Below are 72,089 nucleotides of genomic sequence, written 5' to 3' on the forward strand. Positions count from 1 at the left end.
AGATTATTGACTCTAGTGCAAGTGGGAGACTGAAGGAAATATGCCCTAGAGGCAATAATAAAGTTATTGTTTATTTCCTTATATCATGATAAAAGTTTATTATTCATGCTAGAATTGTACTAATCGGAAACATAATACATGTGTGAATACATAGACAAACAGAGTGTCACTAGTATGCCTCTACTTGACTAGCTCGTTAATCAAAGATGATTATGTTTCCTAACCATGGACAAAGAGTTGTCATTTGATTAACGGGATCACGTCATTAGTTGAATGATCTGATTGACATGACCCATTCCATTAGCTTAGCACCCGATCGTTTAGTATGTTGCTATTGCTTTCTTCATGACTTATACATGTTCCTATGACTATGAGATTATGCAACTCCCGTTTGCCAGAGGAACACTTTGTGTGCTACCAAACGTCACAACATAACTGGGTGATTATAAAGGAGCCCTACAGGTGTCTCCAAAAGTACATGTTGGGTTGGCGTATTTCGAGATTAGGATTTGTCACTCCGATTGTCGGAGAGGTATCTCTGGGCCCTATCGGTAATGCACATCACTGAAGCCTTGCAAGCATTGCAACTAATGAGTTAGTTGCGGGATGATGTATTACGGAACGAGTAAAGAGACTTGACGGTAACGAGATTGAAATAGGTATTGGATACCGACGATCGAATCTCGGGCAAGTAACATACCGATGACAAAGGGAACAACGTATGTTGTTATGCGGTCTGACCGATAAAAGATCTTCGTAGAATATGTAGGAGCCAATATGAGCATCCAGGTTCTGCTATTGGTTATTGACCGGAGACGTGTCTCGGTCATGTCTACATTGTTCTCGAACCCGTAGGGTCCGCACGCTTAAGGTTATGATGACAGTTATATTATGAGTTTATGCATTCTGATGTACCGAAGTTTGTTTGGAGTCTCGGATGTGATCACGGACATGACGAGGAGTCTCGAAATGGTCGAGACATAAAGATTGATATATTGGAAGCCTATATTTGGATATCGGAAGCGTTCCGGGTGAAATCGGGATTTTACCAGATTACCGGGAGGTTACCGGAACCCCCCGGGAGGTATATGGGCCTTAGTGGGCCTTAGTGGGAGATAGGAGAGGTGGCCAGGGATGGGCCGCACGCCCCTCACCCCCTTAGTCCGAATAGGACAAGGAGAGAGGGGGCCGGCGCCCCCTTCCTTCTCTCTCTCTTTCCCCCCTTCACGAATCCTATTCCAACTAGGAAAGGGGGGGAGTCCTACTCCCGAAAGGAGTAGGACTCCTCCTGGTGCGCCCTATGATGGCCGGCCGGCCCCCCTCCTTTGAGGCTTTATATATGGAGACAAGGGGCACCCTTAGAGACACAAGTTGATCCACGTGATCATATTCTTAGCCGTGTGCGGTGCCCCCTTCCACCATAGTCGTCTATAATATTGTAGCGGTGCTTAGGCGAAGCCCTGCGACGGTAGTACATCAAGATCGTCACCACGCCGTCGTGCTGACGGAACTCTTCCCTGACACTTTGCTGGATCGGAGTCCGGGGATCGTCATCGAGCTGAACGTGTGCTAGAACTTGGAGGTGCCGTAGTTTTGGTGCTTGATCGGTCGGGCCGTGGAGACGTACGACTACATCAACCAAGTTAACGCTTCCGTTGTCAATATACAAGGGTACGTAGATCACACTCTCCCCCTCTCGTTGCTATGCATCACCATGATCTTGCGTGTGCGTAGGAATTTTTTTTAAATTACTACGAAACCCAACAGCAGCCGCTTCAATATAGAAGCCACCCCATGTGGGATTTCAACGGGGAGGATGACGCCACTCGTTACGGTCGTAAGGGGCCAGCCTCAGCTGCCGCCCTAGTAAAGATCCTATCCTCTTTGTACAAGGGAGAAAAGGAGGAATTCCTCCACGCCAATCCGCAGGCCGGATTTACTATGTACGATCCTCCAAGTTGGGTAAGTGAATAATTGCGCTTGCCCGTTTGTTTGATATTCCCATGGTTAGATATGTAGTCTAACGACTTTATTGCAGGAACTGCGATAGGAGGTAAAGGATATAAATAGCCGCCCCCCACAGCCCGAGGACCCAGAACGGTCCCTCGATCCGGACTCCGAAGAGGATCCGGACATATCGATGGAGTTTATCGACGGGGTATTCCATCAGCTAAGCAAGGACAATACCTTGGTAGCCATCACGGCTGATTACCCAGGGTTAATCCCGGACTCCCAGGTGACAGAAACCGGAGTCTCATTCCGTTGAGAGAGATTCCATTCTCACGTATTCCGGTGTTTCTGACGACAACCGTGTTTTGCAGGGGAGATTTCCGAGGTAGGAGGCCGAACCTGCGGCGGCTAGCCAACGCGGGGTCGCAGGGCCCCGTGGGGCAAAAAGGAATGTAGTCCGGACTGAGATGCCGGCGCAAAGGTATAGCGCACCCTCTGTTTCCCTGGTGTTATTCTGTCAGGGCATATTAACGTTCGTGCTATCTTTCACAACGAAGAGACCTCGCCGGACTACATCTGGAGAGGTTGCCAATCGCGCCTCGACCAGCCAGGCTCCAACGTCTGGCCAGGAAGCGGAGGCGAGCACAAGGCGCGCACCGGACGCTCCTCCGACGGAGGATGCGGACAGGCTGTCTGCCACAAATTCTGAAGTGGAGAGTGCCATGAACCATAGGCGTCGCCGGACAGTTCTACGCGACGCTTGTTTCTCCCAAGAGGCTTTAGATGCCTTTAATTTGGGAGATGCGTACCTCCGTGCCGCTCAAAATGGTTTAGCCAGAGCCACGGAGCAGTATGTAAAAGACATATGGGTAAGAAAATTTTGGTCAAATATATATATATATACCAGTAGCCCCCGAGACTTGAAACAGTTAGAGCAACTGATTTAAGGATCATTTAGTATGTAGCTTCTTACAGAGAAGAATATCGTACTGTCCCAGGAGCTGGAAAAGTGCAAGGCCCAACTAGAGGCCGCACTAGCCGCAGCAGGGGAGCCCAAAGAGACCCCCTCAGGTAAGATACACTTTGAAAGATTAGTATTGTGCGGTGTGGGTTCCAATCTGACAAATCATGTTGCAGATGGCGCCGGACTCGATCCGGAAAAGCAACAACTCTTGAGCCCGTTAAAGGCTGGTGAGAGTACGTTGACAAAGGTGAGGCGAGAGAAGAATGATCTTCAGGATGCCAACACCAGGCTGGACGTCGAACTTAAAGATGTTCGTGGCCAGCTGTCAGACTCCACGAAGGAGAATCAGCGGCTTCGACGCGGCATTTTTAGTAAGTGCTTGAACGAACTTTGAAAAAAAGAGTTCGGCGAGGAAGTCGACTAACAGAGTAATGTCTGTAGGTATGCTCACAGGTCGTCCTGCAGAGGAGATGCCCAGTTCTACGGGTGACCTTCTTCCCGAACTCATGCAACTGCACGAGCGAATTCGGCAGGCAATGCGAGGCGTTGCCCAAGCCTTATGGCCTGCCCACTCCATGCCCGAGGGCCTTGGAGAGCTTGCGGAGAAGCTGAAGGGAGCTCGGCGGCGCTTCCGGTTGTGGAAGATATCGGCCTGCCGACAAGGCGCTAGGGAGGCCTGGGCCATGGTGAAGACCCGTTTTACGAAGTCTGACCCAAACCACATGGCCGAGGTCGGACCAGTAGGGCCTGACGGGAAGGAGATCCTTGTAAGCTTAGTATACGGCCAAGTAGAGTTAGCCGCGAAGTATTCCCAGCAGGACTGTAAATTAGACAGCCTGTTAGATGGTATAGAAGAGGAATACAATCAGTCAGAATGACTATGTAATTTTGAATTGACATGTGTAATGCCTTCTAGCCGGATTGTAGATCGTTTGTCGTTGCCGACCCTTTCGCTTCAACCTCGAGACCTGACGGTCCGGAGTGTGTCCGAATACCATAGCGGTTATATAAGAACTGTGGTATGCGTGGAGACCAGGCGTAGGGGTCATTAGTGCTTTATCAGACAAGTGCCCAACTAGTTATGTTATATTACATGGTTAGTAAGAAACATCTTCCAGAGAGAATAGTTCCGTTAGGGGTTCCTTTCGCTGGGAGGCATGCCCTAAAGTGCATGTCCGGACTGCATAAAAAGACACAGAAAAAAGCATCTGGGGGCGCATAGAATGAGTAAAAAAGATCATCTTTTATCTCACTAACCGAATATTCCCTTAAGAACGCTAGCTTTCGGCTTCACCCAGTCTGAGGTACACATCCGGCTGACCCGGCAGTAACAATCGCAGAGGTGCTCCCTTTACCGCCTAGCCGAACAATCGGGAACGTAGGGGTAAGCACAGGAGCCAGGCAACCCAGCTTGGTCAAAACTTAAGTCATATCGATGCATATAATGGTGAAGAAAAAGGTACATGCGGAAGTTTGACGCATGTGTTGGGCGTGAAGCCCGTATAAATAAGCTTCTGTTAAAGAGGCCCCCAGGTTTAATGAGCGCGAGTGGCGCGTCACTAGATGAGCCTTTAAGGGCTATAAAAGAAAAGAGGGGAAGGAGAGAAATGTAAGACAGAAAAATGCAAAAAATGGACAGAGGAAGGAGATGAACACAGAGTCCGGCGCTAGGCATAGAATCTTCGAAGACGGGTGGCGTTCCACGGGTTCGGCTCGAGTCGGTTATCCGATGCATCTCGCAGGCGGTACGCCCCGCCAGTCAGGACTTGGTCGATTATGAATGGACCTTCCCACTTGGGCTTGAGTTTGTCCTTTTTCTTATCCGGCAGGCGTAGAACTAGTTTGCTAACATTGTAATTTTTGGCCCGTACTTCTCCGCTTTGATATCTTCGGGCCTGCTGTTGATAAAATGCGGAACGGGCTTTTGCCACGTCACGCTCCTCCTCCAGGGCGTCCAAGTTGTCCTGCCGATCGAGCTCGGCTTCTCTTTCTTCGTACATGCGCATTCTAGGTGAGTCATGAATTATGTCGCAGGGCAGAACTGCCTCTGCGCCGTACACCATAAAAAATGGTGTGTATCCGGTGGTGCGATTTGGCATGGTCTGCAGCCCCCATAGCACGGAGTCGAGCTCCTCTACCCAGTGCGTGTTAGATTCCTTGAGGGACCGCACCAGTCTGGGTTTAATGCCGCTCATGATAAGACCATTTGCACGTTCGACCTGGCCGTTGGTTTGTGGGTGATAGACGGAAGCATAATCGAGCTTGATGCCCATGTTTTTGCACCAGAGTTTTACCTCGTCGGCGGTAAAGTTTGTACCGTTATCGGTTATGATGCTGTGGGGGACGCCATAACGGTGTACAACCCCGGATATGAAGTCTATCACAGGTCCGGATTCGGCCGTTTTAATAGGCTTGGCTTCTATCCATTTGGTGAATTTATCCACCATGACCAGTAAGTATTTTTTCCTATCGGTCCCACCTTTAAGGGTTCCGACCATGTCAAGCCCCCAGACCGCAAAAGGCCAGGTGATGGGTATAGTTTGGAGTGTGGTGGGTGGCATGTGGCTTTGGTTGGCAAAAAGTTGGCAACCAGCACATCGTTGGACTAGGTCCTGAGCGTCTGCCTGGGCCGTCGGCCAATAAAAGCCTGTACGGAATGCCTTGCTAACAAGGGACCGAGCAGCGGCGTGGTGACCACCGAGTCCGGCATGAATTTCTGCCAGAAGGTTCCGCCCTTCCTCTTCGGAGATGCAACTTTGAAGGACTCCGGTAGTGCTTTTCTTATAAAGCTCTCCCTCATGGACTCTATAGGCTTTAGATCGCCGCACTATGCAGCGGGCCTCGTTTTGGTCCTCCGGGAGTTCCTGCCTAGTAAGGTAGGCTAGGAATGGTTCTGTCCACGGGGCGATGACCGCCATTATTACGTGGGCTGAAGGTGTAATTTCATTGGCAGAGCCTCCAATTGTGTCAGATTGTTCGGCGTCGAGTGGTGCGGCTGGGTCCGGGCTGTTATTTGCGGGTTCCCCCTCCCATGCTACGGATGGCTTGAACAATCTTTCCAAAAAGATGTTGGGGGGGGGGGGGCTGCATCGCGTCTTGCTCCGATGCGTGCCAAGACGTCCGCTGCTTGATTGTTTTCTCGGGCTATATGGTGAAACTCCAGCCCTTCGAACCGAGCTGACATTTTTAGGACGGCGTTGCGGTAAGCTGCCATTTTTGGGTCCTTGGCATCGAAGTCTCCATTTATTTGGGAAATCGCGAGGTTTGAATCCCCACGTACCTCTAGGCGCTGGATACCCATGGTACTGCTATCCGGAGGCCATGTAGGAGGGCCTCATATTCGGCTGCATTGTTGGAATCCATGTACATGATGTGGAGCACATATTGAACTGTGTCTCTTGTGGGGGACGTCAGGACGATGCTAGCCCCCCGTCCGGCCAACATTTTGGAGCCGTCGAAATGCATAATCCAGTTTGAATATGTGCCATACTCTTTAGGGAGCTCGGCCTCCGTCCATTCTGCGACGAAGTCGGCCAAAACTTGCGATTTAATAGCTCGCCGTGGCTTATAGGTTATATCGAACGGGAGAAGCTCGATGGCCCATTTTGCAATCCGGCCCGTTGCGTCGCGGTTGTTGATAATATCATTGAGTGGTACTTCCGAGGCTACTGTTATGGAACACTCTTGAAAGTAGTGTCGTAGCTTTCAGGATGCCATGAATACCGCGTATGCAATCTTTTGATAATGCGGGTACCGTGATTTGCATGGAGTGAGGACAGTGGATACGTAGTAGACTGGCCTTTGAAGGGGGAATTTGTGTCCATCCGTTTCTCGCTCGACAACGAGCACTGCGCTGACAACTTGATGTGTTGCTGCAATGTATAATAACATTGGTTCGCCGGTGTTCGGCGCAGCCAGGACTGGGTTTGTTGCCAATATGGCTTTTATTTCATCAAGTCCGGCCGTGGCGGCCTCCGTCCACTCGAAGTGTTCGGTGCGCCGAAGGAGGCGATAGAGGGGTAGTGCCTTTTCTCCCAAGCGGGAGATGAAGCGGCTTAAAGCCACCATGCATCCGGTTAATTTTTGTATTTGTTTGAGGTCCTTTGGGACATCCAATTGTGACAAAGCTCGGATCTTGGCTGGGTTTGCTTCAATTCCTCTACCGGATACAATGAAGCCCAAGAGCTTTCCGGCTGGAACGCCGAAGACGCATTTTTCTGGATTGAGCTTGATGTCATATTGTCGGAGGTTATCGAATGTAAGCCTCAAGTCGTTTACTAGGGATTCGACATGCCTTGATTTGACAACCACATCATCCACATACGCCTCCACTGTTTCGCCGATCTGGTTTGCCAGACATGTTTGGATCATGCGCTGATATGTTGCGCCGGCGTTTTTCAGCCCGAAGGGCATTGTGTTGAAGCAGAATGGGCCGTATGGTGTGATGAATGCTGTTGCAGCTTGGTCTGATTCTGCCATCTTGATTTGATGGTAACCGGAGTATGCGTCGAGGAAACACAACGAATCATGTCCTGCGGTGGCATCGATAATTTGATCGATACGGGGGAGGGGGAAGGGATCCTTTGGGCAAGCCTTGTTAAGGTCTTTAAAATCGACACACATGCGCCAGGATTTGTCCTTCTTTGGTACCGTCACCAGGTTTGCTAGCCAGTCCGGATGTTTTATTTATCTAATGAATCCGGCCTCCAATAGCTTGGCTAGCTCCTCTCCCATAGCCTGTCTCTTGGGTTCGGAAAAACGCCGAAGGGCTTGTTTGACAGGTTTGAATCCTTTTAGGATATTTAAGCTGTGTTCGGCCAGCCTGCGTGGGATCCCTGGCATGTCTGAGGGGTGCCAGGCGAAAATGTCCCAGTTCTCTCGTAGGAACTCTCACAGTGCGGCGTCTACATGAGGGTTCAGTCGTGCCCCGATGGAAGCTGTTTTATTGGGGTCCGTTGGATGGACCTGGAATTTGACTATTTCGTCAGCTGGCTTGAAGGATGTTGATTTGGATCTCTTGTCGAGTATCACATCATCCCTGTTAACCGTGGAGCGGAGCGCAGTCAGTTCCTCGGCCGCTAAGGCTTCGGATAGTGCCTCAAGGGCTAATGCGGCCGTCTTGTTTTCGGCGCGGAGTGCTATGTCCGGATCACTAGCTAGAGTGATAATTCCATTCGGCCCGGGCATCTTAAGCTTCATGTACCCGTAATGGGTTATTGCTTGGAAGATTGTGAATGCTTCCCGCCCTAGTAAAGCGTGATGTCCGCTCTTAAACGGGGCCACCTGAAACGTGACTTCTTCGGACGTGTAATTATCCGGCGTGCCGAACACCACATCTAGTGTGATTTTTCCTGTGCAGCGCGCTTCCCGACTGGGGATTATTCCTCTAAAGGTTGTGCTGCTTCGCTCGATGCGGTTACAGTCTATTTCCATTTTTTGAAGGGTTTCCTCATAAATGAGGTTCAGTCCACTACCTCCATCCATGAGCACCTTGGTGAGGCGAAAGCCGTCCACTATGGGACTGAGGACCAATGCGGCTGGTGCTCGGGCTGTTCGGAATCTAGGTACATCACTTGCGTTGAAGGTAATGGCAGTGTCGCTCCATGGATTTATTGTTGCAACTTGATAGACTTCGGCGAGGCTGCGGAGTGTTCTTTTTCGCATATTGTTTGATGCGAAAGTCTCAAAGACTGTGAGAACGGTACTGGTGTCCTCGGGCTGGCTTTCTGCGGCCTCCAGGATTAAGATGTCCTCGCCGATTTTGGCCACCTGCCGGAGTATCCAACATGCTCTAAGGCTGTGAGTTGGTGTGGTGTCCTCTGTACTGTGAATTCTACAGGGTCCATCAAGCCACCTTTCCAGTACGGTTCCATGCCCTGTAGAGGGTTTTGGCTTTTTGGTGTTTATCCCGGGTGTCCTATGATGATGCACCCTCTTAGTTCGGACGGGATTACTATTTAAGGCCGGATTGTCCCAAAATTTTATTTCGGTTTTCCAGGCGCTTTCCATCGCACAGCATTTTTGTACTATGGACGCCAAGTCAGCGAAGCGTGTAATATCACGACGACTTACGGCGTTAAGGATTCCATCGTCCGTGCAATTATTGCAAAAAATAGAGATTGCGTCTCCCTCGCGGCAATCCTTTATCCCGTTCATAACCAGGAGGAATCTGGCCCAGTAATGATGTACTGTTTCCTCGGGCCTCTGCCTGATTTGGGAGAGATCGCTTATGTTCGGGTGGGCGGGTGTCGTTGAATCTGAAACCTCACCCAATCCAAGATTCGGAGGCCGAAGAGTTTCCGAACTCTGAAGTTCGGATTCTTGGATGTTGTCCAACGAATCTAGCCCGTTGCCTGATCCTAAGCTCAGGTCTTGAGTTACATCCTCCTCTCCGCGGGTATCTGGCTTGGAGGAGTCGGGAATTCGGACGTAGCTAGTCCTTAAAACAGATGAAGGGTCGCCGCACTGCGCCCCTACCACGGCAACGTGGTGGGTGACTTGGGGAGAGTTAATTTCTCTTAGGTTGGGTTTAAGCCCAACCTGGTCGTAATCCGTAGCGACCCCCAGGACGGCGATGCGATCCAAGAGCTCGTTTACGGAAGAGAGCTCCATTGGATCTAGCTGCTCGACGAGCTCCGAGCTGACATGTAGGTTGCTTTTGATGACCCGAGAGGTCACCTTCGGCGCAACAGCCGAACAGGTGGTCATGAGGAAACCACCTAGCCGGAGGGTTTAGCCGACAGCCAAGGCTCCCTTAGCAACGACGTCGTCTTTAAAGACGGGAGGAGGCATCCTTCCTGATTGTGACGGCACAGAGGACTCTCAATGAAAGCACCAATGTCGGTGTCAAAACCGGCGGATCTCGGGTAGGGGGTCCCGAACTGTGCGTCTAGGCCGGATGGTAACAGGAGGCAGGGAACACTTTGTTTTACCCAGGTTCAGGCCCTCTCGATGGAGGTAATACCCTACTCCTGCTTGATTAATATTGATGATATGGGTAGTATAAGAGTAGATCTACCACGAGATCAAGGAGGCTAAACCCTAGAAGCTAGCCTATGGTATAATTGTTGTGTATGGAGTTGATTGCCTACGGACTACAACCCTCCGGTTTATATAGACACCGGATAGGGTTAGGGTTACATGGAGTCGGTTACAATGGTAGGAGATCTTGAATATCCGCATCGCCAAGCTTGCCTTCCACGCCAAGGAAAGTCCCATCCGGACACGGGACGAAGTCTTCAATCTTGTATCTTCATAGTCCAGGAGTCCGGCTGAAGGTATAGTCCGGCTACCCGAACACCCCCTAATCCAGTACTCCCTCAATTACATTTGCCACCGTTACCGCTACTTCCATACAACTTTGCTACTAAATACTTTGCTGTAGATATTAAGTCTTTCAGGCGTGGTTGAATTGACAACTCAGCTGCTAATACTCAAGAATATTCTTTGGCTCCCCTTGTGTCGAATATATAAATTTGGGTTGAATACTCTACCCTCAAAAACTGTTGCGATCCCCTATACTTGTGGTTTATCACATAGCCATGTGGCATCGGGCGGCAATGGAAAGTTCCCTCAGTCAAGGAGGCACAACAGAGCCGAGCGCCACCTTCAAGGTCAAGTTCTAGCATTTTGCCATCAGCACATAATGTTCAGCATCCGTGATACTATCCACGGGGTAGAGAGGAGCCGTAAAATCAGGCTGAACGAGCTCCGTGGAAGCCACGCTGCTTCTCCGCTGAGATGGTGGGGTAGCTTCTAGGGCAGCATCGAAGGAAGAATCTTCGTGCCGCTGAGATGGTTGGCCGGTAGCTTGCTGGCTCTCAAGTTCCTCCAGTTTCGCCAATCTTGCACTGAGCTTCTGCATTTCGGTTGCATTCTCTTTCTTCTTTCTCTCTCGACTTCTATAACCACCGCTGTCAGGAAACACATGCACCCACGGAATGGAGCCAAATGTGCCTCATGTTCGTCCAGGGTGTTCAGGATTCCCGAGGACCTCTGTCAGCTCATCCTTCTCTCTGTCGGGAATTAACGTCCCTTGCTGTGCTGCCTTGATTGCTTACTGAAGGTTACAGATGGGTATTGCTAGTTGCTCGTTCGTTCAAACACACTTCCCTGTTTCTGGGTCCAAAGTTCCCCCAACCCTGAAGAACCAAGTCCTTGACCGATCTGGCCAGTGCAATTTCACTGATTGGACCCCTTTAGCAAGCAGGTAAAGGATATGCTTTACTACTTTTCTGCAAAATATTTCCCCGCTCATAAGAAACAAGCCACTTTAAAGGAAATATTTAATTTTGTGCAAATTGAACAAGAGAGTCTTCCACAAGCTTGGGGGAGGCTTCTCCGATTGCTTAATGCTATGCCTGATCATCCTCTCAAGAAAAATGAAATACTTGATATCTTTTATAATGGACTAACTGATGCTTCCAAAGACCACCTAGATAGTTGTGCTGGATGTGTTTTCAGGGAAAGAACTATTGAGCAAGCTGAATTGCTATTGAATAATATATTGAGTAATGAAAATGATTCGACACTTCCTGAACCAATTCTGAAGCCAACTCCGAAGAAAAGTGGTATTCTATTTCTCAGTCCTGAAGATATGCAAGAGGCAAACAAATCTATGAAAGAAAAAGGTATTAAAGTTGACGATGTTAAAAATTTACCGCCTATTGAAGAAATACATGGTCTTGATAACCCGACACAGGTAGTAGAGGTAAAATCTCTCCGTAGATTTGATGAAGGTGATATTCCTCATAATAAGTCTGCTAGACAATGCTTTGATGAGTTTGATAATTTTATTGTTAAACAAGAAAACTTCAATGCTTATGTTAGTAGAGAATTGAAACGTAATGCCTACATTCTTGACCACTTGGGTGATTACATGAATAGAATTGTTAATGATCTTAAGTTTATTAGTAAACATGCTTCCATGGTTACAACTCAAGTAGAACAAGTACTTAAGGCTCAAGATGATTTGCTTAATGAGTTGAATAGTAAGAATAATGATAATGTTGTTAGGGTTATGACTAGAGGTGGTAAATGACCCAGGAACCTTTGTACCCTGAGGGCCATCCTAAGAGAATTGGGCGGGATTCTCAGAGAACTAATACTGATGCACCTAGTCCTCGTACTAAAAAGAAAAAAAAACTGATAGGACTTTGCATGCTTCTAGTGAACCTGTTATAGACACACCCGAGAATACCAATGATATTTCTATTTCTTATGCTGAGACACAATCTGATAATGAACATGAACCTAGTGCTAATGTTAATGATGATGTTCATGTTGATGCTCAACCTAGTAATGATAATGATGTAGGGATTGAACATGTTGCTGATCTTGATAACCCACAAACAAAGAATCAACGTTATGATAAGAAAGACTTTGTTGCTAGGAACCATGGTAAAGAAAGAGAACTATGAGTTCAGAAACCCATGCCCTTTCCTCCTAAGCTATCCAAGAAAAATGATGATGAGGATTTTGAGCGCTTTGCTGAAATTATTAGACCTATCTTTTTACGTATGCGTTTTACTAATATGCTTAAAATGCCTCCCTATGCTAAGTACAAGAAAGAAATTGTTACAAATAAAAGAAAGATATCGGAAGCTGAGATTTCCACCATGCTTGCTAATTACACTTTTAAGGGTGGAATACCAAAGAAACTTGAAGATCCAGGAGTACCAACTATACCATGCTCCATTAAAAGAAACTATGTTAAAACTGCCTTATGTGATCTTGGAGCCGGTGTTAGTGTTATGCCTTTCTCTTTGTATCGTAGACTTGAATTGAATAAGTTGACACCAACAGAAATTTCTTTGCAAATGGTTGATAAATCAACTGCTATACCGATCAATATTTGAGGATGTGTCTGTTGTGGTTGCAAACATTACTATCTTAACGGACTTTGTTATACTTGATAGTTCCGAGAACGACAATATGTCGATCATCCTTGTTAGACCCTTTTTGAATACTGCATGGACTGTTATTGATTGCAGCAAAGGCAATGTCACTTTTCATGTTAATGGTAATGAGCATACGGTACACTTTTCGAAGAAACAACCTCAAGTTCATAGTATCCATTCTATTGGAAAATTTTCAACTATTACTATTGGAGGTTTTGAATTCCCTCTTCCTACTGCCAAAAAGAAATATGATATTCTTATAGTTGGATACATGCATATCCCCGTTGAGGTAACCTAGTGTTATTCGAAAATTCTCGGGTTTCATGTCACTCAAAGAAGTTTATTAATAAGACTTGATCAACCTTGTTAATGGATTTCTTTTGACGGGCATGAGATGGATGAATTTATAAGGCACAGCTCTCTGTATCCATCTTTTACTTTCTGTTATTTAGTTTAAATAAAGCAAAAACAGTATTTTCTGTCCGTTTTCTTAATTATCCATGCAATAAAAAATGTCAAAAAATAAAAGTTCTCCAAATGCCCTGAAAATCTGATATGATTTTTATATAATATTTAAGAATTTCTGGTGCAAAGAACACACCAGGGGGCCTCACCGATTGGCCACAAGGGTGGAGGGCGCGCCCCCTGACCTAGTGTTTCTTTCTACTTAATACATGTAATGAAGAATGCTCCAACTTGTTTATCTGTTTCAGAGAAAATCAGCGGACTGGTTTCGATCCAAATAGTTCATGAGCATGAGACTGATCTTGTTTGCATAGAGTAATGATTATGAAGCTAGACACATTGGATAAAGCAAGCAATAAAATGTACTCCCTCCGTCTGGAAATACTTGTCATCAAAATGGATAAAAAGATATGTATCTAGAACTACAATACATCTAGATACATCCCCATTTATCTATTTTGATAACAAGTATTTCCGGACGGAGCGAGTAAATAGTAATGTAATTTTTTGAGAATAATGTAATATTAATAATTTTGAGTGATGGTATATCAGTGATCTGGATGTGGATATGAATGTGGAATGACAACGGTGTTACTTTAGAGTCAGGATCATATTGGCAAAAATGTTTTGCAACCCTTGTGGTGGTATTTGCGACATGGTTAATAATATCCCATGGTAAATGATATCAACTAAATTCAGCTCATGTGGATGTCGTTTTCTGCTATTTCATGTCGATGAGTCTCGTTATGGAAGGAATTTTATTGCTTGGTGCCGTATATTTTCTTCCAAAATGTGTATGCAAACTCTCATATTTAAGCAGTACATGCCTTGTAAGTTGTAATGAAGAAAACTTTGCATAGGAATAATCTGTACTCAAACTTGAGATTGCAGTTTAACAGAGAGAACTTATGTGTTTTGCATTTGACCACACTTTTTTTTGCCTGGACATTTGACCATTCATTATTGCAGTTTTTTTCTTTTCTCTAGAATAGACAGACGCATTTGCATTAAGAAGTGGTAAAGAAGTCGGGTACAACGTCTTTCGACCATTACAATGCTAATCTCAAGGATTAGCAGCCACACGCCACACGTATTACGATACAAGCTAATTCACCAAGTTTGCAAACTTTTGCAGTGACCAAGATGTGTCGATCATGTCGTTGTTTTTTCTCAGCAAATAACACATAGCCCCCCCGGCCCCCCCCCCCCCCCCCCCATACACACAGAAAATATATAATATATGTATAATCATATAAAAAGTATTTGAAGTTTAGAAGTTTGCAGATATGTCTATTTTTTCTCAAGAAATAATATATACCCACACACATGTATAATAATCATAAAAAGAATTCGAATTTCAGAAGTATAGTTTTGCAGAATTTCCCACGCCCAGAACAACTTTATCATGGCCAGTCATGAGCTGCCTTCTCATGCGCCGCTAAATCTCCAGCCCCAGCACAACTTGCATGTAATAATATTATACTCCCTCGGTCCGGAAATACTTGTCATAGATATGGATGTATCTAGATGTATTTGAGTTTTAGATACATCTGTTTTCATCCATTTCAATGACAAGTAATTTCGGACGGAGGGAGTACATATGTGAGGATTGTTTATAGCAGTGATGTATCTAGATGCATTTTCGTTGATGGAAGCGGATTAGGAGCACTCGGGTGCTCCACCCCCTATATTAAAAAATAATTTAATAATTCAAAAAAACCAAAAAAATATTGGATATATTTTTGAACCAAATATGACTAGGTATTGTACTCATATAAAATGTTTGGTCAAGGAATAATTCTCGTTGTCTTCAGGGCAAAAAAAAACAAATTTGTGACGACAACATAGCATGAATACTACTTGTTTCTAGCATTTTTTGGGAAATCTTTGACCCCGGATACAATAAAAGTCATTTCCTATTTAAATCTTTTTATATGAGTGCAATATCTGGTCAGGTTTGATTCCATAAAAAGTTCCGGGATTTTTTGACTTTTTTTGAATTACTAAATTATTTTTGAATATAGCGGGGGGGGGGGGGGGGGGGGTGTAGCACCTGAGAGCTCCTATGCATTTTCGTTGATGTGGAAGTGTTACTTTAGAGTTGGGATCACAAGACTCGCTCTGGTTCTTGCGTCGATCTCTTTTGCTTTCTGCTATTTTTTGTCTATAAGACTTGCTCTGGAAGGAGTTCATTGCATTGTTTGGTGCCTTACATTTTCTTCTGAAATGTGTATGCAAGGTCTGAGATTTGAGCTATACATGCCTATAATGAAGAAAACTTTGCATAAGAAAAATCTGTACTCAAACTTGATACTGCAGTTTGATAGAGAAAATATGTGTTTTGCATTTGAGATTTGACCACACACGCATACATTAGTGGCAGACTTTTGAAGTAAATAAGATGTCTGGATCATTCATGTCTCTATTTTTTCTCAAGAAATAACATATGCCCACACACACAAAATTACACTACTATATGTGTAATCATAAAAAGAATTCGAAGTTTCCCAAAAAAAGAAGAATCCGAAGTTCAGAAGCGCCCAGCACAACTTCATCATGGCCGCTAAATCTCCAGCCCCTGCGCCGCACGGTTGACCATGTCTATGCCAGCCTCGAGGCGGGCATGCACGCGTTCATCCTCGCGCAGCTCCGGCGTGAAGGCGCGTCCCCACCCGTTGCACCACTCGACGGCTTCTCTGGTGGCGGGTTTCGCGGCCAGCAGCCAGTGACGGAGCGCGTGCCGCCACCTGCCGAAAAACTCGGCCTCCATGAGCCGCACCATGTCCTCCGCCCGCGCGAGCGGCGCCCACTTCATGATCACCTCACAGAACGCGTCGTCATTCTGCTTCGGCGGCGTGATCCGGAGGCTCCGCAGGCGCTGTTCCAGGTGCCGCACGACGCCGATCCCGTCGACGAACTCCTCCCAGCTCGCCGGGCTGAACATGGTCTTCCTCTTCCAGGGCGCCACCAGGTTAAGGTTGGACTTGGAGAGCAAGGCGTGGCTGTCGTCGTCCCATTCCCGCAGCACCTTCTCGAGCTTGCTTCTCACGGTGACGCACAGGCTCTCCAGCAGTGGACCGGCGAGCGGCATCCACGGGCGAAGCAGGAGGTGACAGCAGTCGGCCTGCCAGGCATCCCGCGGGTCCCATGACTCCACTTCGGAGGTCAGCTCCGGCATGACGAGCTCTACGAGGATGCGCTGCACGGCGGAAGGAGGCAGCGTGTCCTTCCACTGCGCCAGGAAGCGGCGCATCCGCTCGGAGTCCGTGGCCTTGAACTCCGATGCCTGGATAGCCGGAACCACCGTGTCGTAGACGAGCTCCGCGTACGGCGACATGGCCGACCCGTCGTCCAGTGAATTCTTCAGGAAGACGAACACGTCTAGCCACATGGCCGGGTCCCATAGAGGCTGCCACCTTTGGAGCACCGGGCGAATGAGCGGCGCCACGAGCACGCCCGCCATGTTCGCGAGGCAGTACGTCTGGTACTCCTCCGGGAACTTCTTCCTCAGCCTTGAAAACTCCAAGATGAGGTCGCCCGCCGTCAGCTCTCCCGATGCACTTTTCTCGTGCACCAGCGTCACGACCGTGATGATCACCTCCGCCGCGTCCACCACCATATGCTCGCCGTCGTCCAGGGCATCATCTTGCAGCTCCCGCACTTCAGCGAGGATTTTCTCGCAGAACTCCCGGCCTTGCTGCCGCGATCCGTCGGCGTCGCCCATCTCCCAGTCGTTGTAGACCGCTTGAGAGATTTCGTCCGCGCACTGGTCAGCTCCCCATTTGGTCGGCAAGGTTTCCGGGACCTTGTTGGGAAGTCCGTTGTCGTATGATCCTTCTCCCTCGGCGCCGACCGTACCGAAACCAGCGCTCTCTGGCCGCTTCACCACCTTCACAGGAGATGTGATGCCCTGGCCGTGCTTGCCGAGGCCAGAGCCGGACCCGACCTCGTAGTTCATGTGCCTCATCATATTTACTATCGTTGTGTTCTTGAAAACCGGGCTCTCAACAACAGGCTGGGGCTTCCATGTCGTTGCCGGATCGTAGTGCTGCCTAGTGCAGCGTTGGTGATGGTGTTGAGGAGAGGACGGACCTGCAGAGCCGGCGGGGACGAACGGGACGTGTCCGAAGAGGAGATCGCCGGGGCGCGTACACGCTTGTGTTGGGGCTGTGAGTTACAGCACATGCTATTAGGCTAAATCGAGTTCGTCCGAGTCTGTACAGGATAGCCGAAGTATAAGGTGATTCCTTAGTCGTTTTCCATCCAATCTCTAGGAGTTAAGTAGAATCCTAAACCAGATTGACTTGTGGTCTGGATCACGTCGTGTTGGGCAAGTTAGAAGGCCGTGTTGGACGTGAGGTCGGTTCATTGAGCCATATATATAAAGTAAAGGAAACGAGATTGAAAAGCTGTGAATTTGGGCAGCACCAAAACCATCATCTCTGTCCTTATTTTCCTAAGCTAGCTACTTCACGTTTTGATCTGGGAACTAACAATTGGTAATCAGAGTTTCGGCGTGGAAGCAGCCAGCATGTACGTATCTTCTCGGCGGAAGGAACTCATCGACGAGGATCGTGCGGTCCGGGGCGGAAGGTACTCGTCCAGGACGGGAGGAACTCATCCAGGGCGGAAAGAACACGCCCAGGACAGGAGGAACTCGTCCAAAAGCAGCCTGCATCAGCGATGGGGGACAAGACGAAGAGCCCAGCAGAAGCGTCCGGCGCCGCTAAATTACTTGCAGTGCCCGGGTCGCAGTACCCATGATTCGATCGTGAGAATTTCAAGGTCTGGCAGGTCTTGATGGAGTGCGCCCTCTGAGCCAATGAGTTGTGGGACGCCGTCGATCCCGGCGGTGATGCTTTCAAGAAAGATGGAGCAGAACATCGCAAGGATAGACAGACAGCATCAGCAATTTACTCTGTGATGCCAATGGATGTCTTGCAGCATCTGATCTCAAAGGAAACAGCCAAAGAAGCATGGGACGCCCTGAAGGTTCTGTACGAGGGGCATGCTCGTGTGAAGCAGGACAACCTGCAAACTATGATGAGGAGTTACGAGACACTGGTGATGGCTGATGATGAAACCGTAGATGCGTTCGCGTCACGGGTGGTCACACTTGTCAACGGAATTCGTGCGCTTGGTGAAAATCTGACTGAAACATCCGTTGTCCGGAGATTCTTGCGCGCTGCGCCTCCTCGGTATATGCAGATCGTGACTGCAATTGAGCAGTGCGTCAATTTGGCGACGCTTAGTATCGACGACCTAGTCGGGCGCTACAAGGCACACGACGAACGTATGCGTTACAGCCAAGGAGATGCGAAGCATGATGAGCAAGTAATGCTCACCCTGGCACAGTGGCAAGCACTAAGCTTAAGGGAAAAGAAGGGAGGCAGCGAGGCATCCGGCAGCGGCTCGAAGCAGGACTGGGCACCACGAGATCAGAACAAGAAGGGCACCGGTGCCGACGGTGCTCCAAAGAAAAGGAAATTCGACAAGCACAAGATAAAGTGCCACAATTGTGGCCTGATGGGGCACTTCAAGTCGGAGTTCCGGAAACCCGTAAAGGAGCGGGCATATGTTGCCAAGAAAGGCGACAAGGATGAAGATCCGGCGAACCTCCTGTTATGTGAGATATGCGAGTACACGGAGGATGACACGTAGCCAGAGGAAGTCGAGACCGTCACACTTGTGGAAAAAAAAGTATATCTCCACGAGGAAGAAGAGAAGAGGGCCGGCAATGTTTGGTACTTGGACACAGGCGCTAGCAACCATATGACAGGGGACAGTGCGCAGTTCTTTGAGTTGAGTGCAGCAGTCAACGGAACAGTCAGGTTTGGCGATGGCACGACGGTCCCAATCAAAGGTAAAGGGACTGTCATCTTCGAGTCAAAGAGTGGTGAGCACAAGGTGCTTACAGATGTGTATTACATCCCCCATCTAAAGACAAACATTATAAGTCTAGGACAGCTTGAGGAGCGTGGGTGTAAAATTGTGCTCGAGGATGGATACCTATGGGGGTATGATCGCGAGAGAAAACTGATGATGCGTGTGAAGCGGTCGAGGAACAGGCTGTATGTTTTGAACCTAGACCGTGCTGATCCGGTGTGTCTGTTGGTAAACTTTGATGAAGAAGCTTGGAGGTGGCACTCACGCTATGGGCATCTTAATTTTCATGCCCTACGGCAGCTCGGCCAGAAGAATATGGTACGAGGGCTGCCATGTATAGATCATGTTGATCAGCTGTGCAATGGCTGCCTTGTTGGCAAGCAGCGGCGAGCCGCGTTCCCGAGGGAGGCAAAGTTTAGAGCTTCGAAGGTACTGGAGCTTGTTCATGGTGACTTGTGTGGACCAATCACACCAGCGACTCCTGCAGGGAAGAAGTATTTCTTGCTGATTGTTGATGATTTCAGTCGGTACATGTGGCTAGTACTACTGAAGACCAAAGATGAGGCTTTGGAAGCTTTCAGGAAAATCAAGACTGCCGCTGAAGTGGAGTCAGAAGAGAAGCTGAAAGCGTTACGTACAGATCGTGGTGGGGAATTTAACTCTAATGAGTTAAAGGTATACTGTGAGAAACATGGCATTAAGCGGTACTTGACGGCACCCTATACTCCGCAGCAAAACGGCGTTGTGGAGCGCAGAAATCAGACCATAGTTGCAATGGCAAGAAGTATGCTGAAAAGCAAGAAATTGCCAGGAAAATTCTGGGGAGAAGCCGTGACTACCACAGTGTATTTACTCAATAGAGCTCCGACGAAGAGTGTTGTTGGAAGAACGCCGTATGAAGCATGGTGCGGCAAAAAACCCACAATCGATCACCTCTGCACGTTCGGGTGCATAGCACATGTGAAGACCGTGGGAGGGCATGTTGGCAAGTTGGCAGACAGGAGCTCACCAACTATCCTACTCGGTTATGAGGCCGGGTCCAAAGCATATCGAGTCTACAATCCCATGACGAAGAAAGTGCAAGTGTCACGTGACTTAGTATTTGATGAAGAAAAGGCATGGAATTGGGACGACGCAGTAGTAGCAGATTGCCCCATGCAAGGTGATGATATTTTCGTTGTGACATATAATCACATCAACCATGCAGGCCATGACCATGACGACGATGGGCAAGGAGATGGCCATGATGTCGACGACGACGACGACCTAGGTGACGGTGCACCGGCTACTCCATCAGCACAAACAAAAGTGCCAAGTTATGGGTCGCCGAGCTGCTCCTCACCGTGGGTGGACGATCCATGGTGGACTGAAGACGGCGACACAGGATCAGCTACTGGTGGTGCAGCACATAGTGCCACGGTCGACAAACAGCAGCCAACAATGTCCACAACAGTAGATGAAGACTCTCCAAGTTCAGTGGGACAAAGCACGGTGGCTGGGTCCCCTGAGCGGACTCCGGGAAGAGCAGCAACGCGGTGAAACTCCGGCGAGTCCTAGATCTCTACCCTATGGAGGCTCTTCGGAAGATCAATCCAGTGAGGATGAAAAAGGTCAGAAGGGAGTTCTACTCATCACAGAAGAACCAACCACGTTCGAGGAGGCGAATGAAGAAGAATCATGGCGTAAAGCTATGGATGACGAGCTTGGTTCAATCCAGGATAATGACACATGGAGTCTTGTTAATCTTCCTGATGGGCACAAAACAATAGGTCTCAAGTGGGTCTTCAAAGTTAAAAAGGACTCAGAGGGTGCCGTGGTGAAGCATAAGGCTCGTTTGGTAGCCAAAGGATATGTCTAGCAGCAGGGTGTAGATTTTGAAGAAGTATTTGCTCCAGTTGCACGAATGGAATCAGTACGGTTGTTGATTGCTCTAGCAGCCCAAGAAGCTTGGTTTTTACACCATATGGATGTGAAGTCTGCGTTTCTGAATGGAGAACTAGAGGAAGAAGTGTACGTGAAGCAGCCCACTGGTTTTATCAAGAAGGGAGAAGAGCATAAAGTATTCAAATTGCATAAAGCTTTGTATGGCTTGCGGCAGGCACCTAGGGCATGGAATACCAAACTTGATAGCACCTTGATTTCACTCGGTTTTGTGAAGTGTCCGCTTGAGCACGCTATGTACAAGAGAGGCACCGGTTCAGACTGTATCCTTATTGGCGTGTATGTAGATGATCTCTTGATCACAGGAGCTGATGAAAGGGAAATGGGAAGGTTGGAGAAGCAAATGAAGGAATTATTTAAAATGAGTGATCTAGGCTTGTTAAGCTATTACCTCGGGATCGAGGTGCGTCAAAGTAAAGACGGGATCATGTTGTGCCAGGAGGCATATGCCTTGAAGATCTTGCAGAATTGTGGCATGGAGGATTGTAATCCTTCACAAACGCCTATGGAGGCGAGGCTGGAGTTGAGCAAGAGGAGAAAGGTGCCGACTGTTGATTCAACCGAGTACCGAAGTATTGTCGGAAGTTTACGATATCTTTTGAACACTAAGCCAGATTTGGCATACTCGGTTGGCATAGTAAGCAGGTACATGGAGAACCCTACCACTGAGCATTTGACTGTTGTGAAACAGATTTTGAGATATGTGAAAGGGACTCTGAAGTATGGCTGCAAGTACAAGAGGAAGAAGGAAGACAAATCACTTCTAGTGGGCTATAGCGATAGTGACTTGGCAGGGGATGTAGATGACCGAAAGAGTACATCGGGCGTTGCATACTTTCTGGGAGAAAATCTGATCACTTGGTTATCGCAGAAGCAAAAGGTGGTTGCCCTCTCATCTTGTGAAGCCGAATACATTGCAGCGGCGACAACGGCGTGTCAGGGAGTGTGGCTCAGTAGACTCCTTGCTGATTTGACGAACCAGCAGCCAGAACAAGTAAAGCTTAGAGTTGATAACAAATCCACAATATCACTGTTCAAAACCCCCGTTCATCATGATCGCAGCAAGCACATTGATATAAGGTACCATTACATCAGAGAATGTGTAGAAGAAGGCAAGGTGGAGGTGGATTATGTCAGCACTAAAGATCAACTCGCAGATATACTAAAGAAGTCGTTGGGAAGACTGAAGTTTCAGGAGATGCGCCAGAAGAGAGTCATGGCTATTAAGTAGTAGCATTTGTGCTTAGGGGGGTGAATGTGAGTTACAACACATGCTATATTAGGCTAAATCGAGTTCGTCCGAGTCTGTACAGGATAGACGAAGTATAAGGTGATTCCTTAGTCGTTTTCCATCCAATCTCTAGGAGTTAAGTAGAGTCCTAAACCAGATTGACTTGTGGTCTAGGTCACGTCGTGTTGGGCAAGTTAGAAGGCCGTGTTGGATGTGAGGTCGGTTAATTGAGCCATATATATAAAGTAAAGGAAACGAGATTGAAAAGCTGCGAATTTGGGCAGCAGCAAAACCATGGTCTCTGTCCTTATTTTCCTAAGCTAACTACTTCACGTTTTGATCTGGGAACTAACAGGGGCGACGGACGGCTGCCCGCCCCGCCGGACTCAGAGCCCGTGCAGTCGTCGTGGCGGTAGGTGGAGCCGCCGCTCGTCATGACGTTGCTCGACTCATCAGCGCCAGTGGAGGCCATGAGCACGTAAGTAGGATTGCTTCCCAGGTGGAGAATGGTGATTGGAGAGGGGAGGGACCGGTGAAACCGTTAAGGAGAGTGTCTGGTGCATTTCCCCGTCGACATTGCTCCCCTTATATAGGAAGTTAGAAACAAAGCTAGTTTGGTAACCTTTAACTGTAAGGAGGCCCCACTATGTTATATGCGGAAAGAAACGCAACAAGTTTGGCAACCTTTAACGCTAGGGTTAAGAAGGTGCCATCTGTTACTATATAGTAATGCGGAAAGAAACACGCAAGCGAATGTGTACGCGCACGAAATATCAATTTCGATTCACGTGCCAAAATTGCACGCGTAGTATGTATCGTGTTTGAATTAGACCGTTTTCAAGGGCTGCCTTCTTCGAATACAATGCATTTTCCCGCTACTGAACATGGTGTATAGCTGAATATCCCGCGCAATTCTGTCGCTTGCATGACTTATGAAACCGTGCTCTTTGAACATATATAATGCTTATAGTATAAATGCACATTCCGAAGATCAAATACAATTGTACATTCATCCTACTTCGTGTTCTTCTTTTCTACACTTATTCCTTTGGAGCATCTCCAATAGGTGCCCTATAATAGGGCACCAAAAGGTGGCTCAAGTAAATTTTGCAACATATAAAACTGTTTTCAAACAATACCAAAGACTTCCAACTTCAGTAGATGCCCTAAAAACAAATTATTGTTGTTGAAAGCGTATTGCATAAATCAATTCAACCAAACATCTACACATTGTATAGATTTAAACCTTAAACACAAACTTCACCATACTACTTTGATCAAACATAAAAGATCACAACTACTCTACTCGTCCGACAAATAGTCGGTGTCGACTGTGTTCCAATACGCCAGGGTCCCCTCTTGATCGGAGGTGAACTCCTCCTCCGATGACGGCGAAAGGTTGATCACTGTCGATGCGCCAGACTCGCCCCACTAGTAGAAAACAAGGTACTGATATGTCTTCGTAGTATCTACTTTTCCAAACACTTTTGCCCTTGTTTTGGACTCTAACTTGCATGATTTGAATGGAACTAATCCAGACTGATGCTGTTTTCAGCAGAATTGCCATGGTGTTATATTTGTGCAGAAATAAAAGGTCTCGGAATGACCTGAAAATCAACGGAGATTACTTTTGGAATATATAAAAAATACTGGAAGAAGAATCCATGTCAGGGGGCCCACACCCTATCCACGAGGGCGGGGGGCGCGCCCCTGCCTCGTGGGCCCCCTGACGCTCCACCAACCTCAACTCCAACTCCATATATTCTTGTTCGGGGAGAAAAAAAATCAGAGAAAAGGATTCACCGCAATTTACGATATGGAGCGCCGCCAAGCCCTAAACTCTCTCGGGAGGGCTGATCTAGAGTCTTTTAGGGGCTCCAGAGAGGGGAATCCGTCGCCATCGTCATCATCAACCTTCCTCCATCACCGATTTCATGATGCTCACCACTGTGCATGAGTAATTCCATAGTAGGCTTGCTAGATGGTGATGGGTTGGATGAGATTTATCATGTAATCGAGTTAGTTTTGTTAGGGTTTGATCCCTAGTATCCAATATGTTCTGAGATTGATGTTGCTATGATGTTGCTATGCTTAGTGCTTGTCACTAGGGCCAGAGTGCCATGATTTCAGATCTGAACCTATTATGTTTTCATGAATATATGTGAGTTGTTGATCCTATCTTGCAAGTCTATAGTCACCTACTATGTGTTATGATCCGTTAACCCCGAAGTGACAATAATCAGGACCATTACCGGTGATGACCGTAGTTTGAGGAGTTCATGTATTCACTATGTGTTAATGCTTTGGTCCAGTACTCTATTAAAAGGAGGCCTTAATATCCCCTAGTTTCCAATAGGACCCCGCTGCCATGGGAGGGTAGGACAAAAGATGTCATGCAAGTTCTTTTCCATAAGCACGTATGAATATATTCAGAATACATGCCTACATTACATTGTCGAACTGGAGCTAGTTCTGTGTCACCCTATATTATAACTGTTGCATGATCGATTGCATCCAATATAATTATCCATCACTGATCCAATGCCTACAAGCTTTTCATATATTGTTCTTCGCTTATTTAATTTTCCGTTGCTACTGTTACAATCACTACAAAACCCAAAAATATTACTTTTGCTACCGTTACCACTACTATCCTATTACTTTGCTACTAAACACTTTGCTGCAGATATTAAGTTTTCAGGTGTGGTTGAATTGACAACTCAGCTGCTAATACTTGAGAATATTCTTTGGATCCCCTTGTGTTGAATCAATAAATTTGGGTTGAATACTCTACCCTCAAAAACTATTGCGATCCCCTATACTTGTGGGTTATCAAGACTATTTTCTGGCGCTGTTGCCGGGGAGCATAACTCTATTCTTTGAGTCACTTGGGATTTATATCTGCTTATCATTATGAAGAACTTGAAAGATCAAATATCCAAGATTTTTTCCTCAACTACGAGGGAAGGTAAGGAACTGCCATCTAGCTCTGCACTTGATTCACCTTCTGTTTTGAGTAAAGTTGCAACACCTACACATGCTATTGATTCCGATAGGTCGCATGTTATTGATGATGCCACTTCTGCTTTGCATGATACTTATGATGAAACTACTTCTATGCATGATGATACTGTGCCACTAGGTGAATTTCTTGATGAACAACTTGAGAGAATGAAATTATTGAAACTGATAATATTGATGAAAGTGATGATGAAGATTCTCCCCCTAGATATGAATTGTCTGTTGGTCCCGAGGGTTATGTTATGGATGAAGAAACTGCTAGAGACTTCTTAGCTTGCTATGATATATCTGATCTTAAGAAATTATTAGCTAAGCTTAAAGAAAAGTCTTTGAATGCTAGAATGAAATATGACCCTGCTTTTTCTACTTCACCTATCTTTATTACTGATAAAGATTATGATTTCTCCGTCGATACTGAGTTAATTACCTTGGTTGAATCTGATCCTTTTTATGGCTACGAATCTGAAACTGTTGTGGCACATCTTACTAAATTAAATGATATAGCCACCCTATTCACTAATGATGATAAAACTCGCTATTACTTTATCCTTAAGTTGTTTCCGTTCTCATTAAAGGGTGATGCTAAGACATGGTTTAATTCTCTTGATCCTGGTTGTGTGCGTAGTCCCTAGGATATGATTTATTACTTCTCCGCTAAATATTTCCCTGCTCATAATAAACAAGCTGACTTAAGGGAAATATATAATTTTGTGCAAATTGAAGAAGAGAGTCTCCCACAAGCTTGGGGGAGGCTTCTCCGATTACTTAGTGCTTTGCCTGATCATCCTCTCAAGAAAAATGAAATACTTGATATCTTTTATAATGGACTAACTGATGCTTCCAAAGACCACCTGGATAGTTGTGCTGGATGTGTTTTCAGGGAAAGAACTATTGATCAAGCTGAATTGCTATTGAATAATATATTGAGTAATGAAAATGATTCGACACTTCCTGAACCAATTCTGAAGCCAACTCCGAAGAAAAGTGGTATTCTGTTTCTCAGTCCTGAAGATATGCAAGAGGCAAAGAAAACTATGAAAGAAAAAGGTATTAAAACTGAAGATGTTAAGAATTTACCACCTATTGAAGAAATACATGGTCTTAATTTGCCGTCTGTTGAAGAAACACATGGTCTTGATAACCCGACACAGGTAGTGAAGATAAATTCTCTCTATAGATTCGATAAATGTGAAATCCCATTTACTAAGTTTGCTAGCCCATGCTTAGATGAGTTTGATGACTTTATGGTTAAACAAGAAAACTTCAATGCTTATGTTGGTAGACAATTGAAACACAATGCTGATATGCTTGAACACTTGGGTGATTATATGGCTAATGTTAAATGTGAACTTAAACTTATTAGTAAACATGCTTCTATGGTTACCACTGAAGTAGAACAAGTGCTTAAAGCTCAGAATGATTTGCTCAGTGAATTAAATAATAAGAAGAATGATATGTTGTTAGAGTTATGACTAGAGGCGGTAAAATGACTCAGGAACCTTTGTATCCTGAGGGCCATCCTAAGAGAATTGAGCAAGATTCTCAGAGAATTAATATTGATGCACCTAGTCCTTCTAAAAGGAAGAAAAAGAAAAATGATAATACTTTGCATGCTTCTAGTGAACCTGTTATTGACACACCTGAGAATCCCAATAATATTTCTATTTCTGATGCTGAAACACAATCTGGTAATGAACATGAACCTAGTGATAATGTTAATGATGATGTTCATGTTGATGCTCAATCTAGCAATGATAATGATGTAGAGATTGGACCTGTTGTTGATCTTGATAACCCATAATCAAAGAATCAACGTTATGATAACAGAGACTTTGTTGCTAGGAATCACGGTAAAGAAAGAGAACCATGGGTTCAGAAACCCATGCCTTTTCCTCCTAAACCATCCAAGAAAAAGGTTGATGAGGATTTTGAGCGCTTTGCTGAAATGATTAGACCTATCTTTTTGTGTATGCATTTGACTGATATGATTAAAATGAACCCTTATGCTAAGTACATGAAAGATATTGTTACTAATAAAAGGAAGATACCGAAAGCTGAAATTTCCACCATGCTTGCTAATTACACTTTTAAGGGTGGAATACCAAAGAAACTTGGAGATCCAGGAGTACCAACTATACCATGCTCCATTAAAAGAAACTATGTTAAAACTACTTTATGTGATCTTGGAGCCGGTGTTAGTGTTATGCCTCTCTCTTTATATCGTAGACTTGATTTGAATAAGTTGACACCTACTGAAATATCTTTGCAAATGGCTGATAAATCAACTGCTATACTTGTTGGTATTTGTGAAGATGTGCCTCTTGTGGTTGCAAACGTTACCATTTTAACGGGCTTTGTTATTCTTGATATTCCCGAGGACGATAATATGTCTATTATTCTTGGAAGACCCTTTTTGAATACTGCATGGGCTGTTATTGATTGCACCAAAGGCAATGTCACTTTTCATGTTAATGGTAATGAGCATACGGTACACTTTCTGAGGAAACAACCTCAAGTCCACAGTATCAATTCTATTGGAAAAATTTCAACAATCACTATTGGAGGTTTTGAATTTCCTCTTCCTACTGTCAAGAAGAAATATGATATTCTTATTTTTGGGGACATGCATATCCCCGTTGAGGTAACCTAGTGTTATTCGAAAATTCTCCGGTTTCATGTTATTCGAAATGAGTTTGTTAACAAGACCTGATCAACCTTGTTAGTGGATTTCTTTTGATGAGCATGAGATGGATGAATTTAGAAATCACAACTCTCTGTGCCCTCTTTTCACTTTCTGATATTTATATTAAATAAAGCAAAAATAGTATTTTTCTGTCTATTTTCTGAATTATCCAAGCAATAAAAAATACCCCGAAAATAAAAGTTCTCCAAATGCCCTGAAATTTAAATATGATTTTTTCTAGAATATTTGAGAATATCTGGCACTGAAAACACAGCAGGGGGAGCAGCCACGTGCCCACGAGGGTGGAGGGTGCGCCCACCCCCTAGGCATGCCCCTGCCTCGTGGACCCCTACGTGGGTCCCCTCCACTTATTCCAGCCACCACACACTCCTTCTTCCTCCCAAAAAATCACCAACCAGCTCAAACCTGAGTTCTTGCTCATCTTGCTGCCATTTTCGATCTCATTGCTCAATGCTCCATTCACAAAACTGCTTTGGGGGATTGTTCTTTGGTATGTGACTCCTCCTATGGTCCAATTAGTTTTTGTTCTAGTGCTTTATTCATTGCGAATTTTTGCTGCTTAGGTGAACTTGTTCTTGAGCTTGCATGTCAAATTTATATGGTCAAAAGTAGTTTTAATGCATGATATAGCGTCTAGGCACTTGTAGGAGTAGTTTCTATCAATTTTGTTGAGTTTGGTTCAGTTTCATTTTAAGTTACTAAAAATTTCAGAAATTTTTAGAAAAAGATGAAGAGATTTTTAGGGGCTCATCGAGCCGAAGCTCGAAGGATAAGCAAGATGAAGAGAACAAGAAGCCCAAGTATAATATCCCTCGTACTGCAGAGGTTGGGCCATGTGAATGGCCTTGTGATGAGTTCTTGAAAGAGGCCGAGATTCATGAAGATTTTATCATTTGGCTGAGAATGCAGGCCTTACCACCTTCCTCCACGACCAGCGTGAACAGTATCTCTTACTCACCAATATCTTTGTGCAAAATTTTCATTTCCATGCTAGGAGATCACCACCTTCGGTGGAATTTTATTTATATGATGTGCATAAGGAGATGTCACTTTATGATTTTTGCCGGGTCTGTTTGATACCCTTTGAGGGCAGCATAGAGGAACCACATCGTAATGATGTGGAGGGATTTATTGATATGATTACTATAGGGGAAACGAGGAAAGTTTTCGGTGCGAGAATCACTAGCATACATTTTCATGTTTTACGTTACTTCGCAATATTTGCTAGTAGATGCTTAATTGGTCGCGGGAACTGTGGGAACCTTAGCTCCTGATATTGCTATTTTGCGCCATGCCTTGTTTAATGATACTACACTACTAGGGAAAACCCTAGTAGTAGCGCGGGTTTTGAGGCTAGCAGCAGCGCGGGTGGCCGCCCTACTAATAAGGCGCTATAGCTATCTTATAGTAGTAGCGCGGTCCTTACCCGCGCTACTACAGTTGACGATATCAGCAGCGCTTTTTATGAACACGCTACTATTACTTAGCTATAGCGATTTCACAGTCCCTCGCTACTGCTATATCTTTCATAATTTCCCCCCCGTACCCCTTTCCCTTTCAGTTTCCCTTTTAGATACTAGATACTAGGTACTGCTAGTAGATATCAAATTCATAAACCGTTACTAGGTAGTACTCCCTTCGTTCCAAATTACTCGTCGTGGTTTTAGTTCAAACCACAACGAGTAATTTGGAACGAGGGGAGTACTAGATAACAATTTAATGCATAGTCAACATGCATCCTCAAGCAGTACAAGGTCATATCTATGGCGATCATCATATGTAGTTCAAGATGATATCGACGACGATCATCATATGTAGTTCTAGATGATATAGCCACACACACATATGTAGTTCTAGATGATATCAAAGACAATCATCATCCTCAAGCCTGGGCGGTTGGTGTTCCTGATAGTAATTAGGATGGCCTGTCCAACACGAAGATTCTTGCCATCGAGGAATTTCTTCCACCCAACCGAGTTTAAGTGTGTGTGACCTTCCGTGTCCATGTGGTAAGTACAGGTTGTGACGGAGCCCCTTGCAGTAAGGCGTAGTCCAGCTGAGCCTTCTTCATCAGGCTCGATACCATAACTCACAGATATGTCTTTGCCAATTTCTGAATAAGAAAAACATTTCAATTAATAAATAGCCTCGCAAATAAGTACACATGGATTATCTACACTATTAATAGTTTCCTTAGATTCTACACTAATAAGCATGTGATCGAACTCTACACTAAAACATATCATCGACTAGATTCCACACAACATACCATATCATTGGACTGTACACTAAGTATTTCATCGGATAATTTGCATTTGTAAGTATAACATACCATATCATGTCGATCAACCATGGTATTTGTCAGGCGGGTCACGAATGGCACCCCGACAAAGTCAGCATGTGGCATAATTATGTCCCACAGGTTGGACACCTCCTCCTCGCTCAGCCTTGTTCTTTGAGCTATGATGGCTTCATGAAGTGGGTCCCCATCATCTTCATCGAGTGGGTCCTCATTATCTTCATCATCTTCGTCATCTTCGTCATCTTCCACCAGGTTGAGATAAATGACAGCCAGCTTGGGTCTTTCTGCTTTGAAGGAGAAGCTGATCAACTCACCACCAGTAAGACGCATGCGAGCGACGAAACGGGCCCATCCATCTCCTCCAATCTGCGACGTATTGCGTCCTTTCTCGACCTCCATAGTGTATGGCCCCTAGGAGCCTCAAATGTCACAGTGTCTCCTGTCAGCTTGTTGAATTTCAACCTCACATTGCATGGGACGATCTGTGTAAAATAAGCAAAATGACACAATGCAGTAATGCCAACACTAAAAATAAAATAGTTATTACATTTCATCAAATTTCTTACCACCGCATGACAAAAACCCGGCTGGAAGTAGATGCCGAACAGCTTGCCAGTTGCAAGGCTGCTGGCGCACCTTGACTTGCACAGTCGACATAGTGGTGGTGGTGGTGGCGCCATTTTTCCTAAAGCAATATGAGCAAAGGATTAATGACCCACTTCACAGGAAAGAAAAAAAGTAGCATGAGATATTTTTAGTTCTTCCGCGAGAAGCAATTTGATGGACAATTATAATCCTAAGATCTAGTAACATATTAGATGACAAGGTACCACCTACATTTTGCCAAAAAGTAACTAAATCAACTAAATTAAAATGTTCTAAATCAACTAAATGAAAATGTTCTAAATCAACTAAATGAAAATGGTGCATACTAAATCAACTAAATGAACTAGCCTAGTAAATCAACTAAATCAAAATGTTCTAAATCAACTAAATCAACTAGCCTACTAAATCAACTAAATCAAAATGTTCTAAATCAACTAAATCAACTAGCCTACTAAATCAACTAAATCAAAATGTAGGGAGGACAGAGGAGGAGGCCGGTACCGAGTCCAGCAAGGAGGAGGAGGGGCCGGCCGGCGGCCAGTGGAGGGAGGACGGAGGAGGAAGGCGGAGCGAGGAGGGGCCGGCCGGCGGCCAGTGGAGGGAGGATGGAGGAGGAAGGCAGAGCGAGGAGGGGCCGGCTAGCGGCGAGTGGAGAGGGAGGACGGAGGAGGATGCCGGTACCGAGTCCAGCAAGGAGGAGGAGGTGACGGCGGCGCAGAGGGAGGAGGGGCGACGGGGGAGGACCGGCGCGGGGGATTGAGAGGGATCCAGTGAGTGTGTGACTGTGAGTGGATCGGATAGAGGAGATGGGGTGGGAGATGGAATGGCTTAGCAGTAGCGCGCTATAGAGAAGGACGCTACTGCTAAACTACCTAGCAGCAGTGCCTTCCACAAAGAAGCACTACTGCTATGTGTCAGCATGTAAAAATAGACTTATAGTTCAATGTATCAAAAATACATTGATCATCAACGATCTTTTTGTGTACAATCTGATTTGTCAATATGAGTCCTCACTGGTTTAGGGATCCACAAATTCTACACATAGAGTTCAATGAAGACCAAGTGCTTGTCAAAGTTTGAGAAGTAACATATTTAAGGTGGTAGAAACTCTCTTCACGGAGCAAGGTGGGACTAAATTTTTGTAGTAAACTTAGCAGTAGCGCTTATTGGCGAAATGCGCTGCTGCTATGCTACGTAGCAGTAGCGCCCGTTGTTATAACGCGTTGCTGCTATAGCTAGCCTCGCGGCGACCTCATGGGAATTATAGCAGTAGCGCGTCTTTCAGCTGGCGCGCTACTGCTATATATATTTCAGCAACGAGTTATTCTTGAGCTCGCTACTGCTAATTATCAGCAACGCCTTATTTTAAAGCGTGCTGCTGATAAGATTCTGTGTATAGGCTTTTCCCTAGTAGTGCTACTTTCAGATTAGGTGCTATTGTTGCTAGATGGTTAAATTTGAACCGTACAAAGGGCCCCGTCCTCGGAGGCATCTTTGCCTCGCGCCTTGCTGCACACTTTAACATACCTATTAGGCATTATGAGAAAGAGGAAAAGTTGCTGCCTAATATTTTTCTAGATTATAAGAGCATGATAGCGCATGCTTTTATTGTTAAGAATAAGAAAAAGATGCTTAACTATAGACTGATTTTTGGTAAGAATAACTTTGAGACTATTACCTTGCCTGTTCCCTCTTTGTTTCACATATTTTTAGGCAAGTACCTTGTTTTGACGGAGGAAGTTTATGCATACTGGAGCGTGACACCAGCTCCAAAGCCTGAGCCGGAACCACCCCTGGACCCTTATCGACAGTCAGTTTACCAGTGGGATCCGGAGGATATCGCCAACCAGTGGCACCCAGAGGACACTCCTCCTTACACAAGAGAGGCCCACTTTGATCCATGGGCATAGACCAAATTAGGCCAAAAGCCTAAGCTTGGGGGAGTATGCATCTCTCACCGACATTACATTCATGTTCACACACTCATGCCAATTGTCGGTGCTCATACTTTTTCATTGTTTCATCCATGCTAGTTTATTTTGTTTTTAAGATTTCTTCATGTGTGTTTGAAAACCCTCAAGAAAAAAACAAAAAAAATATTTGTAGCTTTTAGTTAGTTTACTTTCCATGCCTGTAGTAGTAGTAATTAAAAAGAAAACCCCAAAAGATTTCTCGTTCTTCTTTTGCTTGTTGGGAGCTTTCCCTTGTAAATAGTTTTGTTTCTTTTCTTTCCTTTGGGGGCCGAGAGAAGAAGACCATGATTAAAGTGTTGAGTGGCTCTCATATGCATTATTGTTGATCTAACAAAGAGCCCATATTACCTTGTCTTCTCTCTTGAATTGAATGCTTGCAGATTCCAGCTTAGTCCAATGCACGTGCACTATTATTGTTATCCACACCGTTCGGTCGTGCAAGTGAAAGGCAATAATGATGATTATATGATGAACTTATTAAGATGAGGAAAGCTGGTATGACCTCGACCTCTCTTGTTTTCGTAAACATGATTAGTTCATCGTTCCTGATTTAGCCTATTATGAAAGAAACATATTTGCAATGACAATTAGAGATTGTAGTTGCTTATGCCATGCTTAATTAGTTAGGAGTTTATAATGGTTTACCTTGCGTGCCAACTTGCTAAATGGTTGCGATGTGCTATGATAGGGTGGTATCCTCCTTTGGACGATTCGAGCGGCTTGACTTGGCGCATGTTCACGCATGTAGTTGAAACAAAATCAACATAGTCTCTACGATATTTATGTTCATGGTGAATTATATCCTACTCATGCTTGCATTCGGTGTCGATTAATTTTAATGCATGTTCATGACTGTTGTCGCTCTCTAGCTGGTCGCTTCCCAGTCTTTTTCTAGCCTTCACTTGTACTAAGCGGGAATACTGCTTGTGCATCCAATTCCATAAACCCCAAAGTTATTCAATATGAGTCCATCATACGTACCTATATACGGTATCTACATGCCGTTCCAAGTAAATTTGTATTTGCCAAACTCTAAACATTCAAATAAACATTTTGTTTTGTATGCTCGAATAGCTCATGTATCAACTAGGGCTGTCTGTATGCTCCATGCTAGGCGGGTTATTCTCAAGAGGAGTGGACTCCGCTCCTCATTCACGAGAAAATGGATGGTCACCGGGATGCCCAGTCCCATGCTCAAATCAAATCAAAATAATTGCAAACAAAACTCCCCCAGGATTGTTGTTAGTTGGAGGCACCCGTTGTTTCGGGCAAGCCATCGATTGATGCTTGTTGGTGGTGGGGGAGTATGAACTTTACCATTCTGCTTGGGAACCTCCTATAATGTGTGTAGCATGGAGGATGTCGAGATCTCTCAGTTGTTATGTTGACAATGAAAGTATACCACTCAAAATATTATTCATATCTATTTCAAAACCGAGCTCTTGCACCTCTACAAATCCCTGCTTCCCTCTACGAAGGGCCTATCCATTTACTTTTATGTTGAGTTATCATCCTCTTATTAAAAAGCACCAGTTGGAGAGCACCGCTGTCATTTGCATCCATTACTGTTAGTTTACATTGAGTATGACTATGACTGGATCTCTTTTACCATGAATTACAATGTCTAGTCAATCCTTGATCCTTAAAGGTGCTCTGGATTTATGTTCTGCGGTCTCAGAAAGGGCTAGCGAGATACCGTCTTGTTATATCATATCATGATTGTTTTGAGAAAGTGTTGTCATCCTAGATTTGTTATTATTGCTCGCTAGCTGATTATGCCATTGATATGAGTAAACATGAGACCTAAATGTTATTGTGAATATGGTTAGCTCATAATCTTTGCTGAAAACTTGAGTGCAGGCTTTACATATTTACAACATTAAGAGCAAACAGAGTTTGTAAAAGTTTTTCTTTATCACTTTCAGTTTATCAACTGAATTGCTTGAGGACAAGCAAAGGTTTAAGCTTGGGGGAGTTGATACATCTCCGTCGTATCTACTTTTCCAAACACTTTTGCCCTTGTTTTGGACTCTAACTTGCATGATTTGAACGGAACTAACCCGGACTGACGCTGTTTTCCACAAAATTGCCATGGTGTTATTTTTCTGCATAAATAAAATTTCTCGGAATGACCTGAAAATCAACGGAGATTATTTTTGGAATATATAAAAAATACTGGAAGAAGAATCCACGCCAGGGGGCCCACACCCTGTCCACGAGGGTGGGGGCACGCCTACCCCCCTGGGCGCGCCCCCTACCTCGTGGCCCCCCTAATGCTCCACCGACCTCAACTCCAACTTCATATATTCGTGTTCGGGGAGAAAAAAAATCAGAGAAAAGGATTCATCGCGTTTTACGATACGGAGCCGCCGCCAAGCCCTAAACTCTCCCGGGAGGGCTGATCTGGAGTCCTTTCGGGGCTCTGAAGAGGGGAATCCGTCGCCATCGTCATCATCAACCTTCCTCCATCACCAATTTCATGATGCTCACCGCCGTGCGCGAGTAATTCTATCATAGGCTTGCTGGACGGTGATGGGTTGGATGAGATTTATCATGTAATCGAGTTAGTTTTGTTAGGGTTTGATCCCTAGTATCCACTATGTTCTAAGATTGATGTTGCTATGACTTTGCTATGCTTAATGCTTGCCACTAGGGCCCGAGTGCCATGATTTTAGATCTGAACCTATTATGTTTTCATGAATATATGTGAGTTGTTGATCCTATCTTGCAAGTCTATAGTCACCTATTATGTGTTATGATCCTTTAACCCCGAAGTGACAATAATCGGGACCATTACGGGTGACGACCGTAGTTTGAGGAGTTCATGTATTCACTATGTGTTAATGCTTTGGTCCGGTACTCTATTAAAAGGAGGCCTTAACATCCCTTAGTTTCCAATAGGACCCCGCTGCCACGGGAGGGTATGACAAAAGATGCCATGCAAGTTCTTTTCCATAAGCACGTATGACTATATTCAGAATACATGCGTACATTACATTGATGAACTGGAGCTAGTTCTGTGTCACCCTATGTTATAACTGTTGCATGATCGATCACATCCGACATAATTATCCATCACTGATCCAATGCCTATGATCTTTTCATATATTGTTCTTCGCTTATTTACTTTTCCGTTGCTACTTTTACAATCACTTCAAAACCCAAAAATATTACTTTTGCTACCATCACCACTACTATCATATTACTTTGCTACTAAACACTTTGCTGCAGATATTATGTTTCCAGGTGTGGTTGAATTGACAACTCAGCTACTAATACTTGAGAATATTCTTTTGCTCCCCTTGTGTCGAATCAATAAATTTGGGTTGAATACTCTACCCTCGAAAACTGTTGCGATCCCCTATACTTGTGGGTTATCAGGTACTAGTCCCAGTTCCAGAAGGCCTTTAGTCCCGGTTCTGGATCCGGGACAGAACTGTCAGGACTAATGCCCAAAACCTTTAGTCTTGGTTTGCTTACGAACCGGGACTAAAGGAGCTCCACGTGGCCGCTGTGGGGCACCCAGGGAGGAGGACCTTTAGTCCCGGTTGGTAACACCGGCCGGGACTAAAAGGTAGCCACGCGTCAGCACCTCCCAGGCGCTGGTTTTTTTTAAAAGGGGGTTTAGGGGTTTTGGAGGGTTTAGGTGTTTCATATTGTGTTAGTTATAGCTACTACATATAGAGAGAAGTGACATCTCTTTCTCCGTTCTTGGTCCACGGTAGCTACTACATATAGAGAGAACTCAATGGTAGCTAGTAATCAAATGAAGGAACCATTAATTACACAACATCATGATCATGAACATATATAGAGAGAAGTGACCTCTTTTTCTCCATGCTTGGTCGAACAACAAGTTTTCGTATATCTATCCGGCGCTACTACATATATACAATATAACATCTATACGATCCCTGACATCATATACCGAAAATCCATTTGAATTTCCACATGGTATTCTCCCTTTTCATGTATGACATGGTCAAGAAAGAATCCCGCTAATTCCTCTTCAATTGCTCGTATGCGGTCATGTGGTAGGAGTTCATTCCGCATCTGCCAGATCTAATTTAAAGAAAGGGGTCAATACATATATATGAATGAAACTCAACACAATTGATGGTAATAAAATAAAATTCTGGATATTGTTTATGTACTTCATATTGTTTGTCAGAGTAGCCCCGCTCAGAGGTCGAGTGGCGAATGAACTCGCAAACATAGTATCCACATAAATTATTGCCGCCTTCCTGCCACAAGCACTTTACGAGAATAGAGTTCAATCAAACTGATAATCAAGCATGATAAATGTTATTGATGAAACTAGAATCAATGAGAGATGCGCGGAACTAGATAGTACTACTTACTTTGGGGTGTGTAAATCGCAGCTCCTTCTGTAGACCCGGAACCATTCCGGTTTCCAAACCCTGCCAGGCAAAGAAAATGATTACTTGATATCAGGAGAGGCTTCACATGATCGTATATAAATATCTCTACTACCTCATCCATTTCAAACTATACATCATCGTCCGCGTAATCACCAAGAGTGGTACCGGGTAGTAGCCCCAGATGATTAGCGATATCGCTAGACACCTTGAGCGGGGGGAACGATTGCTTCTCCTGTAAGCCGAGCTGGGGAATTGTTTTCCCACTTCTTCGTTTTGCTTCTAATCTTGCAGTTCTGGTAGTACTTCTCGGCTGCCGCGCTTCATCATATGTCCTTTCAATACAACGGTCATAGTTGGATTGTGGCGGAGGCGATGGTGGTCGCTTAAGGGCATCCAGAGTGCGCTTCGCTTTCACCGGATCTACTATTTCCTTCGGAGGTGGACGTTTCCATTCAAAATGGGCCTGCACTTCGGCAGCACTGATGTCCTCGTTTTCCTCGTCAGTCCTCTCATATGGTAACTTTGCAGGAGCCTTGAGGCTTGGACCAAATTTGAATTTCTTTCTGCCCCTGGTACTGCTAGCCGCCGGAGCGGCGACGTCTCTCTTCCTTCGTTGCTGAGGCGGTGGAGTCTGCTGACGCATCTGAGGAGGCGGAGTGCGCTGACGCGCCAGAGGAGGCGGAGTCTGTTGACGCGCCGAAGACAGCTGAGGCAGAAGAGGACTCTGCTGTGGGGCCTCATCCAGCTGACGCGCCGGAGGTGGCGGAGGAGGAGGAGGCAGAGTCCAGTTTGGAAGTTTGATGTACTCCTTTCTCCATAGACAGCTAGTCCTTAAAGCATTTTCCAGATGAATCTCCCCTTCACTTGTAGGGTAGTAAAGCTCCAGCTCCTCAAATCCCTCCATTTATTTCATCCACCGTTAGAATTGCATAGTGATACGTCTCCAACGTATCTACTTTTCCAAACATTTTTGCCCTTGTTTTGGACTCTAACTCGCATGATTTGAATGGAACTAACCCAGACTGATGATGTTTTCAGCAGAACTGACATGGTGTTATTTTTGTGCAGAATAAAAAGTTCTCGGAATGACCTAAAACTTCACGGAGATAACTTTTTGAATTACTAAAAATATTGGCGATGGAATCAACACCAGGGGCCCACACCTTAGCCACAAGGGTGGGGGGCGCGCCCTCCGACCTTGTGGGCCCCCTGGACCTCTACCGACCTCAACTTCAACTCCATATATTCTCTTTCGGGGAGAAAAAATTCTTAGAGAAGGATTCATCTATTTTTACGATACAGAGCCGCCGCCAAGCCATGTTCTTCCTCGGGAGGGCAGATTCTGAGTCTGTTCGGGACTCTGGAGAGGGGAATCCATCGCCATCGTCATCATCAACCATCGTCCATCACCAATTTCATGATGCTCACCGCTGTGCGTGAGTAATTCCATTGTAGGCTTGCTAGACCGTGATGGGTTGGATGAGATTTACCATGTAATCGAGTTAGTTTTGTTAGGGTTTGATCCCTAGTATACACTATGTTCTAAGATTGATGTTGCTATGACTTTGCTATGCCTAATGCTTATCACTAGGGCCCGAGTACCATGATTTCAGATCTGAACCTATTATGTTTTTATGAATATATTTGTGTTCTTGATCCGATATTGCAAGTTATAGTCACCTACTACGTGCTATTGTTGGGGAAGGTAGTAATTTCAAAAAAATTCCTACGCACACGCAAGATCATGGTGATGCACATCAACGAGAGGAGAGAGTGTTGTCCACATACCCTCGTAGACCGAAAGCAGAAGCGTTAGCACAGCGCGGTTGATGTAGTCGTACGTCTTCACGATCCGACCGATCAAGTACCGAACGTACGGCACCTCCGAGTTCAGCACACGTTCAGCTCAATGACGTCCCTCGAACTTCGATCCAGCCGAGTGTTAAGGGAGAGTTTTGTCAGCATGACGGCGTGGTGATGATGTTGATGTTCTACCGACGCAGGGCTTCGCCTAAGCACCGCTACAGCAATATCAAGGTGGACTATGGTAGAGGGGGGCACCGCACACGGCTAAAAGATCAAATGATCAATTGTTGTGTCTATGGGGTGCCCCTGACTCTGTATATAAAGGAGCAAGGGGGGTGCGGCCAGCCAGGGAGGAGGCGCGCCAGGAGGAGTCCTACTCCCGCCGGGAGTAGGACTCCCCCGTTTCCTAGTTGGATTAGGACTTGGGAGGGGGAAAGAGTGGAGGACAAGAAGGAAGGGGGGGGGGCGCCGCCCCCTTCTCCTTGTCCTATTCGGACTGGGGGGGAGGGCGCGCGGCCCAGCCCTAGCCGCCTCTCCTCTCTTCCACCTAGGCCCACTAAGGCCCATTAAGTCCCCGGGGGGTTCCGGTAACCTCCCGGTACTCCGGTAAAATCCCAATTTCACCCAGAACACTTCTGATATCCAAACATAGGCTTCCAATATATCAATCTTCATGTCTTGACCATTTTGAGACTCCTCGTCATGTCCGAGATCACATCCGGGACTCCGAACAACCTTTGGTACATCAAAACATATAAACTCATAATATAACTTTCACCAAAACGTTAAGCGTGCGGACCCTACGGGTTCGAGAACTATGTAGACATGACCGAGACACGCCTCCGGTCAATAACCAATAGCGGAACCTAGATACTCATATTGGCTCCTACATATTCTACGAAGATCTTTATCGGTCAAACCGCATAACAACATACGTTGTTCCCTTTGTCATCGGTATGTTACTCACTACAAAAAAAATACACTTCCGTGATGATACGTGTTTGTCACAGTAGGTCGCGTTTTTTGTCATGGATGTAAATCCATGACAAATTTATGACCGAATCAAGATAGTCATACCTGTGCTGTCGTAGAAGTGTTCCATGACATTACCAAAATTATCATCACGGAAGTGTCCACTTCCATGACGATAAATCGTGCGTCACAAAAGTGCTTTCGTCAAGGGTGACCGACACGTGGCATCCACCGTAACGGAACACCGTTAAGCTATCGGGTCGGGTTTTGGATCTGATAACCCGTTAATAGCCACGACCAATGGGAAATTTCCACGTGTAAAATTCTTATTGGCTAGACGAAACACGTGTCAGCTCGTCAGTGGGTCAGATAGGCGCCTATGATACGTCGACACGTGGCACGACCCAACAGAGGCCCATTCCTGTGAAAAGGCCGGCCCATTTGACTTGGTCAAAAGGTGGCGGGCCGGCCCATGTAAAGCCTGTTAACGGCCTGTTCGCATATAGCCCATTTACAGCCCGCTAACCTAAGGCCCGTTACGCCCTATCCGAATTAGGCCCAGTAGCGTCATCTGGTCCACCCAATATGATTCCAGCCCGTTTTCACTTCTGGCCCATGTATGGCCCATGACGTCTTTCAGCCCATATGAGGCCATATGTAACTCTTGGCCTATAAATGGCCCGTGGTGAAACTGGCCCGTAATGAACAGTGTATCACTTTACACCCATTAACGGCCCATGGTGAAACTGGCCCATAATGAACAGTGTATCACTTTATACCCATTAACGGCCCATTATTCCGTTGGGCCGTTTCCAGCCCATGTTATCTTTCGGCCTTCTCAGAGCCCATTTATTCTTGGGCTCATTTCCAGCATTCGTTTACTTACGGCCTGTTACTGTCATTTTCTGCTTGTGGGCCAAATTCAGCCCGTGGTTACAGTTGGCCCATTTGTGGTCCATTAATACGCTGGGCCATTTTCATAGCGTCATCAAATACGGTCTATTAATGATGGCCTGTTATGGTCGGCCCATGAACGGACAATTCCAACTCTAGCCCATTTACGGCCATAATGCGGCCTGTATTGGCCCATGTTTGGCCATCGATCATACTGCCCGTATAAGGCACATTGATGATACGGCCCGTAGAAGGCCCATTGTTTCTACGGCCCGTAGAAGGCCCATTGTTTCTACGGCCCGCAGAAGGCCCACTGTTTCTACGGACCGTAGGAGGCCCAGTGTCACTAAAGTAAATATTAGCCCATGGTTATTGTGGCCTAGTTTTAAAAAATAGGTTATTGCAGCCACTAGCAAACTGCGGAAAAAGAACTGCAATGACTAGAAGCAAACAAATAAACAAGACAACGATGAAATAAATAAGCAAGCAACTTACGCTAGGCTATCACGGCTATCACACATATTACATCCACTGGGCATGAAAGTTTGCCACCAGTGCAAATAAACGCGCCGACAAAAGAATATACAAAACTGAGAGCACTTCAGAAGGCACTAGGCCTGGCCAGGTCACCCCCCCAAACAGCTGAAGAAGCTGAGTAGACCTCAGTTGTTTCAATGATAGATGCATCAACACTAGATTTAAGGCATGATGGTGTGCACGGCAGTCCTCTGACATCTTCATTGCATCTTTGACTTCAATTCGGAGCTGAGCTAAAGCAAGCCTTTCCGCTTTAAGTTGAGACTGAAGAAGTCGAACTAATTGAGGCAGTGACTGCATAGAGGTTGTCTCACACCTGCTGGTGAGTATCTTCAACTCACTGTCTTCATCAAGACAGGACCTTGGGGTCATCTCACTGTCCTCAAGATGGTTTGGCTCACTATCTTCCCTAAAGTTTTTCCTGGCGTAAGAGATACGAGTCTGAAAGAGAAACAAGGAGACACGTAATAGGTTTCACAATTATATAAGCAAATAAATGGATCTGTTCTGCATAAGGAACATGTTTTTACAACTACAATTTGAAACTGGTAGTTGTTGCAAACATCCAATCAGATGTAAACAGCAAAGCAAACAACAGTGGAGGAAATGATGCTTATCCAAATCTATACTAGAACAAAGTTTGAAGGCTTGAGAAGGATGAACTTACATTACATGTTAACACGGGCTGGACAAAGCCCTTCTCCATGTTGATGGAAGGATAGTTCAATAAATTCCCCAAAGAAAATTCTTTATAAGCGTTACCATTATTCTACATTTTGCAAAGAGTAAATATAGATCAAATAATATTGGAAGAAACAGAGGATAATGAAGCTCGGGTGCAGACTTATGATACATAATCAAATAGCAATTAATTAAGTACATCATTACAAGGCAAAAGGGAGAGAGGTACTGACAACAGCAATGCAAAGCCCATTATTGTTTTGAGATCGTATGATCCTTTGAGCAAGGAGATTCATCTGAAATTAGTTTTCATACAAGAGAGAAGGTAAGGCACAAGAAGAAATTTAGGAGTTCAAATTTTGAATTGATATCATAGACAGTACCTGACGCTGGGCTCCCAGCAGTTCTAATATGGGTTTGGCCACTGGAGTAGGGGTAAAGTGTGGTACAATTGGGCCTGTGTTTTCTATGGCTGCTGATCTATCTGATTTAACAGGTATCACTACCTTTTCCAAATACCTAGTTTGTACTCCTTGACGACCTGCACTCACCCTCTTCCTTTTGGACACCTATTACGAAAGAACAACATTTCACTGGAAAAACATAGTGTGACAACACATGGAATAGGTACAGAAAATGGATAGGTATGGCATATACTCATATATGATGCTTAAACTAAGCAGATGGTGTAACAAAGTAGAAGTAATGCAAGAGGTCAGAAGCAAAATATGTGCGACCAATACAACTTTGCAAAGTTAGAGAAAGCACCTTGATGGCTGAATAAGATAGGCCATCCTCCACCATGCCAAGTTTGTTAGGCAGTGGATCATTCCGCAATATTCCTCTCGTGCACCCATTCTCACATTCATTTTGATAATGTTCAATATCTGACATGCATGAAAACATAAAAACAAGTGAGATTTTCTTGGTAATGCAGAAGTGATTCTAATCCAATACTGCCTCCCTATAAACCCCTTTGTGCTATCTCTGCAATTCTTTTAAAAGATGCCATGCATGCTGTAATTTGTTGTGTGCATTAATATAATGTGGCCTACTACTCAAAATATGATTGCTCCATAAGTGATGACACTTCACAGATGATAGCTTCAACATATAGTAAAGAAGAACAAGTCGACCTGACCTGACAGATTCAAAATATACTAAGGGAGAACAACTCGACCTGACCAGTCGGCCGCAAGAGAAGAGTATCATCTTAAAGAAGAGCAGAAGAGCAAGCAGATTGAAGATATTACAAGTCTTTTAATACAATGTTGGTTGGCCACCCATGATGAACAAGAGCGCACAGAGAAATACTATTCTTTCCGGTCTCTCCATATGTGGCTCACATGCATTTCGAAACTAAAGTAGGAACATTTAGCTAACCAATTAAACATCTCTCAGTTTTACTAATATCAGAAATAATATCAGATATGAATTTGTACAACTAAGCTTGTTTAGCTCGATGGGTGGAGCAGTGCTATTATGACACGAACCACGTAGGCTGATTGTGGTCATCATAAAATGGGGAAAACATAAGCATGATGAGTACAGTGTTGACCGTGGCAGTGGAATGGCAGATCTGAAGCTGCAAACCGCACAAAGGGTAGTTAGAAACCGATGTTTTCTTTGAAATAACAACTAAGATTTGGTATGGACAAGAAAGTACGGTCAACAAGTGACAAAGAAATGCAATTATGCTGTCTCTCTATATGTCGCGACATGCATTTGGAAACTCAAGTGGGACCTTTAGCTAACCAATTAAATGTGTCGGTTAACTAATATCAATATCATATCACAATCATATTTGAACAACTAAGCTTTCGAATTCTGAGTGTTGTGTTGTTTAGCTTGAAGGGTGGAGTAATGCTAGTATGACAGAAAGCACCTACGCAGATCATAGTAGAGTAGATAAAAGGGGAAAACCCTAAGCATCAAGAGAAAAATCAGGAAAGTGGAACTAGCTGGACCAGTGGGTGGTGCACATGCTTTTCGAAACGAATATAGGAACATTAGGTGACCAATTAAACGTTCTCCGTTTTAGTGATATGAGCATCATATCAGATTAGTATTTCAACACGTAAGCTTTGGGTTGAGGTCTTGAGGAGCAGTGCTAGCATGACACGAAGCACCTATGATGATGGTAGTGAATATAAAGGGGGGAAACCATAAGCTTTACGAGTATAGTGCCCGTGCCATGGCGGATCTGAAGGTGCAAACCGGACAAAGCTACTTCGCAACCAATGTTTGCTTTCAACTAGCCACTACGATTTGGTACGAACAAGAAAAGTACAGTAAACAAATTACGATCTATTTTCTGGGTGAGATCAATAACTTAAGCACATATGGAAGAGTACCACCTCTCTTGCGACACCGTGTAGGCCTATGCTGATACGTTGAGGGTGCTGCGGTTGCGATGGCTGTTGGCGGCGGGGAAGAAGACTTTAGACCACAGACGGCCGGGTCGGGGGATATATCCTGTTGCCGCGGACGAGGCGGTCATAGGAGCGGCAATGGCAAGGTGGACGACAGCGCCGATGAAGCGAGAGGAGGCGATGAAAGGATGCTGGTCCAGCGCCGTGGATGAGAGACATCCATCTCTTGCAGTGGACACCGGGGTAGGGGTAGCGGCTCCGGCAAGGTGGAGGATGGGTTGGAAGACATAGGAGGCTGGCCGCAGTGCGGAGGTTGTCGTGTCGCCGACGGTGTATGAATGGGGAAATGGAAGGGAGGGGAGGGGGGATCTCAAACTTTGGGAAGCGCTTCTCTGAAATGGGGGAAAGTTACGAACTTATCCCCCATTTAAAATTTCGGACATCGCGTCGGTTGGGGATAGGACGGTAATCTCGCACCTCCCAAATATTTGCCGGTAACTATTTCGGGCGAGGAGAGAGTGTTTTGCTGCCCACGGTTGGCGCCCATGGTGTATGAACGGGGCTGACAGGTAGGGCGGTTGTGTCACGTCTGATGGAAGTTACACATCTGCCCCTATTTAAAATATTAGCCTACATCGATTTTGGGCGAGGAGAGGGTGTTTTGCCGCCCACGGTTGGCGCCCACGGTGTATGAACGGGGATGACAGGTAGGGCGGTTGTGTCACATCTGATGGAAGTTACACATCTGCCCCTATTTAAAATATAAGCCTACTTCGATTTCGGATGATGAGAGTTTGTTTTGCCGCCCACCTTGTATGAATGGGGAAATGGAGGAAGAGACACATGTCTTTCGGACGAGCTTGAATCAAATGTGTTTTGCCGCCCACGCTTGGCGCCCACCGTGTCTGAATGGGCTCAGAGGCCGTCGTGTCACGTCTGATTGAAGTCACTAGTCTACCGCTATCGATAGCAGTGTAAATCCTGTCTTTAAGGATGTCAAGTGTCAGGGTTAGACAGTAATTTCCATCTCGCAAACACTTGCGTCGAGAAGCCCACAAATTATAGTGGGTGTTTAGCCGCTTTGTTCAAAACTTGGGAGAATTAGCATTCCCGTTTTCCCTGGGACCTGGCAAACTAAATTCAAATCCAATTTGTATTCGATTACGAATATCCACAGATAATTATACGTTTTGTTATTTATTTCTTCAAACCCGCAACAAAGATTTATTCCACCTTTATATATGATTATGATTTAGAAATGTCGTGATCTTCGAATTCAGTAGGTTGGATACACTCTGAGTCAAACAGTTATTTCATCCAATACAATATGCTCACACGACAAACAGTTCACCTTATGTCAATCATACAAGTTCTGAGGATTACCTCGCCTAAAAAATTCGGATCATTACAACACATGGACAACATAGGGGGTCTTGCAACATAATCTGTTCAGAGACAAGACACAACATGCAAGTACAATAATCTAATGAAAATTTCAACTGGTATCTAAAGAAGAACCGGGATTATCTTGGGCTTTAGATAGCAGAAACAGCAGGACCTCCTCTGTCTTCAAATGCAACATTCTTACTTCCTCCAATTCTTGGGTTGCTTGCATAATGCGTGCCGCTAATTCCATAATTTCCAGCCTCAAGATAAATATTACCTCATTCATGGCAGCCACACCATCTCTTTGTGCCTCTAGTAGAGCCTCAAGCACTATAATATTTGTGCTCAGACTGCTCTCCGGCGGCGTTGCCTCTGAACTGCTACCATCTGGTAACATGGATGGCGCGCTGCTTCCACAAATAGATTCTGGGGTTTTACATTGTGTCCTAGTGTGAACGGCATCCTGAAAGGTTTCCGCTGGACATTAGTAAGAGATAGTTATCGTATGATCCAGGCAGTAAGCTTACATGGTAAACGACGGACGAATTATTGCCGAGCATGGCAAACTATATTTAAATGGTTCGAAGCAGCATCAGCCGAAAAGAAATTAAAATGGTAAGATGAAACTAGGGATGTAAGTGGAAAATAAACGAAATCCGCCAGTCCCATCTAGTTAGTTTTTGCTACCTCCCTAGTTCATTTTCCTCAAAAAACAAAAACTCTTTTGAACTATCATACCACTAGTGGACTTCAATCGGGATTAAACCGGACCCAGTTGACATCCCTAGTTGAAAGGGAGTGTACAACCGCTATATTTAAGTTGCCAAGGCATCTAAGCAGTTGAAATAATCTGAGAAAGCACTTAACAGTGTGGCCTCATATAAACTACAAAGACAGTCTTGTGATGAAGTTGAGAGGAAAAGTTAAGGACTCAAATGAAATAGGCATGCATTTCTTTACGATAGTACAGCAGGTACTGCTGACATATTGGCCAACTCAGCTATAGTGTAACAACAAATAAGCATTCGAATCAAGCAATACAGCAAAGCAGATAACTGAACTATTTGTAATTCGGTAGGATTACACGTTGAGGGCACAAGCCAAGAAAGCAGCCCACTCGCATTACATTTCACATGTACTAAAACACACTGGCTTACCATTTGTTGCTGTGAAGCCTAGCTGCTATTGCAATGTTCTTTGAAGATATCGTCAGCATCCCGTGGTTGCAAATCTAGTTGTTGTAGTTTATTCCGCACCATCTATTTAGGTAAAATTAATTTTAATCGCATGCACTGGTCCGAATTGATCATCAATGGTTCATCTAAACTAATGAAAGAAGGGTGTGTCCATACACGACAATACTCCCTCTGATTCTTTTTACTTTGCGTATAACTTTTTCTCAGTTTTCTCGTATTAGTCTGCGCATTGCCGATTCCTAGCGCTGGTTTCCATTTGTGCCCCACCCCATCCGCCTCTGCCCTAATTAATTGGCAAATTAGTCCAGAGAAATTAAACTAGTGCTCTCCTTGGTATGCGGGTCAAGAGTTATGCGTAGAGTAAATAGAATCGAAGGGAGTATATCTGCTTCCCTCTATTTTTATGCTTGTTCTAGGTGCCAACCCCAAAAGAACAAATATTTTGCTTGATGGGATTGGCAGCTCCATAATTAATAGAAGCATCAAATTAGTCATGCAACTTGGGAAGATCAAGAACACACAAACAAGTAATGAACAGAGGCTCGGAGCAGTGATGTAATAGCTAGCATCAGAAAATGTAGGGTAAAACAAACAAAAAGCAGCGGAACCACATGCTAGTTTGCTGATGTGTAATTAAGCATAGAGAACATTAAGCAGTCTGATGGAACCAACAGGTGGCATCAGAACAAAACTAAAGCATATTAACTATATGTGCACTGGTATGTAATTTAGCACATAACATGTTCACTGCCAGAAGTATGGCCCTACAGGTGCAAGCAGAATAACGCGTCTCATAAAAAACTGAATGATGCCCTGAAGAAATTCAAAGGTGCGGTGCTTATGCTAGGATAGTGAATGTAGGCGTCGGCCGTTGGATAATAGTACCTGATTCTCGGCGGCGTATGGGTATTGTTGTCATACTAGATAGCTAAGGATCGTCGATGGTGCTCGTGTTGCGGTTGAGTTTGGGCCGGCTGTCGCTGTCGCTGAAGTGGCTCCGGTGCTACGGTTGCGGCGCCTGTCGACATACAAGAAAGCTCATCTATGGTAAGTGAACAGTTGCACGATAAAGAGAAAAACTGAAGGAGTACAAATCGAAATAACCTGATGAGGCTACGGCATCGGCAAAGCAGGGCCGGTGGAGTTGAATATGGCATCCGTGGAGCGGGTCCGGTGCAGTGGACGAAGGCTTCGTTGGGCGCATTGTACAGTGCTTTCAGTGAGGCGGATCTGTTGCGGCAGACAAGGGCTTGTATGAAGGGCCAGCGAAGGGGCGGACGTGGGAGTCAGTGAAGGGCCTACGCTGTGGTGGACGAGGGCGCCGGTTAAGCAGATCCAGTGCGGTGGACCATGATGGCGGTCAAGGAGATCTGGAGCGGTGGACAAGCCAGTCACTGAAGAGGCTCCGGTGAAGTGGTGAGTTGGCAGTTGGGGGTTCCAAGGTGCGGAAGGTAGATCCGACGGGGTGTGAGGTCCACCGCTGCGGCGGAGGACTAGATTCGGTGGCTTGCCGTGGTTGGGGGGTCGGGGAGGGGAAGGGGAGGGGCTCTGGGGAAGAATGTTGGGGGCAAAGAGGGGAAAACAATGGAGTTACCAAAGCAGCCCTTTTCCGTTCATGTGGCAGGGGTAAAACAGGAATATCGCAGGGCTAAACTTTCGGGCGCGTGATATTTCGATGTGAGCGGGAAGTTTGAAAGCTTTTGGCGCCTTAAATTATAAGTATTCTGCCCTCGTACGGCCGACTATGATATCATGGCCGACAATTTGTTTGTTTTGCACGAAAAAATGGGCAAGTTTTGAAAATCAATGTCTCCAACTTGAAACTTAGATTGTCCATTCAATTCAAATATGGATCATTGAGCTACTACAAGAAAATACCATCATACTGTCCAATTCAAATGAAATTCCAAATGTGTTTATCCTAAATATGATGACAAAAGCAAAAATGTGTATGTGGATGAATGAAGTGGATGATTATAAAGTTTGAACATGCCCGTATGTGTATATCTCTAGGTTTGATATATGAATTTGAAATCACGAAATCTCAGCTTAAAAAATGTACCTCTGTTTAAATGAATTACAAAAGCTAATGATGGAGTCGAATTCCAAAATTCCAATCTTAGGTTTGTAATACTGGTACATCAAGGTATATCACACATGTTCAAAAGTATCGTTATCTCATAGTACAAACTGTGAAACAAATTGATCAACCATGAGTGCACAATATATCAATTACGCTAAAGTCCCTCAAATATAGACACCTCACTCTTTATCTGAAGTCAACCCCCCCCACCACCACACACACACAGAAGTCGTTCTCTCCCCAAAACACCAACACACGAGCACATTAACACCCCTCTCTCTTGTAAAGTCCGGACCCAACATAGGTCTCTATCACTTTGTCTCTCGGGCATGCACACATCTCTTCCCTCACTCTCTAGGTCTCCCGCTATCTCTCTTACCCAAGCACACGCACTATGTAGAGTGTATATTTCCCATACAAACAAAACATCGCCCCTAAACGTCTATCTCCCTAGTTATGTGGTTCTCGCGCACTCACCTCACACACCACCCCCACTTCAAACAAGCACACTTTGTCTCCTTGTGCACCACTCTCCTCTTTCTATCTCTCCCACATGCGGACCCGCCCCCAGCTCCTTCCCTGTATACATATATGTCGTGACTCTTTGCATAGCTCCCTAATGTATAATCGTTCTCGATTTCACACATTGTTCTCTACACCATCTATTCTAGCTCTCTCATGAGGTCCCTATCACACACGCGATGACTCGCTTCCCTTGCGTCTCCGTTCATAGGCCAATTTCGGACCACATCAACATTGTCTCCCTATCTATACGCCATTTATGGACACAAACGACCCCTCTCGCCCCCTCTCTTCCTCTCTCTCTCCATCGCTAGCCCTCTCTTTCTCTCGCTCTCACACCCCTCTCTCTCTCTCACACACACACTCGATGTCTCTTCCAAATAGTTTGCTCCCCCCCGCCCGCACCCGTGCTATCTCGCTACAACACATGTCACACCATTCCCCCTTTCCCTTATACTAGGTTTACATCATCAGTGGTCTCTCTACTCCACATACACTCTCTCCCTCTCACACACAAACGGGTGCACAAACACACAGACACGCACAAACACCCATTTACCTGGATCCTCATCTCTCCTCATGTCTGCATGTGTATCTCACACACTCACTCTCTAATTATGTATATGTGTCTTCATGTTACACAACACAAAGCCCCATGTACATGTCTCTCTCTATCCTCCACACACATAGACACAAAGAATCTGTTATCATTGCCTCAGTCTCTAACATATCACACACGCACACACACTCTCTCTCTCACAAACATGCTCAACAAGGGTTTCCCTATGAATAACTTACCGTCTATTCATGAACAGTGGTGGTAGTACGGCGAACACGAGACGTGAAAAAGAATAAATCTACACGTGCTTAGACCACCTAGTATGACTACTAGGACTAGAGCAAGCCAAAAAGCGCGCCGCCGTGACCCCCTCCTTGTCGGCGACGGGAAAATCTTTGTTTTACACAGTCGAGAAGTCATTATGCTAAGGCCCCACATGACGAGGCGTTGAATAGAATGTAGATGCTAGTTTACGGAAGAAAGTATCGATAATATGTTTGTATATCCATACTTATATTTCTTCTCTTATAAAAAACCGAGTTGGTGATGATGGTACGTGTGCCATCTTGCAATATAGACCGTCCGATCTATATCTGACGGATGGAAATTAAACTAAAAGATACCCGCACCCCTCTCCACATTTGCAGACAAGGCCTTCCCTCATTCATCCTTATCTCCAACAAACCTCATTGTTGAGAAATTAAGAAAGGAAGCCTCTGGAACAAACTGGCCTGGTGGCCGCTGCCGGCGTCGTCAATCCCCATGCCTCCGCTCAGTTCGACCACCAACCACCACCACACCCCACTCCTCTTCACCTTATCTCATATTTCTCGTGATATCATTAGTTTTTACAAATGAGATTACTCCCGCAAGGGTCAATCACAACAAGTGTTTTATAAAAAAATGCATCTTGATGTTCCGTGCAATGCACGGATCTTGCTAGTACTCCTACACAAGACTAAGTTGGTGATGCTGGTGTGTCTGCCATCCATCGTTTCTGACCATTAGATCTACATCTAACGATTGTGAGGTATGTTGTTGCCTTTTCTCACCAACATCCCACTTGTCTACCAATTTGCAGAAAAATCCATAATTAGTATCTTAAAACCAACCACATCCCTCCCTGACCTCACCAAAACAGCCCAAGGAATATATTCTAATTGAAACATAATATATCTCTAGTGACATATGTATATCAAAATTAGAGTGTTTTGTACCAAGTTTGTGAATAAGTATTATTCTAATTATGATTCGTTGCAACGGACATGAACATTGCTAGTATTTCCAACCATGCATTTCTTTTCCTAGTATTCCATAGTTTCGAGTTTTCCATCAAGATATTCGTCACTCATGGTAGATATTTACTTTCAATCATGTACACATATGCACTATTTAACTAGCCTTGCTTATTGGCTTCCAAAGCTTAACTTTCACTCCTACTTACAATATGTAGAGTATTTAACAAAAAACTACCACTTTCAACTAGCCCTAGGAGGAATCCATTGTACAAAAAATAGCAAAAACATACCCAAAATTTCTTAATCCACGCCAAAAACTACCTAGTACTCCTATCGATTAGGTTCGTTTAAACCCATTTATGACAGGGTTGGCCCACATGTTTGTGCTGATGAGGTAGCTTAAACCAACACATTTTGTTTGACCGCTGACACGAGGGACCCACATCTGACCTTCTATCCTGTTATTCCCCCTCAAATCATTATTTTTCCCGAACATTACATCAAACAGTACTGATGTGTGTTCATCGGTGGCGCCAGTGATGAGCGAGTTGGCCGCCGCTCCGCCGGACGGGCCGGACACCGCGCTGGCCTCCACACGTGTTGGTAGGCTGGCCCGAGCGTGACTCACGAGCGAGCAAGCCGCCACACTGGCCTTCGCTCGAGCTAGATGGCTGGCCTTAGCGCGGCGCGAGCGAGCAAGCCGCCGCGCTGCCTTGCCAATCTAGCTAGCAAACCTTGCAGACAAGCAACTGGACGGAGCTATCTTGGCTAGCTAGCGGCCGCGAGCGGCGGACGGAGCTGGCATCCGGACTGCCGCAACATGGGCTGCGCACCGCTGGCGGTTTTGACCTCGCCTTCTGCTGGCAGCGGTAGCTGCGTCCCATGGCCGAGGATGACTAGGTGGATGGGCCGGAGGTAGGAGGTCACTTGAGGATTTTTGTTGGTAAGAGCATGTACAATGGTTGATAAGGTAGTCTTATCTTAAGTCTGCCACGTATGCAAGTGGTAGTAGTTTCTTGGCATTTTAGTGGTTTCTTGCATTATTAGAGCAAGTACAATAGAGCCGAGTCAGCGGGCTATAAGAAATAAACTACTACTACATGTTGGCTATAAGATGGCCCGTAGATGACATGGCACTGGCTTATAGCCAGCAGCTGGCTATACTATTAACCATGCTCTTAGGAGTTTCTTGTAAGGAACAATGTACGTATTACTAGCGACAAAAGGCGATTCTAGGTTGCGTTGTACTCCAACGAGTAATACTAGTGGTCGCGGGAGTGTATACCTCGTTTTTTGGGTTCGATCTCGGCTGAACGCACGATGGACTTTTTTTTAAAATAGTACTACTACACTTCGCTGCGAGCCAATATTTTACATGGGTAGTTTGAGCTTTGAAGTCAAACGGACGTGCGGCCGCACAATCTGGGTGCACTGGACAACCTAGCCACGTGAACGGGTTTTCCTTCCCAACATCCCGTGGCTCGCGTGCTCGCCCTAGCCGCACCTCGCTTGCAGCTTCCAGCTAGTAGCATATTTAAACTAGCGCCTCCTAATTAAGCCCGAGGTGCCGGAAAAGCCTGGCGGGGCATTGGGAACTGTGCAATATGGCTCTGTACGTAAAGTGCTCTAGTACTACTCTATAGCTTGTGGCGTTGCATGCATGGACTTCACTCCATTATCGGCTCTACTATAAAAGAAATTCCTCTTGCTATGTTTTTTTAAATGGAGGCAAAAGCTTTGCTTCATCTCATTCATAAAGAAGGAACTACTAACAAAGTTCGACGAGATTCATTACACCTCCACAAATGGAAGCGAAAAGCCTAGTCTCGATGTATCAAATAACTCAAATGTTCTGCCCCCGCGGTAACCGTCGCTGATAAACAGGCTGCTAGTGTGTGCGTGAGAGGAGCGGTTGAGTAGGCCAGCTACGTGAGAGGAGCGACTGAATAGAGTACCGAGAGTACCCACTAGGCCACTACGCATGTGTACTTCCCCTGCATTGATAGTACAGCGATGGTTCTAGAGAACAGTAGTACCCTCCACTTCCAACTGTAGCTCCTTGGCCCTGAGATTCAAGAGTTCAAAACTGGTGCACTATACTATACTAGACTAGAAGTACAGTACATCGCACTACTAGTTGAGAAAAGTAGTACTAGTACTACTATAGTACGAGTATGTACTCCTCCGTCACATAATGTAAGACGTTTTTTAACACTAGTTGGCGTGTACAAAAAATGGCAAAAAGATACCCAAAATTTCTTAATCCACGCCAAAAACTACTACCTAGTGCCAAAAATTTCTTACTAGTGCTATTATTTACAGTATAATGCAATCCCATAACGTTCCATAATCCCTTTCTTTCAAAAAAATCTCTTCTTGAGAGAAGATTGCTATCTCCACGCGAGCTTCTCATAGGCCAGCGCCACCACATGCAGTCATGTGAGAGAGAGGGAGACATCCATGCAGCATGCAGAGAGAGGAGAACGCGGGCGGACAGCCAACGGGCTGCATGGGGCATTTATAGCTGCTAACTCCTCGCATCCATGCGCCAGGGGTATTTCCGTCCAGAAAGCATGCAGCGAGCCCCTGCCTTGGTATTCGGGTCTGCTCTTATGCGCAGAGTAAAAAGAATCGCAGGGAGTACTGGTAGTAAATAATAGCCTCACCCCTTCGCTGAGGAACGATCTACAGTTGGAAGGGACGAGGCCCTGCGGTTACTACGCTCTTATCTCCTCCTCGCTAGTTCCCCTCCCCCCGAAGAGAAGGCAGTTCGTCGCTGCTCCCATGGATTCGCCAGGTGGTTCTCCTCCTCGTCGGGGCTGGGAGACCTTGGATGACGATCCTGTCGGAGAAATCGCACGCCGCTCCGACGTCCTCACCGCCGCAAGACTCGGTGCTTCCTGCATCAACTTTTTCAAGACGCTGCTTAAATAGGCCATGCTTGTTGGTCTTCCATGCATCCTCGAGGAGAAGATTCTTCTATGGGACAATCCTTCGAACAGTCCACCGCTCCCTGGCCATGGTTGCACGTTGACTCCGCTAGAGTTGCTGACATTAAGAGGTAGTCGGATTTTGTCCGATGAGCAGGTCAGTAATGAAGTTTGATCATGTAGTACTTAGTTATTCCATTTCCATCCCGTAATTTCTCCGCTGCCCATCGTCTTATATATAGGTCTGGGTCGGTGCCAACGAAGATTGGCTTGCATACCTCCGGCCGGATACCACCATCATTTTGCACAACATCCATAGCAGTGCGGCCATTCCGGTAGACCCCTTCTCCACCATTGGGATCGGCCTTCCAGACTAGCTGGGGAAGAATATGTATGATGATGCCTACATGAGATTGAAGAAGATAGCAATTGTGGACCCGCCGACAAAGCGACACGGCTATGACGATTACTATCTCATCGCGGTGTTCGACATAAGGATTGCCATCAATGCAGGAGGCAGTAACGGCAGAGGCTGGCGCATGTTGGTAGCGGCAGATTTGTACCCCTACACGTTCGAAGACGCCGTGCGCCATCTAGGCCGCATCTTCGCGGTGACAAGCTAGGGGACTTGTTTCATCTGGTTGACATCCAACGGTACGGGAGATTACAAACGGAATGCACAAACCATCATTTGCATCCCTAACGGTACTCCATTATTTTACAGGAACCAGTCATCCCCCGATCAAAATAAGATCGCCGATCCTGGATGTGCATTTGCATCTGCGATTCGGTCTAACCTGGAACCTTGTAGCTGACTTTGGCATATTGGGATCAACTATCTTAGCAGTCGTTACCCATGGTACCACTGATGTGCAACATGGTCACATAATCTACCACGATCGGACTGTCACCATCTACCCATGTATTCCATTTTTAACCCTCTCACTTTCTCTTTCATTGTTGTACTAGTACTATACTTTGTAGTATTAGTAGGAGTACTTTTACCTTGGAGGACGCGTATAGCTGGCTAGGCCCTTGAAGACTTGAACCCACTAGCTGCCACCATTTTTGTTTTTCCATGTCTTACTATCTCATCCATGTAACCAAGAGTGGCTATAAATAACAAGCCAGTTATTTTACTTCCTCTATACCGGAGTAGTACTATTTGCTGCATAGTATTACTGACTGCCACATTTGAGCACAACATTATTATGCATGGACCTTGACTATGTACGTCACCATGTGTCCAGATCTGGGATGCCGCGTGTACCAGATGAACGGCGCCGAGTTCGACCCCCGTGATGCTACGTGGGTGCCGAGGAACACTCTTGGAGAGTACTCGCTTTTCATCGGGGACAGCTACCCCATTGTGAAGCGGATGCCACCTTCCGTGCACGACACGGAAGGCCTGCCGTTCATGAAGCATGGTTGTGTCTTCAGTGCGCACCGCCGGATGGAAGACATGCTGGGACATGCTATCCCTGATTTATGCCGCTTCAGCTTGGATGAGTCTCCATCGTGTGGAACCGAACTAGAAAGCTGCGACAATGATTCCCGTTGCCCACCGCTATGGATCGTGCCATCCATGAAGAACACCTGGGACTGGAACCTGGAGGAGGACATGTAGCCCATCTATAACGTGTATGTGGAGTACGGTAATTGTGAACGGTAGTGCTATGAATATATGTAGACTAGTCGTGCACAAATTTATCACATGAGTTGGAGATGAACTTGTGTGGCATACTGGCATTTGTCCTTTAGAATTTATTACTAGTAAATGTGTTATGTGTACGTGCAACTTGTGTGGTTGTTGCACGGGCTCCAACACGCTCTTTGAGAAAAAAGGTGGCACAACTTTGGATATACGTGACGTGGCGGCATCATACAGTAGCATCGTTCACTATAGTTGTACTAGTACACTCCTACGAGGACGACAACTCCTATAAAACCTTGCGCTTGGCTCTTTACCTCTTCGGGAGGTTCAATAGTTCGTACTCGTGTGAACCATGCACTTGGCTCTTCGCCTCTTCAGAAGGTCCAACAATGATGATACTACAATACAATATGCTTCTGGCAATCTGACACCGATTGAACTACCGCACGTCCACTGCGAGGGCGAGGGCGAGGGAGAGGGAGAGGGAGAGGTCAATGTAGTCAAAACCCTCTCCTCGTCCTGCGAACCACCGTGCGCGTGGGTGAGGGAGAGGCGTAGTAAGCAAGATTCTCCTCGTTCGGTGAGTTGACGGGACACATCAAAGCAGTACTAGTAGTAGTAGTAGTAGTCCATACTGCGTCCTTTCCGATTAATATGGCTTAATTTGAAACGAGAAAAATACACTGGCGGTCAACGTATGTAACAGTGCGCTCTTTACGGTCACTATATATAGTTTTGTGGCGATTATGCGATCACTAGCTCATCGTAGAGCACCGTATTGCACCCTAATGACCGGCCACATAGTCGACATGGCACTTTTTTGACTGGTTAAATTTTCACCTGGTTTCTGGGTCCCACGTGTCAGTTGGCAGAGCAAAGAAATCAGTTAAACAAAACTTTACGCAGGCGCGACACGAGTCCAACCCTTGCGTGCGAACCGCCCTGGCTGTGTATGTGAGTGCATGCACGTGTCCTCCCTCGCTCTTCCAACAAAGAGTGTACTACATGATGTACATCTACACTTCCAATGTGTTTAGCCTTTAATCTAAATCGATATTGATTGACTAATGCACCAACTTGTGCTGTAGGTATAGGCTACATGTCTATCCTTAATTACAACATGCAACGGACTTCATTTAATCTTCTTATCTCAATGGTCGCATGCACTCATAAGTCTGCTACTTTTGGGCGTTAATTATGCCCTGGTCAATGTGTAAATCTCTAAATGTACAGTCTTTCACAGACGTAGGGAGTAGGTTGAGCACTTGAGCGTAAGCGTGTGTGTTGCGTCGTGTGCTGTGTGCCGCATGGGTGCGTGAGTGTTGCGTGCGTCCATGTGTACGTGTGAGTGTTGCATGTTGCATGCATGGGGCTTACTCCCTCCCATTGACATGTTCATATTTCAAGCTTCCTCTGTTCCCTCCATATGGTGATACTCCCTCTGTTATCAAATAGTACAGAGTAAAAGCCTCCCTCTGTTCCCAAATACGGAGTATTTGTCTTTCTACAGATTTCAACAAGTGACTAGGTACGGAGCAAAATGAGTGAAGTGAGTGTAGAGGCATAGGGATACTATAGAAAGGAAGTCCTCGCGATCCATTTATTCCCCATCTCGGTCAGAGAGAACTATTCAACTAGTCTCTTCTTCTTCCTCCTCTCTTCTTCTTCCTCCTCTCTCCCCCATCGTCGGCCGCACACCATTTACCCCCGCTCACTGCTCGCCCGCCCACGCCATCTTCCTAGGTAGCTCGCGCGTACCATATCCCCCCCGCTCACTGCTCGACCACACGAGGAGAAGCTTCTTCGCTCGCCCGCCCGAATCCACTTCCCTGCTGGCTCGCAGGCACTGAAAACCCCAATGGTAGAACCGACTGACACGCAGAGCCGCGATTGGAATTCCCTCCCCGATGCTCTCTTGGAGCAGATCTGTAGTCGTATAGACCTACTCAGCACCGTCCGTCTGGCCGCATGCTCGGTGTCTTTGTACCGTCTACTCGTCTGCAACCGGCCGACTCTTTTCAAGACACCCTGCTTGCTGATGCCCGATCCTCGCAGGTGGCCCAGACACTGACTTGACGATCCTACGGAGGTTGCTATGGTGCCCCTCGACATGCTAACACTACCCGTCCACCTGTCCTTCATGCGCGGCCACTACTGGGTGGTCATGAAGGCCAACTGGATCGTCCTCATCCACCAAACCGGTAGTCTGTGGCGTCTCGTGGATATCTACACCTAGCGAGAGATCACCCTTCCATCGTTGGATACCGCCGCCATCGAGCCTCGCGGCCCGCCGGACACTCCTGCCTACTACGCACGAGACGCGTCAAGCTTTTGGCTCGACCTCTGTTTGCAGCAAGTTGTAATCTGCGATGTGCCCACACCATCAGAAGACTACATGGATTACAAGCTCATTGCCTTGTTCAACAAGGGATTAGTCTATCTAGAATCCGGTCACCATACATGGTTATGGCTCATCATCAATCCTGTTGAGGAAACATTTCTGTCTGATGCTATAGTGCACGATGGCATCGTTTACGCGGTCGACGCACAGATTGGCTACCTATATTGGTGGAATCTATCGTCGTGTAATTGTTCTATCTCATCTCATATTTACCTTATGAATATGACTGCCTGTTCATTTGTTACAAATTTACAATGCATAGCATGTCTATAACCACATCATTGCTATATGTTCCTCACATTTCCTAGATTTTTATGACCACACATGTTATTGTTAGAGTTGATATGAGAATAATTGGCATCTAATGATTGTTAGAATACATATTATGAGCATAACATCATGATTGCTATATGTTACTCTCGTTTACAAGATTTTTATAACAACACATGTTATTGCTTAGAGTTGATATGAGAACAGTAGTAGTAAGTGCTATGGTAGAATATGAGTAGGCGTTGTCATAGCTGTTTTCCTCTCATTGTTACATGATGTTTGAACCATGACATATTGCTAGAATATGAAAACCATTGGCTTATTTTTTAACTTGGGGTATGATTATGACCACGGCATTGCAATTCTCTGTCTATGATATGTGTCACTGTTATAATAATCTTAATTCCACACATACTCTGAACATGATTGTTTATTTTTGTCCTTTTGGTCTCCAATTTGAATTGTTGCAGCAGATGCAAATGCGCTGGCCTTCATGATTGCAGGACCTGGAATCACCAGCTGATTGGTGGTGGTTTATCGCTCGTTCAGCTGACGGCGGTCATTTGATGCTCATCCGCACGTACCAAATTGACCAAACCATTACATCAAACCACATGTAGTACAATGCGTGGGGCGTTCGTGACATGATGGCTATGGCTGCTTCGTGTTCGAGAAAGATCCCAGCTCTGTTGGGCCAGGCGTATTCAACTAGAGACGGGTTTACAGCCTCAGCAACCACTCCTTGTTCCTCGGCTCAATTATCCGATCATCCAACCAATCATCGATCATATCACCGGCGATGATTACTGTGCTATGCAACTTCCATTCGCGAGGGGGGGCTGTGTTTACACATCATACCATGGGTTTCATGAATCACCATATCCAGAGATTCGTCGACACAGCTTGTTGCGAGATAATCTTCAGTGTGTGAAAGGCATCAAGCTTCCATGTGATGGATGGCTTTTGCAAAACTGACATGCGGCGATGTGGTTCATGCAAACAGCAAATATGCACAACTTGATTCGTGCTGATATCTAGACTGAGCCATGTATTCTGATGCTGTAGCACGTCCCTCTTTTGTTGGATATTATGTATTGTTGTTAGTTTGAAGGACTCCTCTGGTTTGAAGGATAGATACCTTCCTGGGATCAAGTGCATCCTAACTCACCTGCGTAGGATGTCCTCATAATGATGATGGAGATGCTGTGCAGAAGCCATATATATATCAGTTAGGCTTCAAGTGCGTACTTGTTAGTTAAATCCATGTATAAATTGTGACACTAAACACGACTAGTAAGTTGTACAGTAGCAGTACTAGTATACGTCGGTCAAATTATTCATCATGTCCACACATTGAATTGACGTGACAACATGCTGCGCGTGAGGTGACACAAGAATCCCGGCGGTGTGTTCGGGTATTCTGGACTTCATATTTGGAGTACCACTTATCTGTCGAAATCTTTCATCATTCACTTAAAACAGTCGATTGATCATACATTGAGTACCATATAACTGGAATTACCGATGCAAGTCGAAGAAGGATTGGCCCGTGCTGCCGGCTGGTGTCAAGTTCGATCCCATGGATCAGGAGCTGATCGAGCACCTTGAGGCCAAAGTGAGTGCTGACAGCGCGAGATTTCAGTCTCTCATCGATTTGTTCATACCAACCATCGACAGCGAGCACGACATATGTTACACCCAACCTGAGAAACTTCCAGGTAAGACACCGATCGGCCGTCTACTTGCACAAACATATTCCTTTGTTTCTAGCTCTATTTTTCCTTTTAGACGCAGACCTGGTGAAGCAATTACAATTTGACAGTTAATAAAAAGTGAAACAAGTGACTGCAACATGCCAAAGATGTTATGAAAATGCCAACTAGGTACACTAAAACATGTATTCCACAATACTTCAGATATCACACTGAGTGGCCTAAGGAAGCATTTCTTCCAGCGCAATTCCAGGACATTCAAAAGGGGCGCGTGGACGCGTCTCAAGATACAGTCGGAGTGCGGCATGCACGCGATGTGCCCCAAGACCGGTAATACCTTGCTGGTGATGGTCAATGGCCGGCAGACGGGCAGCAAAAAAGGCTTTGGTGCTACACACCAACAAGAACTTCGACCAGCAGAGGACCAACTGGGTGATGCACCAGTACCACCTCGGGGACCTGGAGCAAGAGAAGGAGCGGGAGCTGGTCCTCTGCAAGATTTTCTACCAGACTAACTCTAGGGCCAGGAGTAAAAAGATTATAAGTTAGTTTGGTATTGGTAGTTGTACTACCTTGTCGTCCGCAAGTTGGTATTATTGTTAACGATCTTTTGGTATGAACTTGCATTTGCTTCCAACCATCATGCCGAGGGTCGACGTGGATATAAAGTTGAATCATTTGTTTCGAAACGAATTTTCAAGCACCTGATTTTTATTTGATGGGTAGCATAAGCACCCGCCGTTCGAATTCCCAGTTCTCCAATTTTTTTGAAACAAGTGCATGGACTTATTATCACGATAAAAAAACAATATCCGTGCTGCATCCCAGTTATCAGTCTGTACTTGCAGAATTCTCTCGTTTATTGAGCACGTATATTGTTTTTTCAGGTCGAGGAAGTTTCAACCAGGCTGTAGATTACCCAGGGTTGTTTTGTTTTTAACAGGCCCAACCCATGATGACAACGGGGCACAAAGATCCAGCAGGTATCTACTGGCTTCTGACCCGCCAGCGTTAGTTATATTTTGTCTTACAACATCCGCATGTAGTTTTTTTACTGAATCAAACACACAGCCCAGTTCTATTTTCCTCTTGAAATGCATGTCCTACATCCGTTTTCTAATCTCTACCTATAGTTTTACTAGTTCATATACACGTATCATTATATTGAAAACACATAAAATTCCCTTTTCATATTTACATCCTTATTTTTGTTGTTTTTTCCCACCCAACGCTTAGTTTTCTTACCACTGGTTTTCTCTTAAACCAACTAAATTGTCCCACATCTTATTTGCTTACAAAAACAAAACGTTTTTTTGGCAAATCAATAACTTCGTAAAAAAATGTTTATCATTTCGGGATTACAATAGTTCGGACTCCACCGAAATATGCAAAATAAGGTTGGATTTTTTGACCGTGGTCCTGGGTAGAAAATGGGCTATAATAAATTACTTAAGAATTAGCAAATGGGCTGCAAATTATAAAAAATAGCAAATGGGCTTTATGTTGTCTGCCACAGATTTGGAGGCTGACTTGTGGGCCTACTAAGTTCATGCGTACACAAGGTTTCTCAAAAAAGAAACTTGGTCAACAATCGACTCTACCAGCATCAGACCGTTAGATGTCAATCTAACGGCAATCGTGCTTCTTCAGTCTCTGATATTCCTGCCCCAGCCGCCCAAACCAGCGCCGTCGGAACCACCTTCTCCCGCCTCCCGTGGTCGGCAGTGCTGCCGGGAAGGCCTCACGGCCCCATCATACTCGCATCCCTGGCCTGTCTATCCATCTACTCACCCACACCTCCTGTTATTTTCCGGCGACGGCAGCCGAACCAGTCAACCCTTGTACTCTCCACCGCGTGGGAAGCCACTACCATGTCTTCCCCGGCTCCGTGTCGTTCCCTTCATAGGCCTCGCCATCGTCCACCGCCCTAGTTCTCTCGGCGCGGCGTGGTCAATGATGTCCATCCAAGGGCCGTAGTGCTTCTTCAATCTCTGGTCTTCTTGCCCCAGCCGCCCAAAGCAGCGCCGGTCGTGCCGCATGCTCCTGCCTCCCGTGGCCGGCTGTGCTGCCACGGAGGCCTCACCGTCCCCATACTACTCCCACCGCTGGCCAGGCCATCCCTCCACTCACCCACTCCCCCTGTTATTCTGCAGCGATGGCAACCTCACACCACAACCGAACTAGTGAACCCTCGTACTCCTCTCCGCGTGGGCATCCACTGCCATGTCTTCCTCGGCTCCGCATCGTCCCCTTCCTAGGCCTCACCGTCGTCCATCGCCGTGGTGCTCTCGGCGCGGCATGGTCAATGTGGTCAATGACTGACTTCCATCGGAAGAGTACTGTACGTGGAGAGGCTGACAACTGGGTCAACGACAGCCGCAAGGAAGTGCCCCCTATTACGTGCAAAACAATTATTCCTCCACCTGACAGCAGGGACCCACCGGATGGGCCACCAGTATTTCGCGGAAAAAACGTTTCCCCCTGACTGCTGGGACCCATCGGACGGGCCACTGTATTTCGCGAAAAAAACGTTTTCCGCTGACTGCTGGGACCCACCAGATGGACCATCGTATTTCGCGAAAAAAACGTCCCCCCCCCCCCCGCTGTCAGCTCAGACCCACCGGAAGTGCCTCCTTATTATGCACAGAAAAATGAATACTCCCCTGCTAGCTGGGACCGAACCTGGTGGGAGGCTGACTTGTGGGCCTACTAAGTTGACGAGGATGGAGGGCTTTGTCAACTTAGTCAATATGAACGATTCTAGCTCCAGTGATCGTATGATGTCCATCCAACGGCCGAAGTGCTTCTTCAACCTCTGGTCTTCTTGCTCCAGCCGCCCAAAGCTGCGCCGGTCGTGCCGTGTGCTCCTACCTCTCGTGGTCGGCTGTGATGCCGCGGAGGCCTCACCGCCCCCTACTACTCCCACCGCTGGCCCATGCTATCCCTCTACTCACCCACACCCCATGTTATTCTGCGGAGACGGCAGCCTCACGCCGCAGCCGAACCAGTGAACCCTCGTACTCCTCTCCGCGTGGGCATCCACTGCCGCGTCTTCCCCGGCTCCGCGTCGTCCCCTTCCTAGGACTCGCCGTCGTCCACCGCCTTGGTGCTCTCGGCGCGGCGTGGTCAATGTGGTCAACGACCGACTTCCATCGGAAGAGTACTGTACATGGAGAGGCTGACAGCTGGGTCCACGGCCACAGCCAAGTTCTTTTTGTGATTTGCCAAGTAAGTTGCTTTGTCAGGCCTGTTGGGCTGCAAATCTTTCAAGACGAGGAGAGCTTCATTCGGCTGGCCGAGAAATTGGCCCATCAGTAATGAGAAATGGGCTGTACATTTTTAAAACACATCAAACCGGCAATTAGTTTAAAATATCTTTTTTTCATTTTGAGATTTTAAATTACATTACTTTTTATGCGTGGAGAATTTGTTGGATTTTATATTGATATACATTTATTTTTAAAATCAGTTTGAATGTGAGTCAAAATTTCAGGATTAAAAACAGTTTGGACCGCACCGAAATATGCAAAATTTCGTTAATTTTTTAACCGTGGCCACAATATGGGCTGTAATGCTAACAAAAAGAATATGGGCTCCAAAAATAACCTTAAGATTAGCAAATGCGCTGTAAATTATTAGAAATAATGGCAGATGGGTTGTATGCTATTTTGCACAGATTTGAGGCTTTCCTAAAAAAAGGTTGACGCACAAGCAGTGACTGTTGGATGTCCATCGAACGACCGTCGTGCTTCTTCAATCTCTGCTCTTCCTGCTCCAGCCGCTCAAACAAGCGCCGGCAGGACTGCATGCTCCCTCCTCCCCGCGGCCGGCTGTGCTGCCGCGCAGGCCTCACCGCCCCACCGTACTCCCATCGCTGGCCTAGCCATCCCTCTACTCACCCACACCTGTTTTTATTCTCCGGCGATGGCAGACGAACCAGTAAACCCTCATATAGTCGTACTCCCCTCCGCGTGGGAAACAACTGCCGAGTCTTCCCTACCTCTGTGTCGTTCCCTTCCTAGGCCTCCCCGTCGTCCGCCGCCCTGGTGCTCTCGGCGCGGCCTGGTCAACGTGGTCAACGACCGACATGCATCTGAAGTGGACTGTACGTGGAGAGGCCGACTGCTGGGTCCACGGCCGCACGCAAGGAAATGCCTCCTTATTATGCGCAAAATAATGATTCCTCCACCTAACATCAGGGACCCACTGAAAGGGCCTCTGTATTTTAGGAAAAAAACGTTACCGTCGCTGACAGCTCACACCCACCAGCTATATCTTCGCACGCAAGGAAGTGCCTCCTTATTACGCTCAAAAAATTGAATACCCCCTGCTAGCTGGGACCCACCTTGGTGGGAGGCTAACTTGTGGGCCTACTAAGTTGACGGGGACGGAGGGCTTTGTCAACTTAGTCAATATGCACGATTCTAGCTCCAGTGACCGTACGATGTCCATCCAACGACCGTAGTGCTTCTTGAACCTCTGGTCTTCTTGCTCCAGCCGCCCAAACCAGCGCCGGTCGTGCCTCGTAATCCTGCCTCCCGTGGCCGGCTGCGATGCGGCGGAGGCCTCACCGCCCCCTACTACTCCCATCGCTGGCCAGGCCATCCCTCTGCTCACCCACACCCCCTGTTATTCTGCGGCGACGGCAGCCTCACACCGCAGCGAACTAGTGAACCCTCGTACTCCTCTACGCGTGGGCATCCACTGCCGTGTCTTCCCTGGCTCCGCGTCGTCCCCTTCCTAGGCCTCGCCGTCGTCCACCGCCCTGGTGCTCTCGGCGCGGCGTGGTCAACGTGGTCAAGGAACGGCTTCCATCGGACGTGGAATGTACGTGGAGATGCTGACAGCTGGGTCCACGGCCACAGCAAGCAAGTGCCTCCTTATTACTTGTAAAATAATTATTCCTCCACCTGACAGCGGGGACCCATCGGGCGGGCCACCGTATTTTGCCCCCCTAACTGCTGGGACCCACCAGCTACATCTTCGCACGCAAGGAAGTGCCTGACAGTCGGGACCCACCTGGTCGAAGCGTACGTAGCGTTGTCATTCTGGTTGCAAACATGTATGTACATATATACTGGTCAATGTAGAGGCGTGCACGTGTCGCAGTAGAGGCGCGCACGTAGCATGTACACGTACATACAGCAGCCAGGGTGCAAGAAAGAAAATACGGCCACGTATGTGTACATACGGGCGCGGTCTCGAATGCCTACTCGCGCATACGTACGGCCAGGGCTCATGTACATGGCTGGGTCGGAACGGAGAAACAACGTCGTCGTCATCGTGTTCATGGGGAGGCAACGGAATGTGTCATGTTCATGGGGAGGCAATGGAATGCGTCGTGTTCATGGGGAGGCAACGAAATGCGTCGTGTTCATCGGGAGGGCTTGGACGGAACAGGCGATGGAAACGAGGCCTGGCGTACCATAGAATGGAGGAAACAGCCTTGTGTTCGACCGGCCACGTTCGAAACAGGATCCTGTTCACCGGGAGGGGTCTGGCATACCGCAAAACGGAGGAAATGGACCTCCTACGGTCAAAACGGGGGTCCTGTTGATCGGGAGGGGTGTGGCGTACCGCAAAACGGACGAAATAGACTTGTGTTGGAGCGCTACGGTCGAAACGGGAGTCCTGTTCATCGGGAGGGGTGTGGCGTACCGCAAAACAGGACTCCACGGGATAATGTTCATCTCCACCGTCGACCCCCTCCAGCCTCCACGAGCTACTGTTCATCCACCGTCGACCTCCTCCAGCCTCCACCTGCGACTTTAAATCCACAGGCTCCTATTCATCCAGCCTCCACCGCGTGCTACTCCACCGGCTACTGTTCAACCAGCCCTCTCCACTGGCTCCTATTCAACCACCCCTCCACGGGCTACTGTTCATCCTACCCTCCACGGGGTGGTCCTGTTCTTCCAGCCCTCCACGGGGTCCTGTTCATCCAGCCCCAACCGGCTCGATCGATTGGGGTCCTGTTCATCCAGAGGCAACACCACGGGGTCCTGTTCATCCACCCCCACCAGGAATTGTTCATCCAACCCCCCCTCGCAACACTCACTGTTCATCCAGAGGCAGCATCGATCGGCTTTAGTTAGCAGCAGTAGCCAAGGAGTCGCTCGATCGGGTTCAGTTAACAGCCATCGATCGATCGCTCGGGTTCAGTAACGCGTAGCCTGCAGTGCGATCGCTTGGGTTCAGTTAGAGCCCAACGCCTCGCTCGGGTTCAGTTAGAGCCAACACCTCGCACATACGCGCGTACGTGTACGAGAGAAGCGCGCATCGCTCGGCCCCCGACCTCCCACCGTAACCGGGAACTCCCGAAATTTTCCTCCCCCTCGCTTCTACCATTGTTTTTTTCCGTCATGGACGGCCCAAAGAATGTCATGCAGCTGCGTCTCCGTCCCGCCCAGCACAAAAAGCCCATTTTATGCCATGATTTTTTGTCATAGAAGTAGGAGCCCACCACATCGATGATGATACCGGGTTTTGTCACAACTATCGTCATAGAAGTGTCATATGTATGACAGAAAAAAATTTCGTTCGGCCCAAAATGTCACGGATGTGTCTTTTTTTTTTGCTTGCCCGAGATTCAATCGTCGATATCTCAATACCTAGTTTCATCTCGTTACCGGCAAGTCTCTTTATTCATTCCGTAATACATCATCCCACAACTAACTCATTAGTTGCAATGCTTGCAAGGCTTAAGTGATGTGCATTACCGGGAGGGCCCAGAGATACCTCTCCGACAATCGGAGTGACAAATCCTAATCTTGAAATACGCCAACCCAACAAGTACCTTCGGAGACACCTCTAGAGCACCTTTATAATCACCCAGTTACGTTGTGACGTTTGGTAGCACACAAAGTGTTCCTCCGATAAACGGGAGCTGCATAATCTCATAGTCATAGGAACATGTATAAGTTATGAAGAAAGCAATAGCAGAATACTAAACGATCGTGTGCTAAGCTAACGAAATGGGTCAAGTCAATCACATCATTTTCCTAATGATGTGACCCCGTTAATCAAATGACAACTCATGTCTATGCTTAGGAAACATAACCATCTTTGATCAACGATCTAGTCAAGTAGAGACATACTAGTGGCAATCTGTTTGTCTATGTATTCACACATGTATTATGTTTCTGGTTAATACAATTATATCATGAATAATAAACATTTGTCATGATATAAGGAAATAAATAATAACTTTATTATTGCCTCTAGGGCATATTTCCTTCAGTCTCCCACTTGCACTAGAGTCAATAATCTAGATTACACAGTAATGATTCTAACACCCATGGAGCCTTGGTGCTTATCATGTTTTGCTCGTGGAAGAGGCTTAGTCAACGGGTCTGCAACATTCAGATCCGTATGTATCTTGCAAATTTCTATGTCTCCCACCTGGACTAAATCCCGGATGGAATTGAAGTGTCTCTTGATGTGCTTGGTTCTCTTGTGAAATCTGGATTCCTTTACCAAGGCAATTGCACCAATATTGTCACAAAAAATTTTCATTGGACCTGATGCACTAGGTATGAAACCTAGATCGGATATGAACTCCTTCATTTGCTGCTTCCGAAGCAGCTATGTACTCTGCTTCACATGTAGATCCCGCCACAACGCTTTGTTTAGAACTGCACCAACTGACAGCTCCACCGTTCAAAGTAAACACGTATCCGGTTTGCGATTTCGAATCGTCCAGATCAGTGTCAAAGCTTGCATCAACGTAACCGTTTACGATGAGCTCTTTGTCACCTCCATAAACGAGAAACATATCCTTAGTCCTTTTCAGGTATTTCAGGATGTTCTTGACCGCTGTCCAGTGATCCACTCCTGGATTACTTTGGTACCTCCCTGCTAGACTTATAGCAAGGCACACATCAGCTCTGGTACACAGCATTGCATACATGATAGAGCCTATGGCTGAAGCATAGGGAACATCTTTCATTTTCTCTCTATCTTCTGCAGTGGTCGAGCATTGAGTCTTACTCAACTTCACACCTTGTAACACAAGCAAGAACCCTTTCTTTGCTTGATCCATTTTGAACTTCTTCAAAACTTTGTCAAGGTATGTGCTTTGTGAAAGTCCAATTAAGCGTCTTGATCTATCTCTATAGATCTTGATGCCCAATATATAAGCAACTTCACCGAGGTCTTTCATTGAAAAACTCTTATTCAAGTATCCCTTTATGCTATCCAGAAATTCTATATCATTTCCAATCAACAATATGTCATCCACATATAATATTAGAAATGCTACAGAGCTCCCACTCACTTTCTTGTAAATACAGGCTTCTCCAAAAGTCTGTACAAAACTAAATGCTTTGATCACACTATCAAAGCGTTTATTCCAACTCCAAGAGGCTTGCACCAGTCCATAAATGGATCGCTGGAGCTTGCACACTTTGTTAGCTCCCTTTGGATCGACAAAACCTTCCGGTTGCATCATATACAACTCTTCTTCCAGAAATCCATTCAAGAATGCAGTTTTGACATCCATTTGCCAAATTTCATAATCATAAAATGCGGCAATTGCTAACATGATTCAGACAGACTTAAGCATTGCTACGGGTGAGAAAATCTCATCGTAGTCAATCCCTTGAACTTGTCGAAAACCTTTCGCAACAAGTCGAGCTTTGTAGACAGTAACATTACCTTCAGCGTCCGTCTTCTTCTTGAAGATCCATTTATTCTCAATTGCTTGCCGATCATCGGGCAAGTCAACCAAAGTCCACACTTTGTTCTCATACATGGATCCCATCTCAGATTTCATGGCATCAAGCCATTTTGCGGAATCTGGGCTCACCATCACTTCTTCATAGTTCGTAGGTTCATCATGATCTAGTAGCATGACTTCCAGAACAGGATTACCGTACCACTCTGGTGCGGATCTTACTCTAGTTGATCTACGAGGTTCGGTAGTAACTTGATCTGAAGTTCCATGATCATCATTATTAACTTCCTCACTAATTGGTATAGGCGTCACATAAACCGGTTTCTGTGATGAACTACTTTCCAATAGAGGAGCAGGTACAGTTACCTCATTAAGTTCCACTTTCCTCCCACTCACTTCTTTCGAGAGAAACTCCTTCTCTAGAAAGGATCCATTCTTAGCAACGAATGTCTTGCCTTCGGATCTGTGATAGAAGGTGTACCCAACAGTCTCCTTTCGATATCCTATGAAGACACATTTTTCTGATTTGGGTTCGAGCTTATCAGGTTGAACCTTTTTCACATAAGCATCGCAGCCCCAAACTTTTAGAAACGACAACTTTGGTTTCACATAAGGCGTCATCTCAATGGATTTCGATGGTGCCCTATTTAACGTGAATGCGGCCGTCTCTAAAGCATGACCCCAAAATGATAGCGGTAAGTCTGTAAGAGACATCGTAGATCACACCATATCTAGTAAAGTACGATTACGATGTTCGGACACACCATTACGCTATGGTGTTCCGGGTGGCGTGAGTTGCGAAACTATTCCGCATTGTTTCAAATGTAGACCAAACTCGTAACTCAAATATTCTCCTCCACGATCAGATCGTAGAAATTTATTTTCTTGTTACGATGATTTTCAACTTCACTCTGAAATTCTTTGAACTTTTCAAATGTTTCAGACTTATGCTTCATCAAGTAGATATACCCATATCTGCTTAAATCATCTGTGAAGGTGAGAAAATAACGATATCCGCCACGAGCCTCAACATTCATCGGACCACATACATGATTTCCAACAAATCTGTTGCTCTCTCCATAGTTCCGGAGAACGGCATTTTAGTCATCTTGCCAATGACGCATGGTTCACAAGTACCAAGTGATTCATAATCAAGTGGTTCCAAAAGTCCATCAATTTGGAGTTTCTTCATGCGCTCTACACCGATATGACCTAAACGGCAGTGCCACAAATAGGTTGCACTATCATTATCAACTCTGCATCTTTTGGCTTCAACATTATGAATATGTGTATCACTACTATCGAGATTCATCAAAAATAGACCACTCTTCAAGGGTGCATGACCATAAAAGATGTTACTCATATAAATAGAACAACCATTATTCTCTGATTTAAATGAATAACCGTCTCACATCAAACAAGATCCAGATATAATGTTCATGCTCAATGCTGGCACCAAATAACAACTATTTAGGTCTAATACTAATCCCGAAGCTAGATGTAGAGGTAGCGTGCTGACCGCGATCACATCAACTTTGGAACCATTCCCCACGCGCATCATCACCTTGTCCTTTGCCAGTGTTCGCTTAATCCGTAGTCCCTGTTTTGAGTTGCAAATATTAGCAACAGAACCAGTATCAAATACCCAGGTGCTACTGCGAGCTGTAGTAAGGTACACATCAATAACATGTATATCACATATACCTTTGTTCACCTTGCCATCCTTCTTATCCGCCAAATACTTGGGGCAGTTCCGCTTCCAGTGACTAGTCTGCTTGCAGTAGAAGCACTCAGTTTCAGGCTTTGGTCCAGACTTGGGTTTCTTCTCCTGAGCAACAAATTCCTTGCTGTTCTTCTTGAAGTTCCCCTTCTTCTTCCCTTTGCCCTTCTTCTTGAAACTGGTTGTCTTACTGACCATCAACACTTGATGCTCCTTCTTGATTTCTACCTCCGCAGCATTTAGCATTGCGAAGAGCTCGGGAATTGTCTTATCCATCCCTTGCATATTATAGTTCATCACAAAGCTCTTGTAGCTTGGTGGCAGTGATTGTAGAACTCTGTCAATGACACTATTGTTGGGGAACGTAGCATAAATTCAAAATTTTCCTACGTGTCACCAAGATCTATCTATGGAGTCATCTAGCAACGAGGGAGGAGTGGATCTACATACCCTTGTAGATCGCGCGCGGAAGCGTTCAAGAGAACGGGGTTGATGGAGTCGTACTCGTCGTGATTCAAATCACCGATGATCCTAGCGCCGAACGGACGGCACCTCCGCGTTCAACACACGTACGGAACGGAGACGTCTCCCACGCCTTGATCCAGCAAGGAGGAGGGAGAGGTTGATGGAGATCCAATAGCACGACGGCGTGGTGGAAGTAGCGGGATTCCAACAGGGCTTTGCTAAGCGCTGCGGGAAGAGGGAGATGTGTCACGGGAGGGAGAGGGAGGCGCCAGGCCTTAGGTATGGTTGCTCCTCCTTTTCCCCACTATATATAGGGCCAAGGGAGAGGGGGGAGGCGCAGCCCTTGCCCTTCCTCCAAGGAAGGGTGCGGCCAAGGGGGGGAGGAGTCCATCCTCCCAAAGGCACCTCGGAGGTGCCTTCCCCCTTTAGGACTCTCCCCTTTTTTCTCTCTCTTGGCGCATGGGCCTCTTGGGGCTGGTGCCCTTGGCCCATATAGGCCAAGGCACACCCCCTACAGCCCATGTGGCCCCTGGGGCAAGTGGCCCCACCCGGTGGACCCCCGGGACCCTTCCGGTGGTCCCGGTACAATACCGGTGACCCCAAAACTTGTCCCGATGGCCGAAATAGCACTTCCTATATATAATTCTTTACCTCCGGACCATTCCGGAACTCCTCGTGACGTCCGGGATCTCA

At 46.0% G+C, this 72,089-nt stretch overlaps 2 protein-coding genes and 1 pseudogene across 2 annotated transcripts; all 3 read right to left on the reverse strand.

Moving 5' to 3' along the window:
* Window positions 1-15,841: 15,841 nt before the first annotated feature.
* Window positions 15,842-16,222, reverse strand: LOC147986214 (septin and tuftelin-interacting protein 1 homolog 1-like). The gene has a single exon (XM_087541920.1). It carries the CDS (start codon window positions 16,220-16,222, stop codon window positions 15,842-15,844), a length of 381 nt encoding a protein of 126 aa, XP_087398046.1.
* Window positions 16,223-16,250: 28 nt separating this feature from the next.
* LOC125537495 (uncharacterized) lies at window positions 16,251-22,808 on the reverse strand (annotated as a pseudogene).
* A 7,106-nt stretch (window positions 22,809-29,914) lies between these two features.
* Window positions 29,915-30,762, reverse strand: LOC147986215 (uncharacterized). Its single transcript, XM_087540003.1, has 3 exons — window positions 30,394-30,762; window position 30,288; window positions 29,915-30,174 (listed from the first exon to the last, which is right to left on the reverse strand). The coding sequence occupies exons 1-3, from the start codon at window positions 30,760-30,762 to the stop codon at window positions 29,915-29,917; spliced, it is 630 nt and encodes a 209-aa protein (XP_087396129.1).
* Window positions 30,763-72,089: the final 41,327 nt, after the last annotated feature.

Source organism: Triticum urartu, chromosome 2A (genome assembly GCF_056163025.1).
Source record: "Triticum urartu cultivar PI428250 chromosome 2A, HENAU_Tu73, whole genome shotgun sequence".
Lineage (NCBI taxonomy): Eukaryota > Viridiplantae > Streptophyta > Magnoliopsida > Poales > Poaceae > Triticum > Triticum urartu.

Bases quoted from the DNA above. Each gene is read 5' to 3' on its own strand.
- LOC147986215 (XM_087540003.1), bottom strand. From the start codon at position 30,762: ATGGAGGTCGAGAAAGGACGCAATACGTCGCAGATTGGAGGAGATGGA.
- LOC147986214 (XM_087541920.1), bottom strand. From the start codon at position 16,222: ATGTTCAGCCCGGCGAGCTGGGAGGAGTTCGTCGACGGGATCGGCGTC.